Here is a 72089-nt window from a genome sequence, read left to right on the forward strand (position 1 = left end):
AAAGAGCACCTACTAGTAAAAAAGTTAATTCAGTTGAAGAAATTAGTACGTGGAGGGAAAAAGTTGATGCTCTTATGAAATTGGTTGCTAATAAAAGTGCTCTATTGATCTTAATGATGTGCCTTTATCTATTTTCATTGAGAAAAATAGTGATCCCGTAGATGTGAATTTATCTCGCGAAACAATTTTAATAACAATGCTTATGGAGGTAATTTTAATCCTAGGCCTTTTCCTGGAAGTTCCTCTAATAATTATGGTGATTCTTCTTACAGTAATAGGAACCCCTCTGATCTTTAGAAAAATATTAAAGAATTTATGAATACTCAAAAAGGTTCCAATACTACGATAGAAGAAAAATTGAATAAGATTGATGATATGTCTAGGAGTATTGATAGAATTTCTCATGATGTCAAAAATCTCAAGATTAAAAATTTTCCACCCAAGGAATGAGTCAATTAAAGATTTATATGTTTCTATGGATGACAGTAAGAAAAGAACCTCTATGCTTAGAGCTAAAAGAGATTTTTTTTCTTAAAAAATAGCGTTTTCTAATGATTGCTTTCGTGAAAATGATGAAGATCTTAAAATGATTGGTTTTTCTACTATTGATTCCTTATTTACTAAAATTTAAATTGATGGTAAAGGGACTAAAGAAGAGTCAACTTTAGCTAAGAGGGCGTCCCGATAATTCGGAGGGTGAAAATCTTGATGAGAAAATTGATAAAAGTGGGTTTGGAGAGGTCAAAACTTTAACTAGTGATGTGCCCACTCTTTCGGACTACAAAGACTTTAATTATGATAATCGCTCTTTGATTGAATGTATTTCTTTGTTGCAATCCATGATAAATTCACCTCGTGCCTATCAAAATAAAGTTTTTACTAAACATATCGTAGATGCCATGATGAAAGCTTTAGAAGAAAAGTTGCAATTAGAGATTTCAATTCCTAGAAAATTACATGATGAATGGGAACCTACCATTAAAGTCAAGATTAAAAATTATGAGTGTTTTGCTTTATGTGATTTGGGTGCTAGTGTTTCCACAATTCCGAAATATTTATGTGATGTGCTTGTCCTTACCGATATTGAAGAATGTTCTCTTAGTTTGCACTTGGCGGATTCCACTATTAAAAAGCCTTTGGGAAGAATTAATGATGTTCTTATCCTTGCAAATAGGAACTATGTGCCCATAGATTTTATTGTTCTTGATATTGATTGCAATCTGTCTTGTCCAATTATACTTGGTAGACCATTTTTACGTACTATAGGTGCCGTGATTGATATGAAAGAAGGTAATATTAAATTCCAATTTCCACTAAGATAAGGTATGAAACACTTCCCTAGAATAAGAATTTAACCACCATATGAATCAATCATGAGGGCATCCTATGGATCAAAAACTAAAAATGATAATACTTGAATCTATCCATTATGCCTAGCTAGCACTACAAAAAAAGACACTTCCGTGATGATACGTGTTTGTCACAGTAGGTCATGTTTTCTGTCATGCATGTACATCCATGACGATTTTATGACAGAATCAAGATAGTCATACCTGTGTTGTCGTAGAAGTGTTCCATGACATTACCAAAATTATCATCACGGAAGTGTCCACTTCCATGACGATAAATGGCGCGTCATGAAAGTGCTTTCATCAAGGGTGACTAACACGTGGCATCCACCGTAACGGGTCGCCGGTAAGCTATCGGGTCCTGTTTTGGATCCGATAACCCGTTAACAGCCCGGACCAATGGGGATTTTCCACGTGTAAAATTCTCATTGGCCGGAGGAAACACATGTTGGCTCACCGTTGGGACAGATGTCATCCACTCATTGGACAGGAGGCGCCTATGATAGGTCAACACGTGGCACAGCCCAACAGTGGCCCATTCCGGTGAAAAAGGCCGCCCTAGTAAAAATTAGCAGGCCGGCCCATATAAGGCCTACTTGTGTCAAGTCCATTTAAGCCCACGGGCCATACAAGATGTGCCAATTCGGCCCGTCAATGGACTGTTAAAGATTTGACACCATTGCAGCCCATCGTCGGTTCAAGCCCGTTAACAGCCCGCTATATATTTGGGCTCAATATCGGCCCGATGTGATTTCGGCCTGTTAACGGCCCATTTAAGGGATGGGCCAATTTTTAGGATGTACATCTTTCGGCCTTTTAGCGACCCATTTAAATGTTGGGCTAATTTCCGGCCCGGTGTGTCTTTCAGCATGTTGACGGCCCATAAATCTGATGGGCCATTTGTAGTCGGACCTGAGTTTCGGCCTTTTACCGGCCCATTTAAGTGTTGGGCCAATTTCCGGCCCGGTGTGTCTTTCAGCCTATTGATGGCCCATAAATGAGTTGGGTCATTTGTAGTCAGGCCTTAGTTTTGGCCTTTTAGTGACCCATTTAAGTGTTGGGCCAATTCCCGGCCCGGTGTGTCTTTCAGCCTGTTGACGGCCCATAAATGAGTTGGGCCATTTGTAATCGGACCTGAGTTTTGGCCTTTTAACGGGCCATGCTCTCCATGGTCCAATACCAGTCCATTTTCTCTTTCGGCCTGCTAAAGGCCCACAACACAGTTGGGCCATTTACTGTATGACCTGACTTTCGGCCTCTTAGCGGACCATGCTCTTCATGGTCTAGTATGAGCCCGCTGTCTCTTTCGGCCTGCTAAAGGCCCACAGTATAGTTGGGCCATATGCAGCCCGACCTTAGTAACGGCCTGTTAACGGCCCGTGAAATCAAATGGGCCCATCTATCGCCCACTTCGATGTCGGCCTGTTAACGACCCGGGAGGTAAGAGGGCCGACCATTAACTTTCGGCCTGGTAACGACCCATTAACTTAATGGTCCCACTAAAGTTCGTACATGTCTTTAGGCCCAATTAGATAATTTGAGCCAATTACGACGAGCAATTATGCATAGGACCAAAACCGATCAAGCAAAGGTACGGCATACAGGGAAAAACGTTGCACATCCAGCATATATTACAGGAAATTACATCCACTGGGAAATAAAAGATTGATGCCAGTGCAAATAAATGAACAGAACCTAACGATCTACAACGTCACAATCTACAACCTCGGCGCGGATGACGCCCATAAGCATGTGGGCAAGTTCTTGCTGCTTTGCTACACTGTCTCTAAAAACATTGATCAGTTGTTGTTGCGCACGAATGTGCACCTTTGATTCCTCCACCTTTTCCATCATTGCTTCAGCCATTAATTGGTTCACAAACATACCTTTTTCCTGTTACATTCGAGACAGAGGAAACTGAACAGATTCAGATGGCGATTTTGGCAGGCTTGTATTATTGATAGTGGAGAGTGTCTCGACCACTGCATCATAACATAAATTAGGAGGGGAACCGAACATATTAATCATGAGTTATTGCCATATTGCCTGGCCTAGATTTATTGGAAAGAAACAATGGGGTTGCCTTGCTATTTTCAGAGTTTGTCTTCTTATCTTCAGCAGCCTGCACCAAATTAACACACTAGCATTGCTATCATTGGCCAGGTCAGATAATAGGAAAGCAAGATTGACACAATGAACGTTTTGGCAACTAGCCTACACCAAATTAACACAATATGGCACAGCTATCATCAGCCAGGTAATGTAATACGAAAGCAACATTGACAAAATGAATGAATGGGCAACCAGAGCAGCACTACAATTCAGTAATGTGCATGATATGAGATAGTACACTCATGCAGCTCAGTATGCACAACTACCAGGCAGTTTTCCTTACAAAAAACAACATTGGCGCCTTTAACATTTTGCTACAACTATTTTTAGATCAGATAAAGGTTGGATTCACGCAGATTAACAAAATACATGCTGATGTAAAAATGTAGTGGTATACAACAGGTACTTACATCAGCATTGGAGCACAGAGAATTCTCGCAAGATATTCCCTCGAATACGATCCCAATGGAGGAAGTCTTCTATCGTTTAACCTGATTTTCTAAAAGAGAGATGTGTAAGAAACATTAGAAAATATGATCGAAATGCTATAAAATTTCATGATGCGAGGATACGCACATGATTCTTAGAATGGAGTTGACATATTTTTGCTGGACTGGAGCGGACTAGTTCTTTGGCCACTAGAATCTGCTTATTATTAGTGGGAGTTGGGTTTCTCTGTGCTGGAGAAGTATCTATGAAAACTAGAGTTGGTTTATTATCTCATGGCGTTTGGATCTTTTGCAAAGATCTGGTTTGTAACCCTTCAGATTCTAACATAGACGTCTTCCCCTTGCATGCCTTATATAGAAGAATGGTGCTTCAATTATAAAACATGCTACAACAAAGATGGAATAGGTACTAAAGAATAGAAAGGCATGACATATTGACATGTATTCCCTCCATCCGGAAATAAATGGATGGGTCTAGGCGTATGTCAGTTCTAGATACATCCAGTTTTATCCATTTCTGCGACATGTAATCCGGACGGACGGAGTATGATGTAAGAGCTAGGGATACGACATGGCAATAGCGTAAAAAAACACTACTTGAATGTAAAACTGTATGCTAGCGGAATACATACAGAAAAACACTAAGGCAACATATGCGTGTATGATTGGGAAACTAAGATGGCATTGCAAGAGACCACTAGAACAACACTTCAATGTAAAAAAACATGGTATGGTAGACAAATGAAGTGCATACTGATGAATAACAATGCATAAGATATTGAGAAGCATGATGTCCAAACTAAGCAGATGGCATTGCGATAGAGTAGAATGACAATACTTAAATTTGAAAACATGTTATCATGAATGGAATAGGTATTGAAAAACAGGAAGGCATGCCATATTTACATGCATGATCAGCAGGCTAAGCACAAGGCATTGCAACAGAGTAGATGCACTCCAGGACATTATATGCATGTTGTACCCATATCAAGGGCCAAGTTAGAGCAAGGACCTTATGGGGTGAATAGGATTCATCGTCTTTCTGCAAGTCTTGTGAAGAACTGCCTTTACATGTTCCATCATATTGGGTATCATTGATGTCAAGTTTGTTGGCTGTTACATTGCTTCGTGAGGTTCTTGTGGATAAATCAGTGTGTGTAATTATATCTGACATGCATGGAAGACAACTAGTAGTTAGATTTATGTAATGAGTGCCTATAGGAGACGACATAAATAGTAGGACTAGGGTTAACTAGCAGCAATAGGTCACAAAAACTAAAGGGAGAACACATATGAAAGATACAGAATATGTATCATTTGTACTCGAGATTTACTAGCTGGCACACAAAAGTATTAAGGAACAACATAGGTTATACTAGAAGTGGTATAATACTATAATCACCAGCCTGTGGGATAGCATTGGCTGATGGATGATAACTATGGAACAGGGTTACCTAAAGAACAAGTCTCTTAGCTGAACTATGGAACAATGTTAACTCCTGAACAAGACCCGTAAGAGATCAGCATGAATATACAGTGAAATGTGATAATCTATTTTCCATGCTTAGATGAATAACAAAGCCATAAATGTTGCACACAAGTAAGATGAGGGTACAACCTATCTGGCCACCATCCATAGGAGTGAGCATAATGTGCTGGCTTGTCGATGGCCCTGCAGTTGTTGTGGTTGTCCATGTCGGGCACGCGCATTCGATGCAGGGAACTATTGAGTGGGGACTATAGCTACCTTTTGGTGTATGCTTCCCTTGTTGGAGCAGCTGCGGTGAGTCGGAAGACGGTGTGGCTGAAGATGCAGAAAACGCATAATGTTAAGAACGACACATCTCTCTGATATGAAGAAATACCCTAAGAGATCAACAGTAAGGTACGAGAGTGGTCACACGTCTGTTGACTGAAGACTAAATTGGGGTCACACGATTTTATTTTATTTTGGTATTGTCCGATCTACACCAGATGGCTTGATGACTGTCTTGTGCCTCCTGGCTGACACTATTCGGAATCTTCCCCGAAGAGCCAGCGACCACCGGCAGAGCAGCCTGCCTCCGCCGTCTATGGCACCGACCAAAACCCCGCTCGCCGCCCCACCGCACTGCCATGGTTGCGCCACCCCCGGGCCAATCCACAAAGACTCGCCATCATCCAGATCCGGCAGCAGCAGTACCTTCAGCCCACGCAACTCTAAGATAGCCATCTAAGCGCTGCTTCCATGGGGAACTTGCGCCCCCGCACCCTTACATTAGACACCAACCAACCGACAGCCTAGGAGCTTCGCTAGCTCGAGGGGTTCTGCTTCCCATTGGGAATCGATTGGACCAGAATAAAAATTCAGACAACTAACGCCTAAATAAAGTGATTTGAGATGAGGGTGCGACCTATCTGGCGGCCCGGTGAAGTAGGCAGCTCCAGCTGCCTAGTCGATGAGGCCGGCGCGGTTGCGATGGCTACAGGCGACAGGGAAGTGGAGATGTCGTGATGGTCGACGGCTACGGGGAAGCAGAGCCGGCGCTCTGGACGGGTCCAAAATTGGAGCCGCTCCGGCGCCGTGAACAGCGGCGGGGGTGAATCGGCTCTGGTACGGTTTACGTGGCCGCCGTCGAGGCAACTCCGGCAGCATGGAGTAAGAGGCACACGGCCTAGTGCATGACGGCAAATGGGCAGTGTCTCCGGGATTAGAGAGGAGGGCGGCTATGAATTTGGTGCGGTGGGGGCGCCATGGAGGAGGGGCTGAGGTTTCTTGTCTGAAATGTGTGGGGGGAGTTACAGTTCTATCCCTGCCTTTAGGCTTCTCGGCTTGGGTTTGTGTACTGAGGGTCGGGGATAGTAGAGTAACTTTGCTTCTCCCAAATAGTGGGCGCGAGCGATTTCGGGTGAGGAGGGCGTGTTTTGAAATATAGTGGGCGCGGGCGATTTCGGGCGAGGAGGGCGTGTTTTCAAATATAGTGAGCGCGAGCGATTTCGGGCGAGGAGAGCATGTTTTGAAATAGTGGGCGCGAGCTATTTCGGGCGAGGAGAGGGTGTTTTGCCGACCATGGTTTATGAATTATTCAGCACGTGTCATTTCGGCCGAGGAGAAGGCACGCTTGGATGAAGTTACGAACCTACCCTCGATGTACAACCGGCTAATTGATGCGTGTCCCACATAGGCCGGTAATTTCGCGTCTCCCATTTATTTTCTTGGGCGAATTCCACCGAGCAGAGGGTGTTTAACGGTTCATTCAAATTTTGGGAGAACGAGCATCCACGTCTACCTTACCAAGTCAATTCGAATCAATTTTTGAAATATTAGCTTGCCACTTCTTTTTTAGATGGAGATATGATGCTCGGGAGTAATGTGTTTTTACATGCTCGTTGCTAGTGATTTACTATATGACAAATAGTTGACCCACTCAAAAAATGGGAATCAAACCCAAAATGAAATATCTCGATTCAATGAAATAGCTCATTCACCAGGTCAAAATAGTAAACTAAATCCAAAATTGAACACCTCAATCGAGTAGCATGTTGTACAGTATTATAGTACTCCATGAACATGTTGAAAGTCAAATTAATGAACTTGTTTGATATACGCATATCTCTGTTCATGTGTGGATTGCAGACAACATGTTCTTCAATTTAAATATTTGAATGCAAGTATATATCGAAACATGGTTTATATCAATCTTTGATGCATAAAACGCGACCTCCCCCTCTTCCAGACTCCTGCTCTCTCTCTCTCTCGCTGACAATCTTCAATTCTATCGCACGAATCCAACACACAAACCTTCTTGGTCCCTATCCCTCTCTCTCCGTCTCTCTCTCTCTCTTTGTGTGTGTGTGGGGGGGTCTTTCTAGTTCGCATGCATATATACTCCATCTATAAGTCTCTCTCGCACACTATGTATGATTCTCTAGTCCAAGCTAAATATCTTGGGTGCACTCATCGTACGCACACAAAATCCTTGGCTCGTTGCCCGTAACTATCTCACGCACCACTTTGTCGTCTCGGAGCTCTTCCCTCTCTCTCTCTGAAACTCTCCATCTACCTGGGTCACACATACACATGCATATCTCACCCACACTCGATAGACCCATCTAAAACTCTATCTCTCTCCCTCGTTCTCTCTCCATCTCACACGCACACACACACACAATCTCATGCCTAGCCAAGTATGATGGTCTCTCACTCAAATGTAGGCACACACAGTCCCCCCTATATGTGTATGACTACCTAATCTTAGTCTCCGTCACAAATATGTGCATGGTCTATCTCAATTTCTCTCTAGTCATCTTTCTATCATGCACGCACCTCCCTCGATCTCCCACCCATATAGTCCCCTCACGATCTTGAGGGGATCTCTCTATCACAAACACAACCTCTCTCCCTCCCCATGCGTCCATGTTCTCCATGGGTCCCTCTCGACCTTTGTTCCTTGTTGGCTAGACCTCTATTGGACATGTGCTATAGGGGTGTCTCTCTCCATTGCAAACAATCACGCACTAGCTATCTTCGTGTATCTCCTCACCTCGCTTTTCTATCTCGGAGATGCATGCGTGATATGTTTGCATAAGCAAACGAAAAGACACACACTCTCTCTAATTTATCATTTGTTGTCCCTTTCTCTTTCACACACATACTCTTTTTGCACACTCACTCATTCTCCTTCACACGCACTTGATATCTCTCGACTTAGGCACTCTCTTCGGTAGCATATAGATTTATTGAAAAGTCAAACATCACAAAGTTGGACCATGTACGTGGAGAAAAACATTTACATCTAGAACGGCAAACATATACCATTAGATTCATCATGAGATGTAGTTTCATATGATGTATCTTTGGTATTGTAGATATAAATAACATTTGCGTAAACCTGATCAAAGTTTCCAAAGCTCGACTTCTAAAAAATTTACATGCACTGCATTATCGAGCGGATGGAATACCTCTTTCCCCCTCTCAGTTATCTGACGCACCACTCAGCCTTATCGGGGCTCCTCTATCTCTCTCAAACTTTATATCTCCCTGGTTCACACATACACATGTCTCACTCGCGCTACATATAGACCCATCCAACACTCTCCGCCCTTGTTCTCTCTCTATGTGACACGCACCCCCCTAAGTACCATAATCCCTCACTCCATCATAGGCGCACGCACTCCCCCCTAAGTATGATTATCTCTCACTAGCCATCTGGAACACACGTATTATCTCCTTCCATCCATACGTCTATCTCGATATCTCTCGGGGTATCTTCTATCGCGCACACACCTTGTCACTCGATCTCCCACCCATGTAGTCCCATCACGATTTCCAAGGGATCTCTCTATGACAAACATACACTCTCTCCTCCCCATGTCTGCATTTTCTCCGTACGTCTCTCTCGACCTCTCTCCCTTGTTTGTCAGACCCCTCTTGGCCACGTGCTAGGGGTCTTTCTCTCTCGGTTGCACACAACCACACACTATCTCCTCACCTTGCTTCTGTTGTCGAAGATGCATGTGTGATATGTTTGCATAATACACACACGCCTTTTCTCTACTTTTATCGTGTGTTGTCCATGTCTCTTTCACACACACACACACACACTTTTTTCACTCACTCTTTCTATTTCACTCACTCTCTCTCTCTATTTAGGGACTCTCTCACGTCCATAAGCATATGGATGTTTTGAAAAGTCAAACCTCATAAAAGTTTGACCAGGTATATGTGGAGAAAAACATTTACATCTGGAACGATCATTAGATTCATCACAACATGTACTTACTTCATACTATCATTTATCTTTGGTATTGTAGATATAAGTAATTTCTTTATAAACTTGGTCAAAGTTTCAAAAGTTTGACTTTAAAAAATGTTGGTACTACATTATCGAACGGAAGGAGTAGCTCTTTCTCTCTCTGCTATCTCTCATGGGCCTCCCCTCTCACTCGAACTCTCTATACCGACGGATTATACGCTCATTGTGTCAGTGTATAGCTCCATATATTGTTTAGTTGACCGGTCAAACTGTCCACATGCTGCCGTGTCAGCTCGTGTTCTCTATCTTCGTGTGCTGGCCCATGTGCCAGTGGGTGAAAATAAGTAAACTGGACGCCCATCTGACATGCGCTGAAGTAAACAAAGTTGAAACCACTCGGGGTAGCACCCCGCACGCTAGTAAATTGAGGGTGCATTGAGGACACACTTCTTCCGCGTGAAGGACGCGCTCGCGCACAATTCACCACTGTGCGGTGGCATGCACAGAAGGACACACTCGCACACACCCAACATGCCATCACACAACACACACTAGCACACGTGTACACAGGCGTCACCGCCGGTTGAGATGGACGACAAAGCAGCCAACAAGCGGAGGCGACTCGAGCCAAAACCGCATCCGGCAAGCCTGGACTTCATCAGCAGCCTCCCCGACGACATGCTGCTTGTCATCATCGGACTCCTCCCCACCAAATCTATCGTGCGGACCGCCCTGCTCTCCCGGTGGTGGCACCCCCTCTGGCGCCGCGTCCCCCTCAACCTCATCGTCTACAGCTACCTATGTGATGGGGATTGCAAACGCATGGCCGCAATCTCCAAGATCCTTTCATTGCACCCTGGGCCAGCCAGACGCCTTAACATCTGCATGTCCAGTACCAACTACAAGGTCCAAGCCAAGTTCGACGAGCGGTTCTTATGCCCCACCCTAGATGAGCTCGAGGAGCTCAGCTTTGAAGCTGGACGATGTCGCTCTCTGCCTCCGTCCGCGCTCCGCCTCACGCCAACGCTGCGCCGCGTTAGGTTTAGCTCCTGCTATCTTCCCCAGATTAATGCCGCGCTCGCCCTTCTTCTCCCTCAACTCAAGCAGCTCAACCTCTTCGACATTGGCATCTCAAAGCAGACTATGGATCACCTTCTCCGCAGCTATACTGCGGTCGAGTACCTTCGTCTTGAGCAAATCCACGGGTTCATTAGCCTCCACATCGCCTCGATGAATCTCCGATCGATTTATGTCTCTTGCTGGCTCCGCAACAAGACATCAATTGGGAAGAGATCACTGCAGCTGTTCCACGTTATGGTCATTGAGAATGCGCCTTTCCTTGAGAGATTGCTTGTATCTGATCTAGAAGGTCTAACAAAAATCTGGGTTATTGATGCGCCGAAATTGACAGCGTTGGTGTACTCGTCTGCCAAATTCTCCGAACTCTTTATTGGATCCATAATCGTTCAGGTACAACACTCATCTTCTTCTCCGTCTTCTTGAAATTCACATTTTTAAATTTCTTTTTGATGTATTTACGACCGTCTTCTGGAAAATGATTCCCACAAGCTTCACCCAGTCTATGCGCACAGTGAAGATCTTGGCAATAAAATCTATCGGCCCCAATCTGGATCAAGTTGTTGGATTCCTTACATGCTTTCCGTGCACGGAGAAGCTACTCATCGAGGTGAAACTTCTTTCCTATTAGTAAACGGTAATCACAACGTAGCTCAATTTTTTCGTAATTTTCCCAAATTACGATGACAAGTGTAGTGTTCAAAACTGCATCTACGCACTGCACCGAAAGAAATGTTTTTAGTATTTTTTCTCACGTGATCACCTGCATCGTTTTTTTGTTGTACTACTATAGTAGCCTAGGCTAGTCATAGTGGAAAGTAACTTAGACTAGTAACTCTATAGTTACCCTAAGAGCAAGTACTACCTCTGTCCTGGATTACTCTTCCTATTTTGTAGTATTAAAATTTGACCATAGATTTAACTGACAAAATGTTAATGCATGTCACTAAAAATTATATTGTTGGATTCGTATTTGAACATAATTTCAAATGGTACAATTTTTGGTGACATGCATTGGCATTTTCTTAGGTAAATCTATTTTTTTAGAAAAGGAGGATGACCCCCGGCCTCTGCATCTAGGAGATGCATGTGGCCATTTTATTGATTATTCTCGAGGACCTTACAAAGTAGAACAACAATATGCCTGAATCCGCCATCTTGGCATCTTAGGTAAATCTATGGTAAAAATTTTACACTAAATACAAGGTAGTACAAAAGTGGGCTATAACGGACCTCCACTATGTAGGCCAAAACACGTGCCAAATTCACTTGTGATGCATTTGGCATCGATGCCCCTCCATTGCTCACATGTTGCCCCAATCTAGATCACCTACTTTGCTTCAGTGCCAAATTAACTCATGGAATGAAAAAAACACTTGCGTGGAGAGAGAGAGAGAGGACTGAGGCAATAAAAAAAACACTTGCTTGGAAGAGTGAGAGGCTGGTGTAGTTGGTTTGATTGATTTGTTTATACATGTGGGTCCGTCTTCACAGCGGTGCCAACTCTCTCACATTGCGAGAGCGGTGCCAAAATCTTTTGATTTGACATCGATGCGTATTATGTGGCATACTTTTGAGAAATATGGCATCGGCCACATAGTGGAAGGCAACAAATGCCCAAGATCTTCACGTGCTCCTAGGTAAATGAGAGGAAAGAGAAAGAGAGAGAGAGAGAGAGAGAGTGAAAAAATATCACTAGTCAGCCAACCCTATCATATGAGCGAATGATATTGGTACCTCTTGATGACATGACAATCTTATACAGCCAGCTGCTCTAATATGTTCTCTTCTTTTGCAGATAAAAAAAGACCCGAAAGTGAAAAATGTGCTGCACTATAACAATCTCATCGAATGCCTTGATCTCCATCTTACAGAAATTGATTTGATCGACTACCGAGGCAGCACATCTGAGATTGAATTGGCCAGGTTCTTTGTTCTGGAGGCAAGTGTGCTCAAGGTAATGAGGTTTGGCATTCTCTGGCGCAATAATAAATGGCGTGCTAATCCCCGCAAGCGTCTAAGCCTAAATGACAAAGTCTCCATAGAAGCTGAATTTGTTTTTGAAACATCAAGTGGCCAGAGACTCGAAAATTTATTTGCCCATTAGTGACTTGTCAGGGTGGTGGAATTTAGTTTGTACGATAATGCTGCGTCCACCTAAAATAATGAAAGTTCTTCCATAAACTTCCTAGATTCCCTCTTCGTAGGTGCAACATTACTCCTAACATTTGTAATATCAGTTTGAAACTTGTAATATTGTCGTGTCCTATTCCTGCGTTTTCAAAATCCTGCGAATCAAAGAGGTCCTGAGTTGGTGATGATGTTGTGCCTGCCATCTTTCACCAATAGCCGTCGGATCTAGATCTGACGCATAAAAACCAAACTTCTCCAGTTTTGCAAAAAGATGCCCGCACTTGTTCCCTATTTACAAAAAACTCCTTATCTCTCACTGTTCATCAAGAGGCAGCATTGATCGGCTTCAGTTAGCAGTAGTAGAGAAGGAATCCCTCAGGTTCAGTTAACAGCAAGGGATCGATCGATCGCTCGGGTTCAGTAACGCATAGCCTGCAGTGCAATCGCTCGGGTTCAGTTAGAGCGCAACGCCTCGCTCGGGTTCAGTTAGAGCACAACGCCTCGCACAACCGCACGTATGTATGAGAGAAACGCGCATCGCTCGGCCCACGACCACCCACCATAACCGGGAACTCCCCTGATATTTTCCTCGCCCTCGCTTCTACCACGGTTTTCTCCGTCATGGACGGCCCAAAGAATGTCATGCAGGTGCGTCTCTAGCCCGCCTAGGATGAAAAGCCCATTTTCTGTCATGATTTTTTGTCATAGAAGTAGGAGCCCATCACATCTATGATGATACCGGGTTTGGTCCTATTATCGTCATAGAAGTGTCATAAGCATGACAAAAAAAATTCGTTCGGCCCAAAATGTCACGGATGTGTCTTTTTTTGTAGTGTACGGGCATAAAACGATAGCGCTTGTTGGGAGGTAACCCAATGAATAAATTTATTTTTTCCTTTTTATTTCTGTTCTTGAGTGTTTGCACAATTATGCTACTGTTATGATTGTGTTTTATGTTTAATTTAGTGTTGGTGCCAAGTAAATCCTTTGGGATCATGTTGGGTAATAGTTGATTTGATCTGGTTGAAAAACAGAAACTTTTACGTCCAGTAGCAGAATTTTGTAAAACCATAGAAGCGTGATAAAATTCTGAATCTTTTACACAAGATTGATATACAAATTTCATATGTTTTCCTAATTTTTAAGAATTGATGGAGTTGCAGAAGTATATGAAGTTTCCACATTACTATAGACTGTTCTGTTTTTGACAGATTCTGTTTTTGTTGCATTGTGTGCTTATTTTGATGAATCTATGGATTATATCGGGGTTATAAGCCATGGTAAAGTTGGAATACATTAGGTATAATGCAATAATAAAATATGAATGGGTTTGCAACAGTACTTAGAGTAGTGATTTGATTTCTTATACTAACGGGTCTCACGAAGGTTTTGTTAAGTTTTGTGTGATTGAAGTTTTCAAGTTTTGAGCGAGATCACAATGGATGAAGGAATAAGGAGTGAAAAGAGTCTAAGCTTGGGGATTCCCCATGGCACCCCAAGAAAATGTTCAAGGAGAACCAAACAACTAAGCTTGGGGATGCCCCGGAAGGCATCCCCTCTTTCTTCTAACAACCATCGGTATTTTACCTGGAGCTATATTTTTATTCGTCACATATCATGAGTTTTGCTTGGAGCGTCTTGTATTATGTGAGTCTTTGCTTGTTTTGCTTTTTATTTTGTCGCAAGTATCATTTCTGGACACACTTATTTGAGAGAGCCAAAATTATGCTATGATTTGTTAGAATTGCTCTTTATGCTTCGCTTAATTTTTTGAGCTATGGAATTGCTCTAGTGCTTCACTTATATCTTTTTGAGCACGGTGTGATTTAATATTTTTGAAGAAATACTCTCATGCTTCACTTAGATTTATTTGAGAGTTAGTACATTTTTTAAGAAATTCTCTCATGCTTCACTTATGTTATTTTGAGAGATGAATAATTTTATGCTCATGTTCTTCATTTAAATTTGTTTGAGCTATTCAAAAGCAATTGCAATATCTGAAATTAATCCCAAAGTGATAGATATTCAATAGGGATATAATAAAAACTTCCATAAAGATCATTGGACAAAATAAACTTGATTCTTTGTAATAGTTTTTAGATATGATGATAGTGACATATGAGTCATGTTAGTGAGTAATTATGCTTTAGTAAGAATATTGATGTTAAGGTTTGTGATTCCCTATGCAAGCACAAAAATCAAGTTATGCAATGAAATTACATCCTACTTATGGTGCATTATTCGCTGTTAGTTATGCTTAATGCTCGCTTATGTGAATTTTCATTTCTTGGTTGGTTGCTTCTCAATCTATTTGCTAGCCTCCACTAGTACTAAGTAGAAATACTACTTGTGCATCCAAAATCTTTAAACCCAGTTTTGCCATATGAGTCCACCATACCTACCTATATGCGGTATTTCCGTGCCGTTCTAAGCAAATTTGTATGTGTCATCTCTAATTTTCAAAATGAATTTCCTTTTTGTGTGCTCGTACTGCTCATGAAGTGGCAGGGGTGGCCAATATTTCCCATGCTAGATGTGGTATTCTCAAGATGAGTGTTTATTCACTTGTCATTGCACGAGAGTACGGCGGTAATAGGGATGCTCAGTCCTAAAATGAAAAAGAATTTTACTTTATGTTGTCAAATAATAAATTCCTTGGAAAGTGTTGGTATGGAAGGCACCCGTGGATATGGCTAGCCATGGATTGTGAAAGAATGGTGGAAAAAGGGAATAAATATTATTTTATACTTAGGAACCGCCTATGATATATCTAGCATGGAAATTGTTGGGAATTACCCGGTAGTCTTCGTTGATGGGAAAAGCATGCTCCTCAAATTTTTTTATCTCTCAATTTAAGCTTTGAGCTCTGGCACCTCTACAAATCTCTAATTTCCTCTGCGAAGGGTCTATCTATTTATTTATGTAATAATTTTTACTCGAGTCTACATCTTCTCTTATAAAGCACCAACTAGGGAGCACTATGATCGTACTTGAGCATTGGATGTAGCTAATATTCGAGTGTGTTTCATGAATGTATCAATGATTAAGCATGATGGGCTAGGGATAACTTTCTTTGGTGTTGATATTTTGAAAGACATGGTTGCTTGTTGATATGCTTGAGTATTGAAATCTTCATGTGAAAACTAGACTATTACTTTGAACCATATAAAAGTCCAAATTTCCATGCTACAAAAGAAAAGAATATGTGATGAACATGTTAGGCAGTATTCCACATCAAAAATTCTGTTTTTATCATTTACCTACTCGAGGACGAGCATGAATTAAGCTTAGAGATGTTGATACGTCTCGAACGTATCTATAATTTTTTTACTGTTCCATGTTGTTATATTATCATTCTTGGATGTTTTATATTTATTTTATAGCAACTTTATATCATTTTATGGGACTAACCTATTAAAGTAGTGCCTAGTGCCAGTTGCTGTTTTTTGCTTGTTTTTTACTTCGCAGAAGATCAGTATCAAGCGGAGTCCAAACGCAACGAAACTTTTTGGAGATTTTTTCTGGACCACAACACACCTTGTGAGCCAAGAAAGTACCAAAGGGGAGGCCCGTGGGGAGCACAACCCACCAGGGTGCGCCCAGGAGCCCAGGCATGCCCAGGGGGGTTGTTGTAACACCCTTGATGCGGCTATATCTCCCACGTGTCGAAGCACGACTTAGAGGCATAACCGCATTGAAAGCAATGCCGCAAGTGAGGTAATCTTCGCAAACAACCCATGTAATACATAAGGGGAAGGGATACATAGTTGGCTTACAATCGCCACTTCACACAATCACATGAATAAAGCATTACATCAACCAGTTACAAACAAGGCCCGACTACGGAGCCAAAATAAAAGAAGACTACCCCAAATGCTACACAGATCCCCGATCAACCCCAACTGGGCTCCACTACTGATCAACTAGACCGAAACAGCACAAAGGACAAGATCTTCATCGAGCTCCTCCTTGAGCTTGGTTGCGTCATCTGCACGGTAACATCGGCACCTGCAAACTGGTTTTGGAAGTATCTATGAGTCACGGGGACTCAGCAATTTCACACCCTCGCGATCAAGACTATTTAAGCTTATGGGTAAGGTAAAGGTATGAGGTGGAGCTACAGCAAGCGACTAGCATATATGGTGGCTAACATACACAAATGAGAGCGAGAAGAGAAGGCAAGGCACGATCGAGAAACTATGATCAAGAAGTGATCCTAGAACAACCTATGTCAAGCATAACTCCAACACCGTGTTCACTTCCCGGACCCCGCCGAGAAGAGACCATCACGGTAACACACGCGGTTGGTGCATTTTAATTAAGGTAAACTTCAGGTTTTCTACAACCGGACATTAACAAATTCCCATCTGCCCATAACCGCGGGCACGGCTTTCGAAAGTTCATAACCCTGCAGGGGTGTCCCAACTTAGCCCATCACAAGCTCTCATGGTCAACGAAGGATATTCCTTCTAGCGGGAAGACCCGATCAGACTCGGAATCTCGGTTACAAGACATCCTCGACAATGGTAAAACAAGTCCAGCAAGACCACCCGCTGTGCCGACAATCCCGATAGGAGTTGCACATATCTCGTTCTCAGGGCACATCGGATAAGCTAAGCGTATGGGAGCCAACGTAACCCAAGTTGCCAAGGGACGGCCCCGCACGGTGCTCTGGGTTGGGCCAACACTTAGACAAGCACTGGCCCGGGGGTTTAAAATAAAGATCACCCTTGGGCTGGCCTAACCCAAGGGAAAAAGAGGCTAGGTGGCGAATGGTAAAACCAATGTTGGGCATTGCTGGAGGAGTTTTATTCAAAGCGAACTGTCAAGGGGTTCCCATTATAACCCAACCGCGTAAGGAACGCAAAATCCGGGAACATAACACCGATATGACGGAAACTAGGACGACAAGAGTGGAACAAAACACCAGGCATAAGGCGGAGCCTTACACCCTTTACCAAGTATAAAGATGCATTAATTAAATAAGAGATAATGTGATATCCCAACAAGTAAACATGTTCCAACAAGGAACAACATCTCCATGTTCCAACAAGGAACAAACTTCAATCTTCACCTGCAACTAACAACGCTATAAGAGGGGCTGAGCAAAGCGGTAACATAGCCAAACAACGGTTTGCTAGGACAAGGTGGGTTAGAGGCTTGGCTTAACAATATGGGAGGCATGATAAGAAAGTGGTAGGTATCGCAGCATAGGCATAGCAAAAGAGCGAGCAACTAGCAAGCAAAGATAGAAGTGATTTCGAGGGTATGGTCATCTTGCCTGAAATCCCGCAAGGAAGAAGAACGAGTCCATGAAGAAGACAAACGGACGCAGACAAATGGGTCCTCACAATAACGACGTTAACGGAACCAACCCGAAGAAGCAACACCGGAAAAGAAGCACACAACATAGTAAACAAGCAACACATGAACATGGTATGATATGCGGGATGCGGTATGCGGTGCATATGCATGATTTGGAAAGGAATGATTGAACCTGGCCTCAAATTGGAAATCCAAGAGTGCCACTGGAAAGGTGAGGTGATTTAGGTTCAAATCGATATAAAGATCGCCAGAATCGGATGCACGGTTTGGAAATGGCAAGGAAAACAAATATGGCACCGGTCTGCGATAGTCAGCAAGTAGCCATCTAAATGCAACAAGATAAATATTCTACAGCACTCAAACATGGCAACAAAATACATGGCAGCGATCCACTCATGATGCTTGACAAAAAATGAACACTGAGCTACGGCTAATTCATCCATTAACAGGTTCAAACAAGCATGGAAAAAGTGCAAATGATAACAAGTTTCAGACTTAGTGAAATAACAACAAATCAGGAATTAATTATCAGGAAGCATACTTTGGAGCATGAAAACTATATGCTACAGGAACTTAACATGGCAAAGCAAGGCATGGCATGAAGCTACTCAAAGCACTTGACAAAAGTCCCTTAGTGACCTTGAGCCAAAAGGGATCAGAAAATACAATTGCAAGCATGTGAACATGGCAAAAACATAAACAGATTCAGACTTAGTGAAAAACTGGAGCATGCAAATCAGTTAACGAGTAGGCATGTTTACGAGCTCAATGCACTCACTACAGAGCATGGCATGACAAACTAAGCATACACCCATCAAGAAGACATGACATAGAAGCTAGACATGGCAAGAACAACAACATAGCATGCATGGATCAATAGCAACATACCCGGCAAAATCGCTAACAAGTTAACAATCTGCCAGGATTCACGAAATAGCAAAAGTAGAGCTCGAACGACTCAAGCTAGGGTGCTCCATAAATGCAAACAAAGACATGGATGGATAGAGCGCCACAATGTTAACAAAACATCCTTACTGATCATCCTCAAAAGAGGCACGGATCACTAAGAAACAACATGAACATATGGCATAACGACAAAATTAGGACAAGGACTTAGTGAAATTCTAAGTCCCTGAAATCAGCATTACCGATTACGCTACTTTGCAAGCTTGTGCTAGTCACCACACATATCACAAAAATACATAGTAAGCACCTCTGTAAAGATGGCATGGCATATAACAAAACTCATGTAGAGCTCAGGATCATAGTATGCACACATTAATCATGGCAAAAAAATAACAAAATGCCATTTGCTGAAACAGATTTGGCATATTACTCACATAGCCCTCTTCCAACAGCATTTCGGGCATCAAGATGAGCTCAAAAGAGAATGATGCAATGAGATGAAACATTTTGATATGCTACACGCATGAATCGGGGCTACTTGATATGGGCCTATGAATCTGGAAACTTCGGGGACTTAGTGAAATTTGGACCTCTCGGGAAAAATCAACCCGGGACGAAGCGGTGCGGGACGGAGCGATCCAGATCTAGACGGAGGCCGTTTGGTTCGGGGGAGTGGTGGATCTGGTCCCGCTTCTTCTTCAGATCCGGCCGGACCGAACTCCGGTGAAGAGGACGGCGAACTCCGGCAAAGACGGACTCCGGCGAGGCGAGGCCGAGGCGACGGCCGGACGGCGTTCGCCGGCGAGGCAGGAGGCGGCGCGAGGTACGAGGCACGAGGCGAGGCAGCGATGCGGTGGTTGGCGCGGGCTTCAAACCATGGCGTCGCGGCGGCGGGGCTTCCCGCAAGCTCGGACTCTGGCGAGCTTCTGCTGGAGCGACGACGGGGTCAGACGAAGGGGCAGCGACGCGGGAGCGCTGCGGCCTCCAGTGAGGAGATGGCGGCGGCAGACAAAGGCGCGCGAGGCGCGTGGGCGGCTCAGCCGAGACAGTCGAGGCGGAGGGAGGACGAACGGCGGCGAGCTCCGGTCGCCGGAGTTGGTCACCGGCGACGGTCGTGAAGGCGGCGGCGAGCGCGGCGGAGGAGAGAGCCGGCGAGGTTGCGGGCGCGGGCTCCCGCGGGGCGACGGCGGCGCGAGATGGGCCCGTGCGGGCCCCAGATGGGCTCCGCGGGCCGGCGGCGGTGGAACGGCGACGTGGCGGCTCCGGATAGGCTGCGGGCGATGGCGTGATGACGTGTCGCGATATGATTGGTGGAGGCGAGGTGGTCGGTGCGCACGGACATGTCCGGACTGTGGGAGGAAGTGTCCGGCGGCGCGCGGAGGAGTTTTTAGGGTTTCAACTGCGTGAATTTCGGAGGGGATGACATATTTATAGGTAGAGGGAGCTAGGTGAGTCCAAATGAGATGCGGTTTTCGGCCACGCGATCGTGATCGAATGACCGAGATGATGGAAGAGGTTTAGGTGGGTTTTGGGCCATTTTGGAGGGGTGTTGGGATGCAACACATACGAGGCCTTTTCGGTCCCTCGGTTAACCGTTGGAGTATCAGATGAAGTCCAAATGGCACGAAACTTGACAGGCGGTCTACCGGTAGTAAACCAAGGCCGCATGACAAGTCTTGGTCCAATCCGAAAACGTTTAACACCCGCACACGAAAAGAGGTAAAAGGGAACACCGGGTGACATAGGAGCGCCGGATTGCAAAACGGACAACGGGGAAAATGCTCGGATGCATGAGACGAACATGTATGCAAATGAAATGCACATGATGACCTGATATGCAATGCATGACACGCAAGCAATGACAACGCAACAACAGCGAATAACTGGAGGACACCTGGCACATCGGTCTCGGGGCATTACAACACTCCACCACTACAAAAGGATCTCGTCCCGAGATCTAGAATGGCACCGGAGGGACAACGGAAGAGAAATAGAAGAGGTAAAACTAAGTTGCTTCTTTGACAAATGAGTAAAACCAAAGAACCTGGAGAGGTTAAGCCATTTCGAGAAAAGAGTACAGCGAAGATGAACGAAGTTGAAAACACTCCGTTAGAAAATAGGAACAAGGAAGAACAACTTCGGGCAGCACTCTGATTGAAAAGAAATGGAATTGAATAAGAACTTGATAAGATGAGAAGATACTTGATGAAATCACAAAACACTGCCTCCGTAACTATTGAATGAATGTAACAAGGGGTAAGAATGATCTCGGACAGCACTCCGGTTTAAAAGAGATGAAAAACTTGATAAAATGAAAGAGCTTGAGCAAAGGGACACAATACTCCGGTTAAAAGGATAAGCACGATCAAAACATGGTCCCGACAAAGCGAGAAGATGGGTTGAGGAGAGCAACATCACAAAGACTTCGGAACGGAGGAATAGAAGATAGATAATTGAAACAGGAGAAATGAGGAGAAAATGCCAACTTCTGTCAAAAAGAGCTTGAGAAGGCATCCTTAGGAGAAGGGTCGAACGGAGTTGTTGGAAAACCAACAACGAAAAGAGTAAGCTTGATATGGTCTTATGGAATACATGTCAAATTATGAGGTGAAAAACTGCCACTCATGGGAAAAGAATTGGATTGGTATGACCAAGGAGGCGAGAAAATTATTTCACCGGGAGGATAGATGAAGAACTTGGATCATATATTATCACCATTAATAGCAAAATCCTTAGGGAAAGCTTTAGATGAAATATAACCCCAGATAACTCAAATGACGAGATTGATGGATTTAAAATATCTCATTCTTAACAATATGTGAATCATGAAGCATGAACTCAAATTATCAAGAATGACTTAATACCACCTCCAATGATATAGAAGAAAGAATTGCACTCCGGATTGCAAGAAGAAGAATGCTTGAGCTCGTCTGAAAAGAATCTTGATGAACACTTCGAGAAGGAATTAAATCCTTGATGAAACATCATGTAGAACCTTGACGAAGAACTCCGGTAACAAAAGGATAATGAAAAGAAAGAGAAGTTGAAAACACAAGGTGAATCCTTGCAATGATTAGATCAATCTCCGTGGCGATATAATTGAAAGAGGTTGGAACTCCGGGAAAAAAAGATAAGATGAACAATTGAGATCAAGAATTTTGATGAACCTCCGGAATAGGGAATTAATCATTTGGATGAAACAAGAATAAGAATTGCATTATGTTTATCCTTCACCAATTAAATTGATGACAAGCCACGGATTCGGCATACCACTTATTCTCGTCGAAAGGATTAAATATAATATAGCTCAAACTTTAGGAAGGTCTTCAACGAACCACCGGAAGGATTGAAAACAACGAATAAATTGATATGATAACAAATGACGAGAAGTCTTGAACGAACCACCGTAAGAATGTAAAATGAACGAAGAGAAAATAAAGAAACACCGGGAAGAATTATGAAATGAACGAAGATACTTGAGAGGATTTAGATACATGAGAACAAAGAGATCCCGAGCCGATTAAAGATCACTTGAACGAAGCACCGGTAAAATTGGAGAATGATAGCTGAAAGCTGAGAATGAATAATCCCGAAATGATGGCCTTCGGAGAATCAAACTGAAAAGACTCCTGAATTACTCCGGAAGGGTGAAAATCTCACAAACGAAAACAATTATGAGAGGATGGCAGATAATGGGGTAATATTTAAAAGAAACTCTTCTTCGGTCTTCAAAATCCGAGAATGACGATGAGGAACACCACCAAAATGTTGAGATACTCTGGAATGAAAAATGGAAAGGTTGAGTCAACGGTGAAAAGAATTTGAAAGATCTTGGAGAAAGGCATTAGACTGATGATAACTCATTCTTACGTCAAACTTTGAAAAGAATTTTAAGGATATCTCTGGGAGAATTAGAAGAGTTGGGTAAGATCCTGGGAAAAGACCTGTGGGTTAGGGCCCACTCAAAAGAAACACCATTGAAATGGTTTAAAAGAGAGGTTGCACCGGTTGAATTAAATGACTTGAATGAGATAACAACCTCGAAAGATCTTGAACGAATGCAGAGTGGAAAACACGAATCTTCGAGATATCTTGAGCACTCCGGAACAATTGAATAGCAAGAGGTCAATGATTAAGAATTGCACCGGCATGAGAAGGTATTTGAAATGAGGAAAAAGGGATATGATCTTCAACGCTTGAATTGGTTCCACCAGAGAAGATAAAAGAACAAAGAATGATAAAGTTGAGGCTCCGTTAGAATCTTCATGAGCATCACCGGATAAGAACATTGACGGAAAAGGAATGGAGAGGCTTCACAACAATAAAATGATACTTGAATAAGAAATCTGGTTCCTTGAAGAAAAGGGTGGGAGGGAGGGAAAACAAAGGCAACTTGGAGACGGATGAAACAAACACCGTTCAGAAGAAACTGATACTTGATCTTGCGGATGTTGAAATGATCGGATCCACTTGAAGAGAAGCACGCCGGTTAAAAAGGATTGACAAAAACAATCTTGATGATCAAGAAGGATTGGTATTCACATCGGAGTATGAGAACACCATTTGGGGAAGGTATGGAATCAACATTTGACTTCGAAGCAACTCGAATACCACAACTCAAAACAAAAACAAAGGATTGACTTGCAGAATAAGCCGGAACAAACATATGATAGAGATTTCGTCCGAAGTTTTCGTGGTGGGGCCTACACGGGCTCGACGTACAGCACCATCATGTACAAGGCAGTGCACATGACATACGAAGCATCCCCGAGTCGGCATAGCCAAGGACTCTTTAAGACACAACGAGACCACTGTAAAACCAACCATGAATAGGCGGACCACTAGACGTCGAACCCCAATTTCATATCATACATCTATCGGAAAGATGTCCTAGGAGCTACTTGAATTCCCACTTATAAACTCCCGAAATTTTCCCAGTTATGCAATCAGGTGTTGGGGATACAGGGGAAGCATAATATCTCACCCAAAACTAGCAAATCCTACATCTAGTTGTATCCATCCTTCAACACATAACCAAGAAACCTTCGGAAATCATCTACCTCAACCTTCGAAAAGCATCCATTATGCGAGTTATGGCAATACTCCCGAACTCCCACCCCAGTACTGGGTGGCGTCGAGGTTATCTCACCAACAACTGCATAAAAGAGATTTTCGATGTCGGCGAAACTAAACTCAGGTATTCCAGAACTGCAACGATAAAATTGTGACGACAACACCTCGGAGCTCAACTCCCCGGGACACTGCCACAACCCCTAAATGACAGGAGGCACCAAGAACAATGTTCTTGTCACAAAACCATCGGAACGATTCCAAGATACCCGCGTGATCCTAATTTTTTTTTAGTGAAATTTGAGAAGAGAAGAGTCAAAACTCTATGTCAGGATGCCTCACCAGAGCGACGAAGGGACTGAGGAGTAAAAAGAATTCCTAACTCTCCGATATATATAATCCTAAATGACTGAAAACATTTTTTCTAGACTCAACAACGCCAGCTAATCGATCAAGCAGGGGGCTCCTAAAGTCGGGGAAGGCTCTGATTACCAACTTGTAACGCCCTCGATGCGGCTATATCTCCCACGTGTCGAAGCACGACTTAGAGGCATAACCGCATTGAAAGCAATGTCGCAAGTGAGGTAATCTTCGCAAACAACCCATGTAATACATAAGGGGAAGGGATACATAGTTGGCTTACAATCGCCACTTCACACAATTACATGAATAAAGCATTACATCAACCAGTTACAAACAAGGCCCGACTATGGAGCCAAAATAAAAGAAGACTACCCCAAATGCTACATAGATCCCCGATCAACCCCAACTGGGCTCCACTACTGATCAACTAGACCGAAACAGCACAAAGGACAAGATCTTCATCGAGCTCCTCCTTGAGCTTGGTTGCGTCATCTGCACGGTAACATCGGCACCTGCAAACTGGTTTTGGAAGTATTTGTGAGTCATGGGGACTCAGCAATTTCACACCCTCGCGATCAAGACTATTTAAGCTTATGGGTAAGGTAAAGGTATGAGGTGGAGCTGCAGCAAGCGACTAGCATATATGGTGGCTAACATACTCAAATGAGAGCGAGAAGAGAAGGCAAGGCACGATCGAGAAACTATGATCAAGAAGTGATCCTAGAACAACCTATGTCAAGCATAACTCCAACACCGTGTTCACTTCCCGGACCCCGCCGAGAAGAGACCATCATGGTAACACACGCGGTTGGTGCATTTTAATTAAGGTAAACTTCAGGTTTTCTACAACCGGACATTAACAAATTCCCATCTGCCCATAACCGCGGGCACGGCTTTCGAAAGTTCATAACCCTGCGGGGGTGTCCCAACTTAGCCCATCACAAGCTCTCACAGTCAACGAAGGATATTCCTTCTAGCGGGAAGACCCGATCAGACTCGGAATCCCGGTTACAAGACATCCTCGACAATGGTAAAACAAGTCCAGCAAGACCACCCGCTGTGCCGACAATCCCGATAGGAGTTGCACATATCTCGTTCTCAGGGCACACCGGATAAGCTAAGCGTACGGGAGCCAACGTAACCCAAGTTTCCAAGGGACGGCCCCGCACGGTGCTCTGGGTTGGTCCAACACTTAGACAAGCGCTGGCCCAGGGGTTTAAAATAAAGATGACCCTTGGGCTGGCCTAACCCAAGGGGAAAAGAGGCTAGGTGGCGAATGGTAAAACCAATGTTGGGCATTGCTGGAGGAGTTTTATTCAAAGCGAACTGTCAAGGGGTTCCCATTATAACCCAACCGCGTAAGGAACGCAAAATCCGGGAACATAACACCGATATGACGGAAACTAGGGCGGCAAGAGTGGAACAAAACACTAGGCATAAGGCCGAGCCTTCCACCCTTTACCAAGTATAAAGATGCATTAATTAAATAAGAGATAATGTGATATCCCAACAAGTAAACATGTTCCAACAAGGAACAACATCTCCATGTTCCAACAAGGAACAAACTTCAATCTTCACCTGCAACTAACAACGCTATAAGAGGGGCTGAGCAAAGCGGTAACATAGCCAAACAACAGTTTGCTAGGACAAGGTGGGTTAGAGGCTTGGCTTAACAATATGGGAGGCATGATAAGCAAGTGGTAGGTATCGCAGCATAGGCATAGCAAAAGAGCGAGCAACTAGCAAGCAAAGTGATTTCGAGGGTATGGTCATCTTGCCTGAAATCCCGCAAGGAAGAAAAACGAGTCCATGAAGAAGACAAACGGGTCCTCACAATAACGACGTTAACGGAACCAACCCGAAGAAGCAACACCGGAAAAGAAGCACACAACATAGTAAACAAGCAACACATGAACATGGTATGATATGCGGGATGCGGTATGCGGTGCATATGCATGATTTGGAAAGGAATGATTGAACCTGGCCTCAACTTGGAAATCCAAGAGTGCCACTGGAAAGGTGAGGTGATTTCGGTTCAAATTGATATAAAGATCGCCAGAATCGGATGCACGGTTTGGAAATGGCAAGCAAAACAAATATGGCACCGGTCTGCGATAATCAGCAAGTAGCCATCTAAATGCAACAAGATAAATATTCTACAACACTCAAACATGGCAACAAAATACATGGCAGGGATCCACTCATGATGCTTGACAAAAAATGAACACTGAGCTACGGCTAATTCATCCATTAACAGGTTCAAACAAGCATGGAAAAAGTGCAAATGATAACAAGTTTCAGACTTAGTGAAATAACAACAAATCAGGAATTAATTATCAGGAAGCATACTTTGGAGCATGAAAACTATATGCTACAGGAACTTAACATGGCAAAGCAAGAAATGGCATGAAGCTACTCAAAGCACTTGACAAAAGTCCCTTAGTGACCTTGAGCCAAAAGGGATCAGAAAATACAATTGCAAGCATGTGAACATGGCAAAAACATAAACAGATTCAGACTTAGTGAAAAACTAGAGCATGCAAATCAGTTAGCAAGTAGGCATGTTTACGAGCTCGATGCACTCACTACAGAGTATGGCATGACAAACTAAGTATACACCCATCAAGAAGACATGACATAGAAGCTAGACATGGCAAGAACAACAACATAGCATGCACGGATCAATAGCAACATCTTCGGCAAAATCGCTAACAAGTTAACAATCTGCCAGGATTCACGAAATAGCAAAAGTAGAGCTCGAATGACTCAAGCTAGGTTGCTCCATAAATGCAAACAAAGACATGGATGGATAGAGTGCCACAATGTTAACAAAACATCCTTACTGATCATCCTCAAAAGAGGCACGGATCACTAGGAAACAACATGAACATATGGCATAATGACAAAATCAGGACAAGGACTTAGTGAATTTCTAAGTCCCTGAAATCAGCATTACCGATTACGCTACTTTGCAAACTTGTGCTAGTCACCACACATTTCACAAAAATACATGGTAAGCGCCTCTGTAAAGATGGCATGGCATATAACAAAACTCATGTAGAGCTCAGGATCATAGCATGCACACATTAATCATGGCAAAAAATGACAAAATACCATTTGCTGAAACAGATTTGGCAAATTACTCACATAGCCCTCTTCCAACAGCATTTCGGGCATCAAGATGAGCTCAAACGAGAATAATGCAATGAGATAAAATGATGTACTCGTTGATACGAACATTTTGATATGCTACACGCATGAATCGGAGCTACGGATGCAGATTTACGATGCGTTGAATATGGGCATATGAATCTGGAAACTTCGGGGACTTAGTGAAATTTGGACCTCTCGGGAAAAATCAACCCGGGACGAAGCGGTGCGGGACAGAGCGATCCAGATCTGGACGGAGGCCGTTTGGTTCGGGGGAGTGGTGGATCTGGTCCCGCTTCTTCTTCAGATCCGGCTGGACCGAACTCCGGCGAAGAGGATGGCGAGCTCCGGCGAAGACGGACTCCGGCGAGGCGAGGCCAAGGCGACGGCCGGATGGCGTTCGCCGGCGAGGCAGGAGGCGGCGCGAGGTACGAGGCACGAGGCGAGGCAGCGATGCGGTGGTTGGCGCGGGCTTCAAACCATGGCATCACGGCGGTGGGGCTTCCCGCAAGCTCGGACTCCGGCGAGCTTCTGCCGGAGCGACGACGGGGTCAGACGAAGGGGCGGCGACGCGGGAGCGCTGCGGCCTCCGGCGAGGAGATGGCGGCGGCAGACGAAGGCGCGCGAGGCGCGTGGGCGGCTCAGCCGAGACAGTTGAGGCGGAGGGAGGATGAACGGCGGCGAGCTCCGGTCGCCGGAGTTGGTCGCCGGCGATGGTCGTGAAGGCAGCGGCGAGTGCGGCGGAGGAGAGAGCCGGCGAGGTTGCGGGCGCGGGCTCCCGCGGGGCGACGACGGTGCGAGATGGGCCCGCGCGGGCCCCGGATGGGCTCCGCGGGCCGGCGGCGGTGGAACGGCGACATGGCGGCTCCGGATAGGCTGCGGGCGGTGGCGTGATGACGTGTCGCGATATGATTGGTGGAGGCGAGGTGGTCGGTGCGCACGGACATGTCCGAACTGTAGGAGGAAGTGTCCGGCGGCGCGCGAAGGAGTTTTTAGGGTTTCAATTGCGCGAATTTCGGAGGGGATGACATATTTATAGGTAGAGGGAGCTAGGAGAGTCCAAATGAGATGCGGTTTTCGGCCACGCGATCGTGATCGAACAACCGAGATGATGGAAGAGGTTTAGGTGGGTTTTGGGCCACTTTGGAGGGGTGTTGGGCTGCAACACATACGAGGCCTTTTCGGTCCCTCGGTTAACCGTTGGAGTATCAAATGAAGTCCAAATGGCACGAAACTTGACAGGTGGTCTACTAGTAGTAAACCAAGGCCGCATGACAAGTCTCGGTCCAATCCGAAAACGTTTAACACCCGCACATGAAAGGAGGTAAAAGGGAACACCGGGTGACATAGGAGCGCTGGATTGCAAAACAGACAACGGGGAAAATGCTCAGATGCATGAGACGAACATGTATGCAAATGAAATGCACATGATGACCTGATATGCAATGCATGACACGCAAGCAATGACAACGCAACAACAGCGAATAACTGGAGGACACCTGGCACATCGGTCTCGGGGCATTACAGTTGTGCCCCCATGTAGCCCCCCTACACCGCCTCTTCGCCCTATAAATATCCAAATATTCTAGAAACTCTAGGGGAGTCGACAAAACACAATTCCAATCACCGCAAGTTTCAGAACCACGAGATCCAATCTAATACCATCACAGAGGGGTTCATCGTCCTTATTGGTGCCTCTCCGATGATGCGTGAGTAGTCCACCATAGACCTCAGGGTCCGTAGGCAGTATCTAGATGGCTTGCTCCCTCTCACTTCTGATTCTCAATACAATGGTCTCTTGATGTAACTCTTTTTGCGGTGTGTTTGTTGGGATCCGATGAACTTTGAGTTTATGATCAGATCTGTATTCATGAATATTATTTGAGTCTTCTTTGATCTCTTATATGCATGATTATTTATAGCCTCGTATTTCTTCTTTGGATCTTTGGTTTAGTTAGGCCAACTAGATCGATTTTTCTTGCCATGGGAAGAGATGCTTTGTGATGGGTTCGATCTTGCAGTGTTCTTTCCCAGTGACAGAAGGAGCAGCAAGACACGCATGTATCACTGCTATTAAGGATAACAAGATGGGGGCTATTCCTACATGAATAGATCGCGTCTACATCATGTCATCGTTCTTATTGCATTATTCCATTTCTCATAAACTTAATACACTAGATGCATGCTGGATAGCGGTCGATGTGTGGAGTAATAGTAGTAGATGCAGACAGGAATCGGTCTACTTATCTTGGACACGATGCCTATATAATGATCATTGCCTTGGATAACATCATAATTATTATTCGATCTTCTATCAATTGCCTAACAGTAATTTGTTTACCTACATATGCTATTTTTCTGGAGAGAAGCCACTAGTGAAATCTATGTCCCCCGGCTCTCTTCTTGATCATATTTGCCTTCGATATCTATTTTTATTCGTTTTTATTCTGAGATCTATTAATCCAAAAACCCCAAAATACCTCGCTCCACCTTTTTATTATTTATTTTATTTTGCGTTTTATCGAGAGCTACTTATCCAATCTATCACAAATTTATCTATCTTTTTACCAGGAGGACCAAATATTCTCTCGTCAACTTGCCAATTTCTGACGTCGTTAACTAGGAGGGATTGACAACTCCTCTTACGCGTTGGGTTGCAAGTATTCGTTTTTTGTGTGCAGGTAATGTTTACATAGTATTGCTTGGTGCTCCTACTGGATTGATACCTTGGTTTCATAACTGAGAAAAATACCTACCATAATTGTATTGCATCATTCCTTTCTCTTTGAGAAAATACCGACGCAGTTTCAAGCAAAACTCGAGTAATTTTTTTATATTTACTATACATTATCTGTGGTAGCACCTAAGTGATGTAAAATTTAGTTGTTCATATATGCACATCATAGATTTTATCCTCGTAGATGAATATAGAGGACGAGGCGCTGGCCGTGGTGCTGGTAGGGGTACTGGCAGAGGAAGAGGGGGCTTTGTTTCTGGCCGAGGTTTTGATAGAGGAGCACCTTTGAATCGAGATGATCTGAACATTGATGAATTAACACCTCAAAGTTGGAGACACATCAATTTATATAACAGCGGCTTGAATGGTACAGTTGCGATGGAGGTTGAAGGGCTAAAAACTGCAGCGACCAATCTATCAACCCAAGATGCACGTTCTAAGCTGCTGAATGTTCATGGAAAGAGGAGTGCTGATGATACTAGTACAGTTCAGGAAGTGGGGAATAAGCTAGCCTTAGTGCCGGTTGTTACAGGTGGATCTTTAGATGCTCAGTTGAAAGGAGATGTTACTGAGACAGTTTTGACGGAACTGACAATTGCTAGCACCCCACAGAAAAATGCGAATAATAAGAAGTTGAAAGGAGATGATGGTTCTGTGGTTAGTACTTTAAGCAATGAATTGGCGGGCTCCCTAGAGGGGCGCCGCCCGGATCAATGAATACCCTAAGTTGGAACTGCCGGGGCGGGGGGAACCCCCGGACAGTTCGTGATCTTGCGACGTTGGTGCAGTCGCATTCCCCTAATTTTGTTTTCTTATGTGAAACTCGATAGAAAGTGAACAAGTTGAAACGAAGTAGGGCGAGACTAGGCCTACAAGTTTTTGAAGGAGTTGATAGTGACGGAATGAGTGGTGGATTGGCATTATTCTGGCATGAATCATGTCAGGTTAATCTTTTGAGTAAGACTGGTTGCTATATTGATGTGACAGTAAAAACTAGTGTTGATGGAGAGCAATGGAGGTTGACTGGGGTGTATGGTGAACCAAGAGTGGAGAACCGACATCTTATGTGGGATACACTACAAAGACTAAGAGCAGTTTCAGATTTACCTTGGTTGGTTATTAGAGATTTTAACGAAGCAATGTGGGGGTTCGATCATTTATCTGTCACTACTCGCCCTGAGCCACAAATGAATGCTTTCCGGGATGCACTAATGTTCTTTGGGTTAGTAGACCTGGGGTTCGTTGGTGTACCCTACACCTATGACAATAGGAGGGCGGGTTCTGCGAATGTAAGGGTGCGTTTGGACCGAGCGGTTTCAACAAGCTCTTGGAGAAATATGTTCGCATTTCATAATGTACATCACCTAGCAGCGCCGAGTTCAGATCATGTGCCACTATTGTTGAGAGGTACGGTGGACCATCAACCGATAAGGAATACAGGCCGACGTTATGAGATCTTCTGGGAGAATGATGCTGGGTTTCCGGAGTTAATTAAAAATGCATGGGAAGCTTTTGGTGCTCTTGAAGACCTCGGTCAGGTTAACAAAGCACTCCGGGACACTATGCAAATGCTCCAATCTTGGAGTAGGAAGAAATTTGGCAATGTAATAAGGGAGATACACAAAACAAGGTCAAAGCTGGAGGAACTCATGAATATGAATGCATATAGGCAGGAAATCAGGGAGGTTTCAGATAAACTAAATGACTTGCTATATAAGGAGGAAATGTTGTGGCTTCAGAGATCCCGCATAACATGGCTAAAAGAGGGGGACCGAAACTCAAAGTTCTTCCACACTAAGGCGGTTTGGAGGGCAAGGAAGAATAAGATTAGGGTGCTTCATGACAGTGAGGGCAATGAGCATTCAGATACACAAACTATGGGCAACATGGTCTCTGCTTACTTTCAGGATATCTTCACTGCTGATCCAAACCTTGATTCTGCTGAAGTTTTGGACCTCTTTATGTTGGAGATATGCCCTAGAGGCAATCATGTATGATGATATTTCCTATGTGTTTATGAATAAAGATAGTCCTTGGACATTATCAATGATGTGTATCAGCAAGTACGTGACTTGTTTGTGGGACTATGCATTGTATGATGACTGTCCTAAAAGGTCCCTAGTCGAAAGGGTTGTGTGGACGCGCAGCCAACTAGACTAGCATATGACACGGTCGATGGCCTAGTCTCACTAGCCATGGAGCATTGGATGCTAACCGGATAATATGGACATGGAAGGATCTGGTCAGATTCGACGTAGTCGGATCCAAGTCGAGATAAGGTCCGAGTCGGACAGACCCAACTATGAGATGCAACGATATGTCATCTACGAGTCTCTAGTACAACATATGTTCTATGTCCTAAGACCTGAGCTGACGCATGTACTCGGGATGGTGACAGACTTGCTTTGGGCCGACTAAACGCTACTCCGTGACTGAGTAGTTACAAAGGTAGGTTTCAGGCTTGTCCAGACCCATGCTGCGAGACATGGTCGAGCAAGATGGGATTTGCCCCTCCGACCAGGGGAGATATACTCTGGGCCCCTCGTGTGATCCGACCAGGGTAAGCATGGCCATGCGACAAGGATTATGAGATAATCCGGATAGTGGTCGGCATCACTGGAACGAGAAAGAGGTTGGGCTAGCACAAGGATGACAGACTCGCCTTGAGCTCGACAACATATATCGTGTGGCAAAAGGAATGGAAGTATGATGTATAGGTTCGCTAACCAGCTTCATAGTCTGCTTGGTGTTCGGCATGCCTTGCTAGAGGCCGCTACCAACCATGCAGTTCGGAGTTGATCCGAACTGTGACCAAGCCGACTTGAACCTAAGGGGTCGCGTGCTTAAGGGAAGGAACCTACGAGGTCGGATCCGAGGACACTGGTCGGATGTGATCTGAACTGTATTCGGATTGTGGCCGAGTAGACTTATGGGCTTTAGGGTCTGTGCGAGGCCCAAGTGTTGAGCCCGCGACGGACGCCTATATATACTGGAGGTGCCGCACACTCACGCAGGTGATCGCTTCGGCGCTGTGACTAGGGTTTGCATGTGTTGCGAATAGACACCTCCACTCGCCTCCGGTTGTGTGATCGGACCTAGCAGTCTGCCGCACGACGTTCCTCCTGCACGCACGGATACCGTTAGAGGCGGTGCACTTGCGCCACTCCGGCTAACCTATACGTGGGAACCGACCACCGGTTGTACGAGGGAGATTGGACGAGGAGGAGACGATCCACGCGGACGCGCTGCCCCAACTCTTCTTCCGCTGCACGGCACTGCGCGTCTAGTGGTAACGAACTGTGATCCATCTCCCGTAGCATGTTCTTGGTTGTTCTGCGCGTAGGAAATTTTTAATTTGCAGTCGACGCACCCTACTGTAGATCCCAACACTTTAATCCTATGGTCTCGCATGATGATAATGTGAAGCTTTGTGCGGATTTCTCTGACCAAGAAATTTCAGATGCGCTTTTCCAAATTGGGCCATTAAAGGCGCCGGGTCCTGACGGTTTTCCAGCCAGGTTTTTCCAACGTAACTGGGATACTTTAAAGGTAAATATTATTAAGGCAGTGAAGCAATTTTTCAGGACTTGTGTCATGCCAGAGGGAGTTAATGAAACTAGTATTGTTCTTATTCCAAAAATTGCAAACCCTGTTAAAGTCTCGGATTTTCGGCCTATCAGTCTTTGTAATGTTATTTACAAGGTGGTCTCAAAGTGCCTAGTTAATAGACTTCAGCCTCTCCTGGATGGTATTATATCCCCTGAACAAAGTGCTTTCATCTCTGGTAGAATGATCACTGATAATGCCTTGGTTGCTTTTGAATGCATTCACTTTATTAAGCAGGAGAAAGACCCCAAAAAGAGTTGTTGTGCTTACAAACTTGATCTATCAAAGGCATATGATAGGGTTGACTGGAACTTCCTGAGGCGGGTGATGCAAAAGTTGGGGTTTGCACATCGATGGATTGACTGGATTATGACCTGTGTCACATCGGTGCGATATTTTGTAAAATTAAATGGGACCCCCTTGGATTCATTTGCACCGTCGCGTGGGCTACGGCAAGGTGATCCGCTCTCCCCAATTTTGTTTTTGTTTGTTGCTGATGGTTTATCTACAATTCTGAGGAGCCGGGTGGACTCTGGTAGTATTCAACCAATCAAAATTTGCAGGAGAGCTCCCGGTATCTCACATCTCTTGTTTGCGGATGATACATTACTTTTCTTTAAAGCCTCTCGTCCTCAAGCAGAAATGATAAAATCTTGTCTTGATTTATATGCTAAGGCCACAGGCCAATCCTTAAATTTCAATAAGTGCTCTATCATGTTTGGTGATGGTTGCCCAATTGTTGATCAAGAAGAGGTGAGAGATGTGCTGAATGTTATTAATTCTGGGTTTGAAGAGAATTATTTGGGGCTGCCAACCCCGGATGGGCGTATGTCGAAAGGGAAGTTTCAGAATCTGCAAGCACAGTTGTTGAAGAGACTTATTCAGTGGGGGATGGGCATCTCGCACAACCCGGCAGGGAGGTGTTGATCAAATCGGTGGCGCAAGCTCTGCCAACTTATGTAATGGGTGTTTTTAAGTTACCTTTTTCAGTTTGTGATGATCTCACGAACATGGTCAGAAATTTTTATTGGGGAGCTTCAAAGGGTAAGAGAAAAGTACACTGGAAGTCATGGCAAAAGTTGCAACAACCGAAGTGTAAGGGTGGAGCGGGTTTCCGTGATTTTCGTATTTTCAACCAAGCACTATTAGCGTGGCAAGCTTGGAGGCTCTTGACAAAACCAGACACTCTATGTGCTTAACTCCTTAAATCTCGGTATTATCCTAATGGGAAGTTGGAGGACACTGTCTTTTCGGGCAATGCATCATCTTCCTGGACGACGATCTCTCATGGCCTTGATTTGCTCAAGAAAGGATTGATATGGAGGGTGGGTAACGACCAAAGCATAAGGATTTGGCGTGACAGCTGGTTACCTAGACCCTTTTCCTATAAACCTATTACATCTCAAGGAAATTGCCGGATGAGGTTTGTGTCGCAGCTCCTGAACAGTAATGGTTCTTGGAATACTAACTTGGTAGAATCTATCTTTCTTCCATGTGATGTTGTGGAAATTCTGTGGAAATTCTGAAACTGCGAGCTTCGCCGAGGCAGGGGAAGATGTACTGGCTTGGGGACCAGGCAGAATGGGAGGTTTCTCGGTAAAGTCGGCATACAATATGGCGTTTGAGGAAATGTGTAGAGGTACTTCACAAGCATCCAGCCATGCCCCTGATGGCCGTCGGGCGTGCTGGAAGATGATCTGGGGCAGCTTTGTACCACCTACTATGAAGAACTTTGCATGGAGTGTTGCTGTTAACTCCTTACCGACTTGGAAAAAAAGAATAAGATAGGGCTGGAGGAGTCGGATGTTTGCCCGGTCCGTGACAGGGAGCCGGAAGACAGCTTCCACGCCCTGTGTAGGTGCCCTCTTGTGGTACAGTTATGGGACTGCATGTCTAAAATCTGGCATTTGCCAAAGCTGAAGGAGTTCACCCATACAGGAGTAGAATGGCTGTTGGATGCCCTTTATCCACTTGCAGATATTGAACGTGCAAAAGTAATGCTTACTTTATGGAGGTGTTGGCACAACCGGAATGAAGTGGTGCATAATAAAGATCCAGCTCCAATGTTGGCTTCCCGTAGGTTTCTTTGTGAGTATCTTGACTCACTGATTTCAGTGTACAATTCAAACTGTACCATCCTTCAAGATAAAGAAGTGATTTTCTATGAGACTAAAACCAATGAAGCACATAAATTGAGAAAGTGTACCTGCTGCTGTTAAATGGCCGGTACCACTGGCGGGATGTGACAAAGCTGAACACGGATGGTTCATGGACGGAGGAAGGAACAGTAGGTGCAGGTATGGTACTGAGGGATACTCTGGGAAATATTATCTACTCTTCCTGTAGAGAATTATTCAGATGCCGTGACGCGCTCGAAGCTGAATTGTGTGCTTGTATGGAGGGGCTTTCACTTGCTATCCAAAGGACGGATCTACTTATATGGTTGGAGATGGACTCACTTTCAGCGGTAAACATGGTGAATGGAAGAGAAACAGACCGGTCTGTCTATGCTTCTTTGGTGGCGGAGATTAAACACTTGCGATCTCTTCGTATGACTTGTATTGCTCATGTCAAGCGTAGTCAAAATCTTGTTAGCGATTTCTTAGTTAAATTTGCTAGTAGGGAACATAGAACTGTAGTCTAGCTGGGCTCCGGCCCCCCAGAAATCGTTGATCTTTGTAAGGTGGATTGTATGGTTGAGTAATACAAGTATATACCTGCAAAAAAAAATATTGAAGATGCTCTTATACTCAGTTCGCTCTTTTTTTCTTCTTCTCCGAGAGACGTGTTGGAGTTTGTGGCTATGTGCTATGGAGGAGACATCAAAACGAGAGAGAACGTGCAGGAAATATATTTCTCGCTGTCCATTTTTCCCCAAACACGCGGACGAAGGAATCACCCCTAAACCCTCCTCTCCCCGCCGCCGAAGCCGACATGGCCGTTCACCACCTCCTCCGCCGCGGGATCTCTGGTGGGTCTCCCCTCCACCCTCTGCGCGGCCTCCTCGTATCGCAGGTATACGCACAGCTCCCGCCCTCGTCCATTACTCAGCGCCGACGTGTCGGTTCCTGATTTCATGGTGGCCCCTTGTCTGACTTCCCTCCTCGAAGGAGCTCGGTCGGCGTCAGGCGAGCTCGGCGGCGGCGGGGGACGCGGTGGCCGAGCTGAGGGGCGCGCGGGAGGACGTCAAGCAGCTGCTGAAGGAGAAGTCCTGCCATCCCATCCTGGTATCGTATACACGACCTTGGATACCGAGTTTTCAATTTCGAACAGAGGAATGCCCGTGTTGGGCTTTAGATTATCTTCTGGGCAGCCAAGAAATTCTGAATTTAACATACGTGATCCTTATGTAGTCTAGGGACTGACACTGCTTTATTATGTTGTGATGAGTGCTGTAAATGCACCTGTCTGCAACCTGTCACACACGCAAGTTTTAAAATTTGCACACTGCACAGTTCCTGGTTTTGCATCTGCTTGGCCCAACATTAGCTGATGCAGCCTACAAATGCCTCTTGGTGACATGTCTGCTGAACCGCTTCTGGTTTCAGGTTCGCTTGGGTTGGCATGACGCTGGTACTTATGACAAGAACATTAATGAGTGGCCCAAGTGTGGTGGAGCTAATGGTAGCTTGAGGTTTGAAATTGAGTTAAAGCATTCGGCTAATGCTGGTAGCGCTTCTCCTCCACAGGTTCTCTTTTGTTTCATACAACGAGGGCTCTTTTTAAAACTAGTTCTACTGCAGGTCTTGTGAATGCTTTGAAACTTATTCAAGCCATCAAGGACAAATATGCAGGTGTTACTTATGCGGATCTGTTTCAGCTTGCCAGTGCTACAGCCGTTGAGGTACTTTGTGGCGCTTCAACCTATCAATGATGATCATTCCAAAAAAGTACTCTTAGATTAGCAATGATGCGACTGATTTGATTTTGTCATTTTTCAGGAAGCTGGTGGCCCCAAAATCCCCATGATCTATGGAAGGGTTGATGTTTCTGCCCCTGAACAATGCCCACCAGAGGGGAGACTCCCTGGTTAGTAATTAGTATCCATGGCCCAGCTTACTATGTATGTCGATTTAACTTATTTCTGATCTTACCGTCTTTGTCTAGAGCTTGAATATTATACTGCACCTTTAGTTTTGCATGATATAGATCTCTACAGCATGTAGCAACAATTTCTCAGTGATGGGAGCAATAAACGATTATCTGGTAAACTTGAATGGTTATCCGTTGATTGCTGCAGATATTTCAGTTTACGGATCAAATCATCAAAACTTTAACAAACCAAATGAAGCTCTTACGTGTGTTTGCACGTGCTACTTGTCTATTCTAGGTTCTTAATATATTAGTAGTATAACTGAACTTTCATGAGAGTGGTAGAGTATACAGTCGAACTTCATAATTCTTGCGAAGGGGGGTATATTTAACTAAAACACGTATTGAAAATTAACTCAGTTTTTGATTCTATTTATCTACCTGTTTGACATAAACTTAAGAGCTACCACATGCAAAGGACAGAACTGTCTCATGGACGTACTCTGCTTCACGCAAACATGCCTCCTGAGGATATCACATGTATTTGAATGCTTGGTTATCTGCTGTGTTTAACTAAAACATGCATTCATTAAAATATTAACTGAACGCTTGATTTTGTTTCTCCACACTGTTGAATATTGATTTATGGGCTACCACATGCAATGCGACAGAGTTATCTCTGGCCATTATCTGCTTCAGGCCGACATGCCTCCTTAGGATATCACCTGTATTTAAATGTATATTTATTTTATCTCCAAAATGTACTTGGATGCACCATATTAACTTCAGTAATAGCATCTCCGGCCGGTCTGGGTTAATTTGATCCCCTAATTTTGCACGGACACGTCCGGACAGTGTCTGCTCCACGCCCTTAATTTGTGTGTGCTCGCAGCTGTGTCCACTTAAATTGTCCAGACACATGAATATGATTGGTGGGGGTGGGCCGGATCCGACGTGGAGGGCTGCCCAGGGTGCTGGACAACCTGACATATAGGGACAATTTGGGTCTCTCTCTCTCTCTCTCTCTCTCTCTCTCTCTCTCTCTCTCTCCCTCCCTCCCTCTCTCTCTCTGGGGGGGGGGGGGGGTCTGGTTGAAGATGCTCTAACCAGCATATTGATTCCACACCACTAACTTCTAATGGTAGGGCCTTTCAAGTTTTCAACAATCATGATTTTGTTTTCTTACAATATCCCTTTGTCATCCCAATAAGAGACTGTTAAGTTCCTTTTATTATCTCCAAAGTTGCATCACACTGTGCAAAATCAAATTATGACCGTGCTGTAGCATGATAGTGAAAAGTTGCATCGCCTTTGCAAGATTGAATCATGACCGTGCTGTCTTTTGTAATAAAGCAACTTTTCTTTTACAGCCAGTTCCCTTCTCAAGTAACGCAACATTTTCTCATGTTTGGTTTTTCAGTTCTACCAGTGCTAATTCATGTTTCCTCTGTGATGTAATTTAGGTTGACATTTAGAAACCAAAATATGAACTAAACTTGTATCTTTTTGATCCATGCTAATGGTATCATATATTTTTTGCCACCCTTTCAGCTGCTGGTCCGTCTTCACCTGCTGAACATTTGCGAGAAGTATTCTACAGAATGGGCCTGAATGACAAGGTACTCGGATACTGCTGTGTTACTTTTAACTCTTCAATACAGTATACTTCTGGAGTTGCTTGTCTTATCTTTTTTGTGATCTGTAGGAAATTGTTGCATTGTCAGGAGCACACACACTTGGACGATCAAGACCAGAGCGCAGCGGCTGGGGTAAACCTGAAACAAAATACACTGTGCGTAAATTACAGCCAGAGCTCATTGTTTCCAATTTAAAGATGCCTTATCTATTGAAACATATTCATGGTACTAGCTGAATGACCCATGCGCTGCTACACAGTAATAGAAGTAATAACTATAAATCCAATCATGTAGGGTAACTATTTCCGTCCATTACGAAATAGATTTAGATATATAGTAACAGCCCAGGCAACTTAGAAACCGCAAAACAGTAAAATTTTATATGAAATATTTAATAGATTATTCAATAAAACATCGCCAACACTCGTATTAGTTCCTTGCGTATGCGCATCCTACAAAATGACAATGTCAGATCGCTACTTTGCTGGGTGCTAACAAGACCGAAAGTTATTCTTCTACACTGAAAGTGTCATTTAGCCATATCAATTCAATTGTGATTTTTTGAATGAACTACAAAAAATGAGCTATATTCTTATCACCGTCATTAACTTTTCTATCACAGAGCTTATATGTTCCTACAAAGCTGTTCTTCTTGGTGCCAGCATGTACAGCATCATTATGTTCTGAATGAAGAATGTTGTGAACCTTATATCATATTGTTAGCCTGATTGGTTGTTATGCTTGACTTGCCAGAAAAATGGACCTGGTGCACCTGGGGGGCAATCTTGGACATCACAGTGGCTCAAGTTTGATAACAGCTATTTCAAGGTGAGATTCCTAATTTGCAATATGCTATAGAGTAATACCTGCAATCATTATTATCTTACAGTTATATAACACATAAAATTTAGGATGTCAAAGAACGACGAGACGAGGACCTCCTAGTTCTGCCTACTGATGCTGTGCTCTTTGAGGATTCATCATTCAAGGTTAGTGATGATTCTCCCATTGCAAAACATCTGTAGCTGATTCTTTGAACATAATTTTGTGTGCTATCATGGTTGCAGATTTATGCTGAAAAGTATGCTGAGGATCAGGATACATTTTTTGAAGACTACGCTGAAGCTCATGCTAAATTGAGCAATCTGGGGTCTAAGTTTGACCCTCCTAAGGTAGATGTGATTAAGAGAACCATTTATGAGAACCAGGACATAATTAACCATATTGTAAGGTCGTGCTGACTCATTGAAATGTTGCAGGGTGTATCACTAGACTAGCCGATACTTGCTGCTGATGAACTGCATTTTGGTGAGTGAAGATGACAAGGCTCTGTTTCTTGCAACTATTTTCGAGGTGTAACAAATTCGGATCCACCGAAGCAGTATTTTGAGTTGTGTGCTCCATTACCAGAAATAAAAGCAGCATTGGACAGTTCCCGGACCGAACATTTATGATACTTACATGTTGTATGACACTTCAAGGTGATCAAATATAAAACAATACTATCAGGCTGTTGCCCCTTTGCGATATGTCTGGAACAGAACGGTACCTAGCAAGCACACTATGGGATATTTTATTTATCTTTTTGTTTGATGTTTGATCATACAACATACCAGCCATCCTGAAGAGGTGAGCTCATTTCCCTCTTGGGAACCCCAGGATAGCCTGAATCATGTCTCCCAGCTTGCCTTCAAGCACTCCTTTGAGGATCTTGAGCCTTGGTGCCGAGTAGGGCGGGTACCTAGCCCTGGCCTCCCCGGCGAAGCCTCGGTTCATGACTGCCTTCCTGTGGCTGAAAGCATCAAAGCTGAACTTCCCATGGTAGGAGCCTGTGCCGCTCTCCCCAACTCCTCCAAATGGCAGGTATGGGTTTGTGAGCTGCAACATCGCAGAACAATGTCAGCATTCTCACTTTAGTTCCCTGTAAAATTCGCATGTTCCAGACAGGGCCTTGTGCTGATTACATGTATGCTGGTGTCGTTGAAGAGCATTCCTCCTGCAGAAATGGCCCCCTCGAACTGGTTCTGGAGCTCACTGTCCCTGGTGAAGAGGTAAGCTGCAAGTGGCTTAGCCATTGAGTTGATGAGACCAAAGCTTTCATGGATCTTGTCAACCTGAAAGAAAAAGAGAACATTCGACTCAGATGCACATCATGTACCACCAGTAATCTCCTGTGCTTTTTTTGAGGGGAATCTTATGGGTAAAAAATGAAGTAATATTCTCTGAATCTGAGAGAGTTGGCTCTGACCGTGATGATCGGAAGCAAGGGCCCGAATATTTCCTCCTTCATGATGGCGGAATCGAGAGGGACATCTAGGAATATTGTAGGGGCGATCTTCCTGTGGTACGATGAAGAAACAACAGAAACAATATGTGAGCAGATCAACCAAACGCATTATGCGCATGATGGTAATTTGCTAGAGTTGGTAATGTGAAGATGGAATCCACTCACAGCTGCTGTTCATCCCTGTGACCGCCGAACACGATCTTGTCGGAGACCATCTCTTCGTCCATCAAGCCCTTGAGCCTGCCAAAATGGCTGGCATTCACGACGCGGGACGAGTCCGCTGATAGCAGTGGATCCTTCCCGTAGAACTTCTCCAAAACTTTCTTTAAAGACTCGAGCTTCCAAGTTATGTTCAACGAAAAGTTAGGATTCATCACCCTCGTAAAAAAGAGAGGGTTAGAACTGTGCAAACAAACATATATTTGCGTACCAGCTTTGGGGCAAAAGCCTGTGTGGTTATGATGAAATCAGGAGCAATGCAGGCCTGGCCATTGTTGCAACCCCACTTGCCAGCAGCGATCCTCTTGGCAGCAATCTTTGTAGGAAAATAATAATTAAGAAACATGAGTTAGAAAAAAAAGGGAACATCTAAGAGAAGGCGAGCTTTTTTTTCTCCGTGGGATTTTGGCAATGATCATTCGGACTGGGGAAGATTGATTTTACGTGGAGATCGACGTTTGAATCGACAACCACCGGGCATTTGCCGCCGAGCTCCAAGACGACCGGCGTCAGATGCTTCGCCGCTGCGGCCATCACGACGCGTCCGACTCTGCTGTTGCCTGCAATTTTTCATCGCAACATGCCGTTGGTTGGATGCAGGCGAGAAGAAGTTTTCGAGCTTCATCGACGGCCGTCGACAAGAACTGACATGGAGATTGGCACTGACCTGTGTAGAAGATTTTGTCCCACTTGTGGTTTAGGAGCGCGGTGGTCTCCTTGACGCCGCCCTCGATGACCTTGATGCAAGTGCCGTCGACGAACCGCGGCAGCAGCTCAGCCAGCAGCGACGACATGGCTGGTGCCCCCTCAGACGGCTTCAGCGCAACGGCGTTGCCGGCGGCGATCGCACCGATGACCGGGTCCAGGGACAGCACTGAGATGATCGGTAGACATGTCGTTGGGAACGCATGAATTTCATGGTTTTCCCCATTTGAAATCAGACACAGTATGAAGAGCAAGAAGATAAAAATATCACTTGAGCTTCTCCGCAACAAAAATTAATTATTACAGCTGGATCTCGAGCCAATTTTCTTATATGTCCAGCTGCAACTGGTAAATCACTTTATCATCTAGTGTCATAGGATTATTACTAGTAGTAAACTTCTTGTTTTGAAATCTATATCTATATCTATATCTATACCTATTATTACAGGGAGGTGATATTTTTGGTTTCGTCCCGTTTTGTTTGATCCACTTTAATTAATTTCACGTACGCTATTTGGTTTCGTTACATGCCACCTGTTTTGGCCCAATGGAGGAAGCCCACCTGACGGAACACTGTGGTCCATGTCCGGAGAGCTGGCAAACAAAAAAAATAGCCGATGGCAGGGTTCGATCTCATAACCCGTCAACCGGCCACACACAGTTTGTCCAACTAACTCAGCTAGAGATATGAGAAAAATATTTTTCTCCCATTGCAACACACGGGCCTTTTTGCTAGTAAACATACAATTTTAATAAAACGGTAATGCACCTTTCTCTTCATAAGATGGTTGGATGTTAATCCAAAAGTATAACGTGACTCAGATTTATGAAGACATAAACTTCTAAATAGACAAATGTCCCCATCATCCGGGTGAAGGAGACGTTGCTTATGGTTCAAAGTGTATAAACGTGACATTTTGCATGGCAGTACTAGGTAGCAATATGGCTGAAATAGAGACATTGCTTATTTTTAAAATGTCGTAAAGTGAAATTTGAAGTCGCTAATTGTATGTAAAACGACACATTTTGATAACTAATATAGTTTCTGTTAAGTTATTTTTCTTACACATGCTTTCTAATTTAATCTGTGTTTGCGCACAATGGTCGCAGCCTCTTTATCCATATAGAGCGCGACCGATGGCCATTCGAATCTGCTAGAGTTACTGTTAGCGGGGGGGGTCAAAATATGGCAATATTCTTTTGAAGGGGTATAAGTGTTTAAATGTGTTGAAAAGTGACATGCACATCAAAAACGATGCGTGGTTAGTTGTACTTTCTAGTACCAGTGCATAAGTCATGTTACAAAAACCAAATAATCTCAAAACACTTAGACGCGGTTTATTAATTCTCACCTCGTTTTTTATTTCTTGATTGACATGAATAAAGGAATCAGCCAATAAGAGACGTGACGCATGTATGTTTTTAATGACTTGAGACTACCTAACACGGCATGAAGTGGCCAGTTTATTACATGCAGTGTTATTAATTAGCAAATGAACTTTAAGTTCTCTTGTTTTTCCCTCCACCTTGATAATAGTGCACAACGTAAGATGACTTATGCACTGATACGAAGGGAGTACTCCCTCCGTCTAGGTGTGTTAGTCACCTTACGAAAACCAAATAATCCCAAAACACTTAGGCACGGTACATTAACTCGCTCCTCGTTTCTTGTTTAGTGACATATCAACCAATAAAAAATGTGGGCTATGCATGCTTTCAATAACTTAAGACTATCAAACATGATGACTTAGAGGGTGTTTGGATTCAAGGGACTTATTTTAGTCTAACAAAAAATAGTCTCTTTAAAAGGCTAAAACTAAAGAGGGGCTAAAGCTAGTCTTGAGACTAAAATGTTCTAGTCAGGGGTACCCCTACTAAAATGTGGATTAGTCCTCTCTCTTTTCATTTAACTCCCCTCCTTTAACACATGCGAGTTCTGGATTGAAGGATTTGAAGGATAATAAATGCTCATTAACTTGATTTTAGTCTTTTTAGTATTTGGATCCAAGCATGAGTGAGGCTAGCAAGTTTTAGTCCTACTATTTTTAGTCATGAGACTAAAACGTATCCAAGCACCCTCTTATACACCTAGACGGAGGGAGTACTACTAATCCAGTTGTGCATTTTATCATGTGTAAAAAATAGGCACTCGTAAATGATGATTATGTTGTTGGTTAAAGAGTTGTCCAGATATCTCTAAAAGAATAAAAATGAAAAAGAAACAGATATACAGTGCATGAAAGACGCACGGTACCAGACAGGCGTAATGCACGAAAGATACATGACACAGAAGAAAATAAATGAAGCTACATTTCATTGATGGCTTTGTGGCCGTCAACCAACAAACTATCTGAAACTGAGCCATCTCAGCGAGATGCACTATTCTGGCAGCGCAGGAAGATGGAAGTGATTTGTAGAAGAGCTGAAAGATACCAAAGTATAAATGCCGACAGCGACGGAACGAAACCCAAACCCGCAGGACGGCAATCATGTACACCACCCTCCGTTCTGCAACAGTGAAGTAGTGGGGATGCCTACGTGGCACTTCATTACGTGCACACCAACCACAGTTATATGCCAGGCGCATTTACCCGCAAAAGAAAAAAAGAAAAAAAAAGAGTACATGCCAGCCGCATGAGCATGTGTGGCTGAGCAGATCATTCCCATTCTTATAGTACTTACATCTCATGGCTCATGCACACATGTTGCATGCATGCACCAGCTAGTGGCTGTTCCCAGTTTTTGGGCAACTTTTTAGTTGATGATCTTCCTCTGTTTATATTCCCTTTAATCAGTATGATCCAGTTTCATTTTAAATTTAATTTGATGCCTCCTATACACAATGAAATTAGTAGCGCACGCGTGAAAGCTTGTTGAATGGCATTTTAATTTATCGCTAAACAATTTTTTCTGTCAACTTAGGGTTCCATGCATAATGAACTTACAGAGAGGGTAGTTCCAGGCGGAGATGACGAGCACGAGGCCGAGGGGCTCTGGCGTAATCCTCGCCGTCGAGGGGAAATTCATGAGCTTTGCAGGAACCTGAATCAAGGGTACGTCCCTATTCGATCAATGCTTAATAAGATAATGGACATTGTGTGATATAAATCTGCAAGTGGTTAGCTGCTGCGGGTACAAGAGCATGATTGGTTTTCTATCAATAGGTTTGTGTACAGTGTAGGCTTGATAGCTGTAGAGAAACTGTTGATTAAGCTATCGACATCTCACATCATATCAAGGTACTAGTGAATCGACAATGATATACCTTCTGGGGTTTCATCCATTTCTTGAGATTCTTCAAGGCAAACAAGCACGACGACTTGATCAGAGATAGCTGCCTCATCAAAATTCACAATTGACAAGAGAACAAATAACCTGTGAGTAAGCATGTGACCAGCTACGAGAGTAAGCCCAGTGCGAAATAGATAAATAAACCAAAAAGCTCAAATAATACGTGAACTTTCTTTTTGGAGTTGATAACACATGAACTTGACAGACCGTTTTTTGCGTGTGGTATTTAGTTTCAGGTGATCCGAGAGAAACGAAGTTTTGCGGAATTTGATTTCGATCTGTGGGCAGATGCTTAAATAATTGGGCTTACGTGTATACACTGTGCATGTATGATTGATTTTCTTCCATTTTAGTTGGTGCCATAGTTACATGACACCATCCGATTGAATTTAAAGAAAGAAAAACAGGGCTGTGAAATTATAGTAGTACTGTATGACGAAGCGAGTTGTGAATCGAACATGCAAATAGAACAGACAGGGACTTTAAGAAGCCAGAAATTTCAGATCAGTTTACCAATCTAGTCGACCCAATTAATGCTCTTCCCTCCGTTCTAAATTACTTGTCGTCGAAATGGATGTATCTAGAACTAAAATAAATCTAGATACAAGTAATTCGGAATGGAGAAAGTACCTAGCAAGGAATCTCAAAAAAAAAAAAACAGAAGAAGGAACCCGCGAAGATCTTATAACAAACTAATCCAACGTATGAATATGATCGATCGTAATCGTAGCGGAGAAATTAGGACGCGTGGATGCTGCTTGACGTACCTCGTGGACGTGTGCTTCGGTCTTGGGCTTGCCGAGGTCGGCGTGGAGGGCGTCGCATATCTCCGCCTCCATCTCCGTGGCCATCCGCAGAACCCCTCGCAGCTGCGCCGCCCGCCACTCCGCCGGCCTCGTCTGCCCCGCCGCGAACCTCTCCCGGAGCTCCTGCACAGCCGCCGCCCGGGACTTCACCATGTTATATATGTAATCTAGCTAGCTCCTGGTGAATTACCTGCAAGCAAGCCAGTTAGGTCGGTGATATGGAGGGAAGGAGGAGGCTGGAGGTGGTTTGTCTTGTGGAGAGATGAGAGACGTGCTTATATATGTTTGACGTTTTGTTCTAAAAAAAGGAAAAATGTTTGACGTTTCTACAAGATTTTTGTTTAAAGCGGTTGGTCGCTCTGTTTTGCTCTTATCGCTTTGTTCGTTTGATCTTCTCCGATAGTCGGATCAGCACCACCCGTCCTTTGAAGATTATGATGAAATTAATCATTGCGGTCATGTCAAAAAATATATAGAGATTAACCATTGTGGTGTGCAAAAGTAATACTCTCATTGATTTAAAAAAAGTAATACTCTCTTTCAATTCATTCAGTTTATGATACTTTCCAGAATACACATTCCTAACCCAATAATGATGATTCAAAATATCAATAGGTCCGAATCCTTTATTTCAACACATGACGTCCTATCTGTGTTGCCACTTATTCTCTTTCTGACCCTCGTCGACGGTGGCCTCATTGTTGACACAATCATACCACGTCTGCATGTGGTCAATTCTAAGACATCTCTCGCGGCATAAGATGAGAAATCTGCTTTTCTTTCCTGCGAGATTTTGGTGAAGCGTGCATGCATGGTTATAAGTGGTTTGTTTCATCTCCAATCTGATTTTGCTGGGGTGTTCATTTCGAATCCGAATCGACACTAGAGTCAATAATCTAGATTACATTGTAATGATTCTAACACCCATGGAGTCTTGGTGCTGATCATGTTTTGCTCATGGAAGAGGCTTAGTCAACGGGTCTGCAACATTCAAATCCGTATGTATTTTGCAAATCTCTATGTCTCCCTCCTTGACTTGATCGCGAATGGAATTGAAGCGTCTCTTGATGTGTTTGGTTCTCTTGTGAAATTTGGATTCCTTCGCTAAAGCAATTGCTCCAGTATTGTCACAAAAGATTTTCATTGGACCCGATGCACTAGGTATTACACCTAGATCGGATATGAACTCCTTCATCCAGATTTCTTCATTTGCTACTTTCAAAGCAGCTCTGTACTCCGCTTCACATATAGATCCCGCCACAACGCTCTTCTTGGAACTGCACCAACTGTCAGCTCCACCATTCAATATAAACTAGACAATTCCCCGCGCGTTGCTGCGGGAATTTGTTGTAGATTTTCAGATAACATTCACGTATCAAATAATAAAACCATTTAATTCAATGATATGAAACATAGGTGACCTTTATTTTCAGAAATCTATTGTTCAAATTTATTGGTCACATTTGAAAGCTATAAATACAATTCTTTTGCGTTCTTTACTTTTGAAATTGCATATGTGTATTTGTTGCGAGCTTCCCTTAGTAAAACAATAAAGAACATGACTGATTATTGTTCGAAGAATTAGGTGGCATCCTGGATAAGATGTTTACGTTATTAATTAAAATAGATGGAGTAAGGCAAAAAAGTGATATGAAAAATAGAGAGCGAACCAATATTCAGTACTTGCTGCTTATGTTGTCCATCTGTACTAGCTATCCATCCATGGTTGAACTGATGAAGTGGTAAGGAGAAATAAGGTTCCATATATTTTCTCAGTAATAATAATTATGAAGGTAAAAGATTAAGACATCATAGTGTGACCTTGGAAATGCAAAAACTTCAAATCACAACACATAATGTCATTGCCTCCAAAGGTAAACATAACGCATCCAAGCAACTGTTACATTATTTTTTTAGTAATAAGCCATTTGACATCACATATAGAGATCTAGGATTTGAAAACAAATTGCACAATCGTTCAGAGATAATCTTTAAGATCATATCGGAAAGCAAGAACTGCTAATAAGTTGTCGGCATCGCACACCATAGTACTGCATTCTCGCTAATAAACAAAGTCAAAGATACAAAAGGATTTAAAACAAACTGTAGACAAAGTGAAATGGTAAGACAACATACTTTAGTACAATCATAGTCCATTGTTGCCAAATAACACAACCATAGTAATCACATCTTTTTGAATGTCCAGCTACTGCTGCCAATACATGGAATATATTTATTTAGTAGTAAAACATGGATCGCAGTCCTTTGTTGTATATTTTTCTTAGTGGAATTATTCCACTTGTCCTGAAATGTTTCCTGATTTATTGTTGTTTGTAGTGTTGCCCAAAGATATAATGGCAAATAAATATAACTAATTGGTGGATACAATGGGGGATATAATTAACCGGGCCAGGTTGTAAAGCGTATCTCTAGTTACCAGATCATACTTACTATGATGGGGCTTAAGAACTTTCACAGGGTAATGTCATCACACTTATGAGCTTACCAGGTTGAATAGAGCTGAGACTGCAAGAATTGACAAACTATAAAAAGACATGGGTAGTTATACATGTGTAAAATAGTTTGATACTTACATTCAGGTCGCTAGTAGTCTTAGTTGTAATGCAATACCCTGCAAATAAAAAATATAAACAGAAAGATCAGTTTGCAGTGTTGCAGCTCAAATTGATATATCCACAAATGCCTGCCAAGCCAAATACCTGGTCTGATCCTAAAAAAAGAAAAAAAGAAATACAATATTGAAAGAAGAATACTATTCAAAGGAGGGATAGGCTAGTCTGGCATGACTATTGATAGTTCTTGCTCCGAAAGAAAACACTGCTTAGTATTCTCTATTCCTGGACCTGCTCTTTTGTTACCTAGATGTCATGGTGCGTAGATCTGGGAGTTAACAAATGGCATTAGTGAAAATTAATAATTGACGGTACACCATATCTGTAATATTATGAAGTATTCGTCCAATGAAGCTAAACAAAATGCACTCTTACCTTGCCATTTGTTGTAGAGAACCGAACATTACTGAATTTATGTTCATCTTTAGTTTACATACCAAGATTTACTGAACACCAACCTAAGTGAAAAGAAAGTGTAGCAGGACTTAAAATTCATAGACAGAGAAGAAAAAGAACGACAATATGACATAGAAACCTGTAAGGAACATTTAGTATGACAGCCATATCATGCCAATCTGCAGCATCTCAGACACCAACCTATACTTTGAGCTTTGAATCGGTCAAGATAAGATTTTTGCAAGATAGTTAGCTGATGCAGTTCTAGTCACAACAATTCTAAATCTCTGGATTTAAGAGCCGGACTCATAAAAACTGGATGGGACATCATGAGGAAGAGGTTGAGGGGGTACCTGGTACAGAGAAGGGAGGCAATATCGGGGATGCAGGTGTGTTCCTGCCAACACGTGCATCACCAGCAAGCAATGGGCGTCGGCAACGGAGACTTCAAATTCGGACCACCGTGAAGGTTGATGATTATCGAAGGACGAAACTGACGACCCTCGAGTAGATCTTTGGTACCAATTGCGGCAGTTAGTTGAGCGTGTGGAGGCAGGAGTAAATCCATCCGGCTTTTTACACGAACCATTTGTTTCTGCTGCAATGGAGATTCAAGAAGATGAAGAGGAAGACAGGCTGCCGTAGGGAAGATAAGAGGTTGAGATGTGGAATCCTTACGGGGGGAGGGGGGATTAAAGAGTGTTGCCCTCCTTAGTGGAGAAGAAAGGAAGCAGAGGAGGCGTGCAACTGGAAAGTAAAGAAGGAAGCAGAGGGGGCGCGCCTGCGTTGGGGGGAGAAGGAAGAAGCAATGTGTACGGGGACCTTCAGGAAATAGAAACTGATGCTGGGACCGGAAAAAATAGAGATTTCTTACAGAAAAAATGATGAGAAAACTCAAAAAATGATGAGGTGGAAGGCTGATGATGTGGATAGACTACATGTCAAGAGAAATAGGATAGCGGGGATGACCTATTTAGGTATTATAGATACGTATCCGATTTGCGACTTAGAGTCATCCGGATCAGTGTCAAAGCTTGCATCGATGTAACCATTTACGACAAGCTCTTTGTCACCTCCATAAATGAGAAACATATCTTTAGTCCTTTTCAAGTATTTCAGGATGTTCTTGACCGCTGTCCAGTGATCCACTCCTGGATTACTTTGGTATCTCCCTGCTAAACTTATAGCAAGGCACACATCATGTATGATACACATCATTGCATACATGATAGAACCTATGGCTGAGGCATAGGGAATGACTTTCATTTTCTCTCTATCTTCTGCAGTGGTCGGGCATTGAGTCTGACTCAACTTCACACCTTGTAACACAGGCAAGAACCCTTTATTTGACTGACCCATTTTGAACTTCTTCAAAATATTATCAAGTTATGTGCTTTGTGAAAGTCCAATTAAGCGTCTTGATCTATCTCTATAGATCTTGATGCAATATATAAGCAGCTTCACCGAGGTATTTCATTGAAAAATTCTTACTCAAGTATCCTTTTATGCTATCCAGAAATTCTGTATTATTTCAAATCAACAATATGTCATCCACATATAATATTAGAAATGCTACAGAGCTCCCACTCACTTTCTTGTAAATACAGACTTCTCCAAAAGTCTGTATAAAACCATATGCTTTGATCACACTATCAAAGCGTATATTCCAACTCCGAGAGGCTTGCACTAGTCCATAAATGGATCGTTGGAGCTTGCACACTTTGTTAGCACCTTTAGGATAGACAAAACCTTCTGGTTGCATCATATACAACACTTCTTTAAGAAATCCATTAAGGAATGCAGTTTTGACATCCATTTGCCAAATTTCATAATCATAAAATGCGGCAATTTCTAACATGATTCAGACAGACTTAAGCATCTCTACGAGTGAGAAGGTCTCATCGTAGTCAACTCCTTGAACTTGTCGAAAACCTTTCGCAACAAGTCGAGCTTTGTACACAGTAACATTACCGTCAACGTCACTCTTCTTCTTGAAGATCCATTTATTCTCTATGGCTTGCTGATCATCGAGCAAGCCAACCAAAGTCCATACTTTGTTCTCATACATGGATCCCATCTTAGATTTCATGGCCTCAAGCCATTTCGCGGAATCTGGGCTCATCATCACTTCCTCATAGTTCGTAGGTTTATCATGGTCTAGTAACATGACTTCCAGAACAAGATTACCGTACCACTCTGGTGCAGACCGTACTCTGGTTGACCTACGAGGTTCGGTAGTAACTTGATTTGAAGTTTCATGATAATCATCAGCTTCCTCACTTATTGGTGTAGGCATCACTGGAACTGATTTCTGTGATGAACTACTTTCCAATTCGAGAGAAGGTACAACTACCTCATCAAGTTCTACTTTCCTCCCACTCACTTCTTTTGAGAGAAACTCCTTTTCTAGAAAGGATCCATTCTTAGTAATGAATATCTTGCCTTCGGTTCTGTGATAGAAAGTGTACCCAACAATTTCCTTTGGGTATCCTATGAAGACGCATTTCTCTGATTTGAGTTTGAGCTTATCAGGCCGAAGGTTTTTCACATAAGCATCACAACCCCAAACTTTAAGAAACGACAGCTTAGGTTTCTTGCCAAACCATAGTTCATATGGTGTCGCCTCAACGGATTTAGATGGTGCCCTATTTAATGTGAATGCAGTTGTCTCTAAAGCATAACCCCAAAACGATAGTGGTAAATCGGTAAGAGACATCACAGATCGCACCATATCTAATAAAGTACGGTTACGACGTTCGGACACACCATTACGCTGTGGCGTTCCAGGTGGCATGAGTTGCGAAACTATTCCACATTGTTTTAAATGAAGACCAAACTCGTAACTCAAATATTCGCCTCCGCAATCAGATCGTAGAAACGTTATTTTCTTGTTAGGATGATTTTCCACTTCACTCTGAAATTCTTCGAACTTTTCAAATGTTTCAGACTTGTGTTTCATTAAGTAGATATACCCATATCTGCTCAAATCATCTGTGAAGGTCAGAAAATAACGATACCCGCTGCGAGCCTCCACACTCATCAGACCGCATGCATTAATATGTATTATTTCCAATAAGTCAGTGGCCCGCTCCATTGTTCCAAAGAACAGAGTCTTACTCATCTTGCCCATGAGACATGGTTCGCAAGCATCAAGTGATTCATAATCAAGTAATTCCAAAAGCCCATCTGCATGGAGTTTCTTCATGCGCTTTACACCAATATGACCTAAACGGCAGTGCCACAAATAATTTGCACTATCATTGTTAACTTTGCATATTTTGACTTCAATATTATGAATATGTGTATCACTATGATCGAGATTCAATAAAAACAGACTACTCATCAAGGGTGCATGACCATAAAAGATATTACTCATCTAAATAGAACAATCATTATTCTCTGTTTTAAATGAATAACCATCTCGCATCAAACAAGATATAGATATAATGTTCATGCTCAACGCTGGCACGAAATAACAATTATTCAGGTCTAAAACTAATCCCGAAGGTAGATGTAGAGGTAGCGTGCCGACGGTGATCACATCGACCTTGAAACCATTCCCGACGCACATCGTCACCTCCTCCTTAGCTAATCTTCGTTTAATCTGCAACCCCTGTTTCGAATTGCAAATATGAGCAACATAACCAGTGTCAAATACCCAGGCGCTACTACGAGCATTAGTAAGGTACACATCAATAACATGTATATCAAATATACATAACACTTTGTGTAACATCCCAGTTTTCAATTTGGATGTTAATCATTAGGTCATCATATGCATCCATGATTCTTGCATTTTGAATTTATTTTATTCAGACATTTTGATCCTAGAGACCTTAAGCAACTCAAGGACCATTTGAGAGTTGGAGGTTTTCATAAAATTCCATTTTTGAATTTTCAAAATTGGTAAATTGGATCAAAGTGAATTTTTTTGAAATTATTTTTCCAATTATCCTAAAATAAATAAAATAATGAGAGAACATAATATGACTTCTTCAAACTAGAGGAAATAATGGAAATTTAATTTCGAATAAAAAAAATTATTTTATTTGAATTTTATTCGGCTAAATTAGGAAAAAATGCATTTTAAAAAAACTATATTTTAGCCCAGAAAAATGTTCACGTGGTCCTAAATATTAGTAGAGGACCGTGAAAATTATTTTGGGGATTTTAGGATTTTTATTTATTTTATTTTGGATTTTTCCTTTTCAATGAAATTATTAAAAAAACTCTCTTCGACCGACTGGGCCGAAGCTCTGCCGGCCCGCAGCCGCCGCCTTCCCCGCGCGCGCCGCCGTGGCCGAGCCAGATTCCCGCTCCGACTCCTCCGCCGCCGCCGCCTTACCCCTCCCCCAAGTCGGCCTCCGCCCCCCTTTAAATACACCGCCACCCCCCTCTCCTCACCACCCGAGCCGCCCCGCCGCCCGCAGCCGTCGCCGCTCGCGCCTGTGCCGCCGCCTGCCGCCGCCGTCGCCCAGCACCGCTCTCCCCGCCGCTGACGCCGCCCGCCGCCGCCGGTTTATCCTTCCCCGAACCGGTATAAAACGATTTAACTGACCGTTTTTATTAAAGTTCGGTTTTATTCTTTTAGATCGGTTTTATTTTTAGGTTTCATTAATTAGCGAACGTTCACCCGATTTCATCTTTTAACGAACGAATTCGTAAGTTAGTCTCTGTTAGCGGACGTTCGTCCGATAGATTTTTCTTTTTCTGTTTAATTTTGGCAAGGGACCTATCCACGAATAGTTTTCTTACAGATTAGTCTCTGATCTTTAAACCCTCACTACCTTTTGTTCGTTTATCCAAATCTAATGAAACCAACGCCAAAATCTTCGTCTTGTTCCCCTATGTCTAGATAATCAACTTGAACATGATTTGGAAATTTAAAATTTGGTTTCAAGCAGATTTGAATTCGAACTTCTGTTGATCGTAGTTTGAGTTTCGTAACTCCGATTCGATTGTTTCTTTTTGCAAATCGAAGCTCTTCACTTGAAGTTTCAGTTTAGATCTTTTCTTTTGGTTTTACCTTTGCATTTTTATGCTTGAGTTCTTATGTATGCTATTATTTGTTCACGATAGAGTTTCCGGAGTGCGAGGCTTGCTACTACGAATCTCTAGGGTTTTCCGATCGTGAGCAAGGCAAGTAACACTTTGATCATATCGCTTTATTTACCCAGTTTTTATGCATTAGTTTCAACCCTCAAACATTTCATGAGTAGGATGTGATAACATGTGGGTTTTTGGGAAGTAGTTGATGAGGTAGGAACCTATTGTGTTATATTCAAACCTTGGGTGTTACTATGTTATGATTGCATTACTTTGCTATGCTCGTAGACATGGATTGGTATGTGAGATTCATGAAAGATGTGAGAGTTATTTTTTTAAATAAGGGAAACTTAAGGTGGCTACTTTAATACAGATCTGGGTGGATTGGTTGTGGGCACCTGGGGAATCGAGTGTTGTCCAAGGAGATCCTAGGGTACCCGTGTGATCATCCTATGGAATGCCACCCAGGCTCAAAGGGATCATAAGATTATTCATTCTAGAAACTTCCGTGTGTAGCCACAATCCATTATGGGCTCTGGCATAGTTGAGTAAGTTGTGGGAATCCTTTCCATGACGGGCTAGCAGATGTAGGGGAATTATAGGTGTACCGGCCTATCTATCGGTTAAGGTGACCTCTTCGGAAAGACTGTGTCTCGATCATCCATTTCTCAAACATCAGGCAGTGCGAGAAATAAAACGGAGGAGATCGAGTCTTGTGGGGAAAAGTTCGCAAACCTCTACAGAGTGTATAAACTAATCATGGTTAGCCGTGTCCCCGGTTATGGACATCTTAAGTATCTGGCACTTGACTTATTATGTTGATCTCATCACTTTACTTAAATGAATTTGTTGAGTTATTGACTGTTAATTCGGGATTGAGTTGGGGGTACCTTCTCAATGATTTCGACCAACTTTGTAGTTAATTAAAATATATTCCTTTGTTGTAGGGAAAAACTAGCTTTATGCAAATGATAACCGTAGAGCCTCCACCAGCCAAATATGCATGTAGTAATAGCTGTTATTTGTTCATTGCTCTATGGTGTTCTCTTGCCAACATATTCCATGTGCTGACCTACACGGCTGCAACATATCATGTTGCAGAATTTTCAAACGAAGAGTAAGGTGCGATAGGTCGTTGTCATGCACTCAGTATTGGCATGGAGTTGGATGGACTCATTTATCTTTGATGCTTCCACAGTTAACTTATTTAGATGGCCTCCAGCCATATTATTGTAATAAGTAATCTTTTGGAGACACTCGTGTAATAAGTGTGTGATTGAACTCCGTAATAAATCCTCGAGTACTGTGTGTGTCAGCAATACCGATCCAGGGATGACACTTAAGCATAGAGACTATGGTCCATTGGGATCTGGTTGCTACACTTTGCCATCCTTCTTATTCGCCAAATACTTGGGGCAGTTCCGCTTCCAGTGACCAGTCCCTTTGTAGTAGAAGCACTCAGTTTTAGGTTTAGGTCCAGACTTGTGCTTTTTCCCGGGAGCAGCAACTTGCTTGCTATTCTTCTTGAAGTTCCCCTTCTTCCCTTTATCCTTTTTCTTGAAACTAGTGGTCTTGTTAACCATCAATACTTGATGCTCCTTCTTGATTTCTATCTCCGCAGCCTTTAGCATTCTGAAGAGCTCGGGAATTGTATTTTCCATCCCTTGCATATTATAGTTCATCCTGAAGCCTTTATATCTTGGTGGTAGTGATTGAAGAACTCTGTCAATGACACTATCATCAGGAAGATTAACTCCCAGCTGAGTCAAGTGGTTATGGTACCCAGTCATTCTGAGTATGTGTTCACTCACAGAGCTATTCTCCTCCATCTTGCAGCTATAGAACTTGTTGGAGACTTCATATCTCTCAACTCGGGCATTTGCTTGAAATATTAACTTCAACTCTTGGAACATCTCATATGCTCCATGACGTTCAAAACATCTTTGAAGTCCTGATTCTAAGCTGTAAAGCATGGCACACTGAACTATTGAGTAGTTATCAGATTTAGCTTGCCAGACATTCGTAACATCCGGACTTGCTCCTGTAGCAGGCCTTGCACCCAGCGGTGCTTCTAGGACATAATTCTTCTATGTAGGAATGAGGATAATCCTCAAGTTACGAACCCAGTCCGTGTAGTTGCTACCATCATTTTTCAACTTAGCTTTCTCTAGGAACGCATTAAAATTCAAGGGAACGGTAGCACGGGCCATTGATCTACAACAACATAGATATGCAAAAACTATCAGGACTAAGTTCATGATAAATTTAAGTTCAGTTAATCAAATTACTTAAGAACTCCCACTTAGATAGACATCCCTTTAGGGGGGGGGGCTTTGGGATCCTTCTGGCCCAACTCCGATGCTCCGTGTGTCTCTTTTGGTCCATAAAAAATCACTGTAAATTTTCAGCTCGTTTGGACTCCTTTTGATATTCCTTTTCTGTAAAAATCAAAAACAAGGAAAAAAGAGAAACTGACACTAGGCTCTAGGTTAATAGGTTAGTCCTAAAAATAATATAAAATAACATATTAATGCATATAAAACATCCAAAACAGATAATATAATAGCATGGAACAATCAAAAATTATAGATACATTGGAGACATATCAAGCATCCCCAAACTTAATTCCTGCTCATCCTCGAGTAGGTAAATGATAAAAACAGAATTTTTGATGTTGAATCCTACCTAAAATATTTATCCATGTAATATTCTTTATTGTGGCAAGGATATTCAGATCCATAAGATTCAAAACAAAAGTTTAATATTGACATAAAAACAATAATACTTCAAGCATACTAATAAAGCAATCATGTCTTCTCAAAATATCATGGCCAAAGAAAGTTATACCTACAAAATCATATAGTCTGGCTATGCTCCATCTTCATCACACAAAGTATTTCATCATGCACAACCCCGATGACAAGCCAAGCAATTGTTTCATACTTTTGGTGTTCTCTAACCTTTTCAAGTTTCACGCAATACATGAGCGTGAGCCATGGATATAGCACTATAGGTGGAATAGAATATGGTGGTTGTGGAGAAGACAAAAAGAAGGAGAAAGTCTCACATCAACTAGGTGTATTAACAGGCTATCACTACTGGAATCAGGATCTTTGCCGTTAGCCAGCTCTTTGCCGTCTGCTAGCTGACGACAAAGAAGGTCTTTGCCATCAGCTTACAGAAAACTGACGGCAAAGAAAGAGCTGATGGCAAAGATCATGTTTGTCGTCAGCTTGCTCTTTGGCGTCTGCTAGCAGATGACAAAGAGGGAGGGTGGCCCACTAACGAAAACAACCTAACAACCACTTTCTTTGCCATCTGCTAGCAGTTGGCAAAGAAACTAGCCAACCTAACGGCCGTTCCCCCGGCCCCACCCCACTAGCTACGCTCTTTGCCGTCTTGTGACGCCCCCGATTCAATCGTGCACTAATCATACACGCAAACGTGTACAATCAAGATCAGGGACTCACGGGAAGATATCACAACACAACTCTACAAATAAAATAAGTCATACAAGCATCATATTACAAGCAGGGGCCTCGAGGGCTCGAATACAAGAGCTTGATCATAGACGAGTCAGCGGAAGCAACAACATCTGAGTACAAACATAAGTTAAACAAGTATGCCTTAAGAAGTGTAGGATCGAAAGTATGTCTAGAGGGGGGGTGATTAGACTACTTGACCAAATAAAAATCTAGCCTTTTCCCAATTTTATTTCTTGGCAGATTTTAGCTATCTTAGCACAAGTCAAGCAATCTCCACACAATTCAAGCAAGCATTCAACATAGTATATGAGCAGCGGAAAGTAAAGCATTCAACTTGCAAAAATGTAAAGGGAAGGGTTTGGAGGATTCAAACGCAATTGGAGACACGGATATTTTTGTCGTGGTTCCGATAGGTGGTGCTATCGTACATCCACGTTGATGGAGACTTGAACCCACGGAGGGTAACGGTTGCGCGAGTCCACGGAGGGCTCCACCCACGAAGGGTCCACGAAGAAGCAACCTTGTCTATTCCATCACGGCCGCCGCCCACGAAGGACTTGCCTCACTAGCGGTAGATCTTCACGAAGTAGGCGATCTCCTTGCCCTTACAAACTCCTTGGTTCAACTCCACAATCTTGTCGGAGGCTCCCAAGTGACACCTAGCCAATCTAGGAGACACCACTCTCCAAGAAGTAACAAATGGTGTGTTGATGATGAACTCCTTGCTCTTGTGCTTCAAATGATAGTCTCCCCAACACTCAACTCTCTCTCACAGGATTTGGATTTGGTGGAAAGAAGATTTGAGTGGAAAGCAACTTGGGGAAGGCTAGAGATCAAGATTCATATGGTTGGAATGGAATATCTTGACCTCAACACAAGTGTAGGTGGTTCTCTCTCAGAAAATGTATATTGGAAGTGTAGGTATGTTCTGATGGCTCTCTCCATGAATGAAGAGTGGGTGGAGGGGTATATATAGCCTCCACACAAAATCTAACCGTTACACACAATTTGCCAAACTCGGTGGGACCGAATGGTTAAACTCGGTTGGACCGATTCAGCATACCTAGTGACCGTTAGGATTTTCGGTGGGACTGAGATGCAACTTGGTAGGACCGATATGGTTAGGGTTAGGGCATAACGTAATCTCGGTGTGACCGATTACACAAACTCGGTGGGACCAATTTTGGTAATAAGCTAACCAGGGAGTTGGTCAGGTAAACTCGGTGGGACCAATTCGCTCATATCGGTGAGACCGAAATGTTACAAAAGGGAAACAGAGAGTTTACATTGCAATCTCGGTGGGACCGATCGCTCATCTCGGTAAGACCGAAACGTTACGAAGGGAAATAGAGAGATTACAATCCCATCTCGGTGAGACCGAGATCCCTATCGGTGAGACCGATTTGCCTAGGGTTTGTGGCAGTGGCTATGACATTTGAAACTCGGTGGCGCCGGATAGAAAGAATCGGTGGGGCCGAGTTTGACTTTTGGTTTAGGTCATATGTGGATGTGGGAAGGTAGTTGAGGATTTTGGAGCATATCACTAAGCATTTTGAGCAAGCAAGCCATTAAGCAACACCTCATCCCTCCTTGATAGTATTGGCTTTTCCTATAGACTCAATGTGATCTTGGATCACTAAAATATAAAATGTAGAGTCTTGAGCTTCAAGCTTGAGCCAAAATTTTTGTCCTTAAAATTTTGAGGGATCCACTTTCCTCATCTATGCCATGCCATTCATTGAGCTTTTCCTGAAATATTAATCTTGGAATAATGTTAGCTCAATGAGCTATATGTTGTTAGGAATTACCAAAACCACCCAGGGATAGTTGCACTTTCAATCTCATCCTTTTTGGTAATTGATGACAACATATAGATCAAAGCTTCGACAAATGATAATAAGAGTGAAAGATGTTGTCGCTTTGAGAAGTATGTGAAAAGCAAGAGCTCCCCCTAAATTTGTGCATATCTTAAGATTTCCTTTGGACTGCAAATGCACAATGAGTTAGGATCATGGGTTACTCTTCCATGTCACATACATCTTGGTGGAGCGCTCAAAATAATAAAGATTGAATACATGCACTCGTCACCAAGCAAAGTGAATGATCATATAAGGATAAGTAAGATAATATCATCTAACAAGCATAAGTGTAGCTTATGATCAACCACATGATCATCAATGTCTCACAGATAATAGCTAGTATCTTAAGCAATCAAAAGACAAACAAAGTTCAACCACCAGAGCAAGAGAGAATAAAAAGCAACGCTCTCTCTCGAAGCCTATGATCTATACATGTTTCTCCCTCTTTGGCAACAAGTTACCAAAAAGTTCATAGAAAATGCATAGCACTAAAACGTCTCTCAAGCTTGGTCTTCAGGTGGTGGCATAGAGATGGCTCCTTGGACGAAGACTTCAGTTGATGTGGATGGAGCTGAAGGAGTTGGTGCTGGAGCTGGTTGCGCTGAAGCTGTAGCTAGTGCAGATGAAGTGGCTCTAGTGTCTGGAACTGGTACTGCAGTTGATCTCTAAGCTCGAGGCACTCTGGCAAATGCATCAGTGGTTGTTCTGCCCTTCCTCTCATGCATGTCATCCTGTAGCTGCTCCACAACTGACTGAATGTCAGTTACCTTCACATCCAAGTCATAGAATTTTTGCTCCACGATTCTTTCCAAACTCTCCTGGTTTTGAGTCAGGGTGGCCAGTCCCTTCTCAATCCTCAGAGTGGATGCAATCAGGTAGCCAAGCTGATCTTGCTTGCTCTTTAGAAGATACTGAGATGCCTCCTCCTGGGTTGGCATCTTTGCAGCTTTTTCTGTTTTTGCCTTCTCTCTCTTGGCTTGTGCTTGTACTGAGGATGGTTCATCTTCATCCATAACCACTTGGTTGTCCTCAAAGTCAGGATAGAGAAAAAAGTGTTCCTTATCCAACAGATATTTTCCCGTGCCCATCTTTGAGTTAATCAACTCCTGAATTTGTGGGGCATATCCACAACTTCTCTTTTGGTCTGCTGCTGTCCTCTTGATAGTCTCAACCATGAGGCTCATGACCTTGAATTTCTGTGGCACATCAAATATGTGTAGCAGATTAATTGCATGCCCTCTGATCATGTTGTGGTCTCCTGACTTGGGCAAAATAATGTGCCTTAGGATCCAGTTGATCGTTGGCAGTCCTGACAGAAGAAAATGGACTGACCCAAACTTGAAAGTCTCAAGAGCTTTGTCTGGGATCTCTTTGTACATCTGTGACATAGAATTGTGATCCATCTTTTTCTTGGCATAAACATCCAAGTCATCTTCACTTTCCTTTGGGGCATTGATCAGATTGGCCCATTCCTCAATAGTTGATTGGTATCTCGTTCCTTCAGACATCCAAACTATTCTGCCATCTAGATAGAAATGTGCTATGGAGTAGAATTGCATAATGAGCTCATCATTCCAGTTTGTGAGCTTCTGCCCAACAAAGTCTGCAACTCCACACGCACTAAAGCTGTCATACACTCCAGGATAATGGTCTTCATTCTCCTTCATGTAGGTCCAGTCGACCCACCTCATATCACACACTATAGGCTTCTTGTCCAACAAAATTGTCTCATAGAAATCTTGCTGTTCCTTTGTGTGGAATCTGTAATCAACAGCAGTCCTTCTCCTGGTGGCATATGGATCTGACTCTCTCCATAGCCTCAACCCTGAGTCTCTCCTGATCTTCATGTTCTCAGCCACAGGATGAGCATCTTTGTGGTCTGGAATCTTGGGTTTGAGCTTCCTCAGGACTTGTCCTTCATCATATTCATTAGCAGCAACTTCAGGCACTGGGGCCTTGTTCTTTTCAGCAGCTGGTATACTCCTGGTATTCCTCTTAGGTGCACTCTCAGGCTTGGAGGCTGCTTTGGGTGCTTCTTTGGGCTTTGATGTTGCAGCCCCTGACTTTATAGCATCACCCATCAGCTTTTGTGCCTTGGGTGCTGGTGCAGCAACCTCTTCTTCTTCTTCTTCTTCCATCATGGAAGCCTTTCCAATCACTTTGGCCATGGTCTTCTTGACCCTTTCCTTCCTTTTCTTTCCTTCTGCAGCAGGCTCTTTGGGTTTGGATTCCAAAGATGCTTGAGTGGTGGCTCTGGCTTTTGACATGGGTTGTCTTCCTGCTGGCCTTTTGATCTTCATCCCTGGCTTAACTGCAGCTGAGTTGTACTCCTTCTTGAGCACTTTCTTCTTTGATGTGGCATCATCCTCAGTGGCCACATAATCTTCATCCTCAAACTCTGAAGTTTTCTTCTTCCTTGTTCTGGTGGCAGCTTTGGGTAAGTTGCTTGGGGTGCTCCTGCTACCATCATCTGAACTGCTAGAGGGACTAGTGCCCTCACTCATGTGAACCTGCTCCTCTTCCTTGTTCTGACTGTCACTCTGATCAGACATGATGCAAACACTGACAGCTGACCCTGTGAATAGATTATAGATGAGGTAGAGTGGATGAGCATCACAAAATACAGAGGTTTTTGCAAAAGAATGAATCAAAAACTTAGTTTTAGTTTTCCTCAGAAAGCATTTCCGATCAACCGATTTGTAAACTCGGTGATACCGAAGCAGCTTGTTGGACCCAAAACTAGTGAACTCGGGCAGATCGAGTGAGAGTTCAGTGGCACCGAGACTGCTAGGGTTTCACAAAGTCCTGAACTCGGTCACACCGATTTTCAATTCTCGGTCAGACCGAGAATCTCATGTGCAATGGCCTGAGCCGAATCGGTGGTACCGAGTTCCACAACTCGGTGGGTCCGAGATGGTTTCGGCGGAAACCTAACCCTAAATTTTCAATTCACGACTAAACTACGGAGTGTTTTGACTGGATAAGAATGATCTCAATCGTGGCAAGATACATGGCGAACACAATGTGCTAGGAATCAGATAGGGATAGCACAGTGATCGAGTTCATACCCTAGTTCGGCGATGAACTCGCTACGACGGCAACGGTAGGGATGATTCCCGTTGACGGCGGCGAAGACCAGCGGCAGGAGGCGGCTGGCGACGAGGAAGACGATCCGGAGACCCTGGAGGCAGAGCGGGCTAAGCACGGGTCAAGGAGGTTTGGAAAGTTTTCCAAAATTTGACCCGTGGGTATATATAGCCCGACCCTGTCGGTGTGACCGAGTGGAACAACTCGGTGGCACCGAGATTCATAACTGCAATCAGTTACTGAAACTCGGTGTGACCGAAAGGTTCAAATCGGTTGCATCGAGATTGAAAACCTAGATCGACTTAGTGATCTTGGTATGACCGAAATGGATGAATCGATCAGGCCGAAACGCACAAAGAAGTTTTGGAAGTTTAAGTCTATGACAAATCGGGGACTCCGAGTGCTCCTCACACAGAGTGGTTCGAATCTGACTTGATCAAATTTTGTGATGTAGCATGAATAGAGTTTGAGACAAGAAAAGCATAGATAGCTAGAGAGGGTTCTTAGGCATTCTTGTCCATCCACTTGGCAAAAGAAAAGAAAACCAATCAATCAAAACAACAAGTGGATGTCCTCGAATGAGTAAAATATGCAATCAACATGCTCACACAATAAAATGGCAATTGAAATATGTGGCAAAGCATGCACAACCAATTCTAGCATCTATCAAACAATTTGCGATGACTAGGTCATCTATATATGAGTATATTGACTTAGGAGTCAAATGAGAACATTTGATCATAGGTCATACTCATCATTTAAGCGCAAGTGGGGTTACCACTTTTACATAAAGCATTGTTGTGTTCACACCATTAGAGTTGATTTAGCGAAATTCTTAGAGTAAAGCTCCCCCTAGATGTGAGATCCCCCTAAGAGGGACGAACTAACCTTGGGTTTTGTCGATGATGACTTCATGTAGATGTTGAAGATGTGGATGCTCAATGTTGATGTAGATCATTTGAAGCTATCCATTGGAGTGAGTTGCACTTTCAATACCTACACGGGTTAGTCCCACAAGGAACAAACAAGGATATCCATAGACATAAAGTGATGCACACACAAGATGATGTCTATGAAATCTTTTAGGTTACCTTGTCCCTTGTCTTACCAACAAGAGGGTTTGTGAATCCTTGAACTAGTGCAAGATGTGGAAGTTGATTGCACTTGTTCTTGCCAAGATGATAAGAGTGAATTATGTTGGCGGAGTCACCCTCAAGAACTCTCTAGTTCTTCTTCTTCGGGATCCACACCATCTTGATGGGAATCCTCAGTGTTGTAGTTGTACTTGATGAAGTGGAACTTGAAGTAGTCTTGGGAACCCACTTGACCAAGGCCTTAGGATCTTCTTCAAATGCATCAGTTTCCTCTTGAAGCTTGTCCTTGCCTTTTTGCTTGTGGTCTTGTGGTGGAAGATCATCTTGAGCTTGTGTCCCTTTGAAAGAAGTAGGATCATACTTCTCTTGTTGAGGAACAAACTTCGTCTTGGGGTATTGATCTTCTTCCCACTCAACTCCATTGGCATTGAACTTTCGTTCAAAACCAACACCTTGATTCTTCCGGTGCCTTCCTTGCTTGCGTACAATTTCCTCGAATTGCTTACTTCCGGCAAGGCTCTTGTAAACACCTTTCTCTATAATTCCCTTCAATAAGCTATTTTCTTGCTCAAGTGTAACTTGGCTAAGAGAATCATTAGTGGAATCAAGAGAACTACTAGAAGCAACAATATTGGATTTAGCATGATTATTGTTACTACTAGAGGAAGAATCTTTCTTGTTCTTGTTACTAGACTTGACTTGAGGCATGTAAGTGGATAAGAGTAAACGCTTGGCAATGTAAGAAGAACTTTTCTTACGAAGATCATCATTGATTGCTTTTAAGAACTCATGCTCTTGCTCAAGGTTGAGCTTTTCAAAGCGTAATTTCTCATGAGTCCTTAAAAGTTCTCGATGATCTCCTAAGATAGTTTCATGAGCTAACTTAAGAGTGTTTAGTTCTTTAGTTAGAGACTCAATCTTCTCCTTATCATTGTCATTCGTTTTATCTTGATTAGCATGATTAATTGACGTTTCATCACAGTATTCATCACTAGAGTTGTCAACAAGTAAATCATCATCACCTAACAAGTCATCTTCATCACTATTGAAATCAACATACTCGGGGTGTGATACCTTTGGGCCTTTAGCCATGAAGCATGTTCCAACTCCTTCATTTGGTGAGTCAAATATGTCGTAGGAGTTGGTTGTCACAAGTGCTAGACCGGCAACACCTTCATCTTGAGTATATTCGGAGTCGGAGTGATAGCTTCTCTCGGAGTGGTTGTCGGAGTCGGAGCCGGATATCATTCACCAACATGAGCTTGATGTCTTCGTTTTGTGTAGCTCCTTGATGACTTGTCCTTTCTTTCCGAATCCTTGCTTCTCCGTGAGGGTCTTCGTTCATAATGATCATCTCTACTCCTTCTTTCTCTAGATGGTGATTCTTCTCTTCTACTTCTTCTCTTGGGAGAATCTTCTCTTCTCTTGTAGGGGGCCGTACACTCATTGGAATAGTGTCCGGGCCTTCCACAATTGTAGCAGTTTCGCTCTCGACTAGAAGATCTTTTGTCATTGTAGGACCTTGACTTGGAGCTTCTCTCTTTGCTTCTACTCTTGTAGAACTTGTTGAAGTTCTTCACCATTAAGCTCAATTCTTCATTGAAGGTTTGTTTCTCACTCGATGATGTGGGGTATTCACATGAGGCTTTGTAAGCACCACTTGATTTGTTGCGAAGTTCCTCTTTATCCTTGAGTGACATCTCATGAGCAACAATTCTTCCGATGACTTCCGTTGGCTTGAGATCTTTGTAATTTGGCATCATTTGGATCAATGTGCACACGGTATCATATTTTCCATCCAAGGCTCTTAGGATCTTCTTGATGATGAATCTATCTGTCATCTCTTCACTCCCTAAGCTGGCAATCTCATTTGTGATAAGAGCAAGCCTAGAGTACATTTCAGCAACACATTCACCATCCTTCATTTTGAACTTGTCAAGTTGACTTTGAAGCACATCCAACTTGGATTCCTTGACGGATTCGGTACCTTCGTGCATATCAATCAAAGTATCCCAAATTTCCTTTGCATTCTCAAGACGGCTGATTTTGTTGAACTCTTCGGGGCACAATCCATTGAAGAGGATATCACAAGCTTAAGCGTTGTATTGCAGCATTTTCAACTCTTCCGCGGTGGCTTCATGGTTTGGTTCTTTACCGTCAAAGAATTCACCTTGCAAGCCAATACACACAATAGCCCAAACGGCGGGGTTATGTCCAAGAATATGCATTTTCATCTTATGCTTCCAACTAGCAAAATTAGTGCGATCAAAGTAAGGACCTCTATGGTGATAATTTCCCTCGCTAGACGCCATACTCTCCTAGGTTGTGAAACCAAGGCTATGACCGCCAAAAGCTATGGAAATCAAAGCAAATGGAGACCAAAGCTCTGATACCACTTGTAGGATCGAAAGTATGTCTAGAGGGGGGGTGATTAGACTACTTGACCAAATAAAAATCTAGCCTTTTCCCAATTTTAGTTCTTGGCATATTTTAGCTATCTTAGCACAAGTCAAGCAATCTCCACACAATTCAAGCAAGCATGCAAAAGAGTATATGAGCAGCGGAAAGTAAAGCATGCAACTTGCAAAAATGTAAAGGGAAGGGTTTGAAGGATTCAAACGCAATTGGAGACACGGATGTTTTTGTCGTGGTTCCGACAGGTGGTGCTATCGTACATCCATGTTGATGGAGACTTCAACCCACGGAGGGTAATGGTTGCGCGAGTCCACGGAGGGCTCCACCCACGAAGGGTCCACGAAGAAGCAACCTTGTCTATTCCATCACGGCCGTCGCCCACGAAGGACTTGCCTCACTAGCGGTAGATCTTCACGAAGTAGGCGATCTCCTTGCCCTTACAAACTCCTTGGTTCAACTCCACAATCTTGTCGGAGGCTCCCAAGTGACACCTAGCCAATCTAGGAGACACCACTCTCCAAGAAGTAACAAATGGTGTGTTGATGATGAACTCCTTGCTCTTGTGCTTCAAATGATAGTCTCCCCAACACTCAACTCTCTCTCACAGGATTTTAAGAAGATTTGAGTGGAAAGCAACTTGGGGAAGGCTAGAGATCAAGATTCATATGGTTGGAATGGAATATCTTGACCTCAACACAAGTGTAGGTGGTTCTCTCTCAGAAAATGTATATTGGAAGTGTAGGTATGTTCTGATGGCTCTCTCCATGAATGAAGAGTGGGTGGAGGGGTATATATAGCCTCCACACAAAATCTAACCGTTACACACAATTTGCCAAACTCGGTGGGACCGAATGGTTAAACTCGGTTGGACCGATTCAGCATACCTAGTGACCGTTAGGATTTTCGGTGGGACTGAGATGCAACTTGGTAGGACCGATATGGTTAGGGTTAGGGCATAACGTAATCTCGGTGTGACCGATTACACAAACTCGGTGGGACCAATTTTGGTAATAAGCTAACCAGAGAGTTGGTCAGGTAAACTCGGTGGGACCAATTCGCTCATATCGGTGAGACCGAAATGTTACAAAAGGGAAACAGAGAGTTTACATTGCAATCTCGGTGGGACCGATCGCTCATCTCGGTAAGACCGAAACGTTACGAAGGGAAATAGAGAGATTACAATCCCATCTCGGTGAGACCGAGATCCCTATCGGTGAGACCGATTTGCCTAGGGTTTGTGGCAGTGGCTATGACATTTGAAACTCGGTGGCGCCGGATAGAAAGAATCGGTGGGGCCGAGTTTGACTTTTGGTTTAGGTCATATGTGGATGTGGGAAGGTAGTTGAGGATTTTGGAGCATATCACTAAGCATTTTGAGCAAGCAAGCCATTAAGCAACACCTCATCCCTCCTTGATAGTATTGGCTTTTCCTATAGACTCAATGTGATCTTGGATCACTAAAATATAAAATGTAGAGTCTTGAGCTTCAAGCTTGAGCCAAAATTTTTGTCCTTAAAATTTTGAGGGATCCACTTTCCTCATCTATGCCATGCCATTCATTGAGCTTTTCCTGAAATATTAATCTTGGAATAATGTTAGCTCAATGAGCTATATGTTGTTAGGAATTACCAAAACCACCCAGGGATAGTTGCACTTTCAATCTCATCCTTTTTGGTAATTGATGACAACATATAGATCAAAGCTTCGACAAATGATAATAAGAGTGAAAGATGTTGTCGCTTTGAGAAGTATGTGAAAAGCAAGAGCTCCCCCTAAATTTGTGCATATCTTAAGATTTCCTTTGGACTGCAAATGCACAATGAGTTAGGATCATGGGTTACTCTTCCATGTCACATACATCTTGGTGGAGCGCTCAAAATAATAAAGATTGAATACATGCACTCGTCACCAAGCAAAGTGAATGATCATATAAGGATAAGTAAGATAATATCATCTAACAAGCATAAGTGTAGCTTATGATCAACCACATGATCATCAATGTCTCACAGATAATAGCTAGTATCTTAAGCAATCAAAAGACAAACAAAGTTCAACCACCAGAGCAAGAGAGAATAAAAAGCAACGCTCTCTCTCGAAGCCTATGATCTATACATGTTTCTCCCTCTTTGGCAACAAGTTACCAAAAAGTTCATAGAAAATGCATAGCACTAAAACGTCTCTCAAGCTTGGTCTTCAGGTGGTGGCATAGAGATGGCTCCTTGGACGAAGACTTCAGTTGATGTGGATGGAGCTGAAGGAGTTGGTGCTGGAGCTGGTTGCGCTGAAGCTGTAGCTAGTGCAGATGAAGTGGCTCTAGTGTCTGGAACTGGTACTGCAGTTGATCTCTAAGCTCGAGGCACTCTGGCAAATGCATCAGTGGTTGTTCTGCCCTTCCTCTCATGCATGTCATCCTGTAGCTGCTCCACAACTGACTGAATGTCAGTTACCTTCACATCCAAGTCATAGAATTTTTGCTCCACGATTCTTTCCAAACTCTCCTGGTTTTGAGTCAGGGTGGCCAGTCCCTTCTCAATCCTCAGAGTGGATGCAATCAGGTAGCCAAGCTGATCTTGCTTGCTCTTTAGAAGATACTGAGATGCCTCCTCCTGGGTTGGCATCTTTGCAGCTTTTTCTGTTTTTGCCTTCTCTCTCTTGGCTTGTGCTTGTACTGAGGATGGTTCATCTTCATCCATAACCACTTGGTTGTCCTCAAAGTCAGGATAGAGAAAAAAGTGTTCCTTATCCAACAGATATTTTCCCGTGCCCATCTTTGAGTTAATCAACTCCTGAATTTGTGGGGCATATCCACAACTTCTCTTTTGGTCTGCTGCTGTCCTCTTGATAGTCTCAACCATGAGGCTCATGACCTTGAATTTCTGTGGCACATCAAATATGTGTAGCAGATTAATTGCATGCCCTCTGATCATGTTGTGGTCTCCTGACTTGGGCAAAATAATGTGCCTTAGGATCCAGTTGATCGTTGGCAGTCCTGACAGAAGAAAATGGACTGACCCAAACTTGAAAGTCTCAAGAGCTTTGTCTGGGATCTCTTTGTACATCTGTGACATAGAATTGTGATCCATCTTTTTCTTGGCATAAACATCCAAGTCATCTTCACTTTCCTTTGGGGCATTGATCAGATTGGCCCATTCCTCAATAGTTGATTGGTATCTCGTTCCTTCAGACATCCAAACTATTCTGCCATCTAGATAGAAATGTGCTATGGAGTAGAATTGCATAATGAGCTCATCATTCCAGTTTGTGAGCTTCTGCCCAACAAAGTCTGCAACTCCACACGCACTAAAGCTGTCATACACTCCAGGATAATGGTCTTCATTCTCCTTCATGTAGGTCCAGTCGACCCACCTCATATCACACACTATAGGCTTCTTGTCCAACAAAATTGTCTCATAGAAATCTTGCTGTTCCTTTGTGTGGAATCTGTAATCAACAGCAGTCCTTCTCCTGGTGGCATATGGATCTGACTCTCTCCATAGCCTCAACCCTGAGTCTCTCCTGATCTTCATGTTCTCAGCCACAGGATGAGCATCTTTGTGGTCTGGAATCTTGGGTTTGAGCTTCCTCAGGACTTGTCCTTCATCATATTCATTAGCAGCAACTTCAGGCACTGGGGCCTTGTTCTTTTCAGCAGCTGGTATACTCCTGGTATTCCTCTTAGGTGCACTCTCAGGCTTGGAGGCTGCTTTGGGTGCTTCTTTGGGCTTTGATGTTGCAGCCCCTGACTTTATAGCATCACCCATCAGCTTTTGTGCCTTGGGTGCTGGTGCAGCAACCTCTTCTTCTTCTTCTTCTTCCATCATGGAAGCCTTTCCAATCACTTTGGCCATGGTCTTCTTGACCCTTTCCTTCCTTTTCTTTCCTTCTGCAGCAGGCTCTTTGGGTTTGGATTCCAAAGATGCTTGAGTGGTGGCTCTGGCTTTTGACATGGGTTGTCTTCCTGCTGGCCTTTTGATCTTCATCCCTGGCTTAACTGCAGCTGAGTTGTACTCCTTCTTGAGCACTTTCTTCTTTGATGTGGCATCATCCTCAGTGGCCACATAATCTTCATCCTCAAACTCTGAAGTTTTCTTCTTCCTTGTTCTGGTGGCAGCTTTGGGTAAGTTGCTTGGGGTGCTCCTGCTACCATCATCTGAACTGCTAGAGGGACTAGTGCCCTCACTCATGTGAACCTGCTCCTCTTCCTTGTTCTGACTGTCACTCTGATCAGACATGATGCAAACACTGACAGCTGACCCTGTGAATAGATTATAGATGAGGTAGAGTGGATGAGCATCACAAAATACAGAGGTTTTTGCAAAAGAATGAATCAAAAACTTAGTTTTAGTTTTCCTCAGAAAGCATTTCCGATCAACCGATTTGTAAACTCGGTGATACCGAAGCAGCTTGTTGGACCCAAAACTAGTGAACTCGGGCAGATCGAGTGAGAGTTCAGTGGCACCGAGACTGCTAGGGTTTCACAAAGTCCTGAACTCGGTCACACCGATTTTCAATTCTCGGTCAGACCGAGAATCTCATGTGCAATGGCCTGAGCCGAATCGGTGGTACCGAGTTCCACAACTCGGTGGGTCCGAGATGGTTTCGGCGGAAACCTAACCCTAAATTTTCAATTCACGACTAAACTACGGAGTGTTTTGACTGGATAAGAATGATCTCAATCGTGGCAAGATACATGGCGAACACAATGTGCTAGGAATCAGATAGGGATAGCACAGTGATCGAGTTCATACCCTAGTTCGGCGATGAACTCGCTACGACGGCAACGGTAGGGATGATTCCCGTTGACGGCGGCGAAGACCAGCGGCAGGAGGCGGCTGGCGACGAGGAAGACGATCCGGAGACCCTGGAGGCAGAGCGGGCTAAGCACGGGTCAAGGAGGTTTGGAAAGTTTTCCAAAATTTGACCCGTGGGTATATATAGCCCGACCCTGTCGGTGTGACCGAGTGGAACAACTCGGTGGCACCGAGATTCATAACTGCAATCAGTTACTGAAACTCGGTGTGACCGAAAGGTTCAAATCGGTTGCATCGAGATTGAAAACCTAGATCGACTTAGTGATCTTGGTAT

At 43.3% G+C, this 72089-nt stretch overlaps 2 protein-coding genes across 3 annotated transcripts; one reads left to right on the forward strand and one right to left on the reverse strand.

Moving 5' to 3' along the window:
* The first annotated feature begins 36802 nt into the window (after window positions 1–36802).
* On the forward strand, window positions 36803–41210 carry LOC125508522 (putative L-ascorbate peroxidase 6, chloroplastic/mitochondrial). 2 transcript variants are annotated; one of them, XM_048673247.2, is made up of 11 exons: window positions 36803–37027; window positions 37123–37239; window positions 37561–37681; window positions 37756–37856; window positions 37954–38041; window positions 39596–39663; window positions 39750–39836; window positions 40435–40509; window positions 40593–40670; window positions 40749–40853; window positions 40941–41210. In XM_048673247.2, the coding sequence occupies exons 1-11, from the start codon at window positions 36947–36949 to the stop codon at window positions 40956–40958; spliced, it is 939 nt and encodes a 312-aa protein (XP_048529204.1). In that variant the 5' UTR covers window positions 36803–36946; the 3' UTR covers window positions 40959–41210. The 2 variants fall into 2 exon arrangements, with proteins under 2 accessions (XP_048529204.1, XP_048529205.1); XM_048673248.2 differs by having other exon boundaries at window positions 36846–37027; window positions 37141–37239.
* LOC125508521 (aldehyde dehydrogenase family 3 member H1) lies at window positions 39585–47257 on the reverse strand. The gene is made up of 11 exons (XM_048673246.2): window positions 46951–47257; window positions 46158–46226; window positions 45838–45934; window positions 42855–43061; window positions 42632–42747; window positions 42399–42503; window positions 42134–42306; window positions 41930–42020; window positions 41646–41795; window positions 41295–41559; window positions 39585–39819 (listed from the first exon to the last, which is right to left on the reverse strand). The coding sequence occupies exons 1-10, from the start codon at window positions 47140–47142 to the stop codon at window positions 41317–41319; spliced, it is 1443 nt and encodes a 480-aa protein (XP_048529203.2). The 5' UTR covers window positions 47143–47257; the 3' UTR covers window positions 39585–39819; window positions 41295–41316.
* Window positions 47258–72089: the final 24832 nt, after the last annotated feature.

The sequence above is a fragment of the Triticum urartu genome, chromosome 5A (genome assembly GCF_056163025.1).
Source record: "Triticum urartu cultivar PI428250 chromosome 5A, HENAU_Tu73, whole genome shotgun sequence".
NCBI classification, from domain to species: domain Eukaryota; kingdom Viridiplantae; phylum Streptophyta; class Magnoliopsida; order Poales; family Poaceae; genus Triticum; species Triticum urartu.

What these genes read in the sequence shown, in the direction of transcription:
- LOC125508521 (XM_048673246.2), bottom strand. Translation starts at nt 47,142, where the DNA reads ATGGTGAAGTCCCGGGCGGCGGCTGTGCAGGAGCTCCGGGAGAGGTTC. An exon ending in CACAGGGATGAACAGCAGCT is followed by an intron (nt 42,021 to 42,133) that starts GTGAGTGGATTC and finishes ATCGTACCACAG; the next exon opens with GAAGATCGCCCCTACAATAT. An exon ending in CCTTGCTTCCGATCATCACG is followed by an intron (nt 41,796 to 41,929) that starts GTCAGAGCCAAC and finishes TTTTTCTTTCAG; the next exon opens with GTTGACAAGATCCATGAAAG.
- LOC125508522 (XM_048673247.2), top strand. Translation starts at nt 36,947, where the DNA reads ATGGCCGTTCACCACCTCCTCCGCCGCGGGATCTCTGGTGGGTCTCCC. An exon ending in GCGGCCTCCTCGTATCGCAG is followed by an intron (nt 37,028 to 37,122) that starts GTATACGCACAG and finishes CCCTCCTCGAAG; the next exon opens with GAGCTCGGTCGGCGTCAGGC. An exon ending in TTGATAACAGCTATTTCAAG is followed by an intron (nt 40,510 to 40,592) that starts GTGAGATTCCTA and finishes CATAAAATTTAG; the next exon opens with GATGTCAAAGAACGACGAGA.